General features: G+C 40.3%; 3 protein-coding genes across 5 annotated transcripts; all 3 read right to left on the bottom strand.

Moving 5' to 3' along the window:
* Positions 1-1,450: 1,450 nt before the first annotated feature.
* LOC148844145 (vacuolar protein sorting-associated protein 29) lies at positions 1,451-7,274 on the bottom strand. The gene is made up of 4 exons (XM_088956895.1): positions 7,047-7,274; positions 6,274-6,456; positions 3,985-4,122; positions 1,451-2,080 (listed from the first exon to the last, which is right to left on the bottom strand). Exons 2-4 carry the CDS (start codon positions 6,403-6,405, stop codon positions 1,778-1,780), a joined length of 573 nt encoding a protein of 190 aa, XP_088813021.1. The 5' UTR covers positions 6,406-6,456; positions 7,047-7,274; the 3' UTR covers positions 1,451-1,777.
* A 20,533-nt stretch (positions 7,275-27,807) lies between these two features.
* On the bottom strand, positions 27,808-38,898 carry LOC148844144 (TMV resistance protein N-like). 3 transcript variants are annotated; one of them, XR_016102987.1, is made up of 6 exons: positions 37,898-38,898; positions 35,777-36,878; positions 35,251-35,529; positions 34,192-35,163; positions 28,708-28,894; positions 27,808-28,611 (listed from the first exon to the last, which is right to left on the bottom strand). XR_016102987.1 is itself a non-coding variant. In XM_088956894.1 (5 exons), the coding sequence occupies exons 1-5, from the start codon at positions 38,419-38,421 to the stop codon at positions 33,478-33,480; spliced, it is 3,513 nt and encodes a 1,170-aa protein (XP_088813020.1). In that variant the 5' UTR covers positions 38,422-38,898; the 3' UTR covers positions 33,285-33,477. The 3 variants fall into 3 exon arrangements, 1 of the variants encoding a protein (XP_088813020.1); XR_016102986.1 differs by having other exon boundaries at positions 27,808-28,658; positions 28,767-28,894; XM_088956894.1 differs by lacking the exons at positions 27,808-28,611; positions 28,708-28,894 and adding an exon at positions 33,285-34,113.
* Positions 38,899-50,264: 11,366 nt separating this feature from the next.
* Positions 50,265-60,417, bottom strand: LOC148844143 (TMV resistance protein N-like). The gene is made up of 5 exons (XM_088957606.1): positions 59,810-60,417; positions 56,545-57,661; positions 54,749-55,027; positions 53,626-54,627; positions 50,265-50,966 (listed from the first exon to the last, which is right to left on the bottom strand). The coding sequence occupies exons 1-5, from the start codon at positions 60,283-60,285 to the stop codon at positions 50,439-50,441; spliced, it is 3,402 nt and encodes a 1,133-aa protein (XP_088813732.1). The 5' UTR covers positions 60,286-60,417; the 3' UTR covers positions 50,265-50,438.
* Between the last annotated feature and the right edge of the window lie 11,672 nt (positions 60,418-72,089).

Genomic DNA, 72,089 nt, shown 5'->3' with positions numbered 1-72,089 from the left:
TAGAAGATAATGAACAATGTCTTCTTTTGAAAGGTAGTTTTGACATTTTTAAAAGCAACTGATGGACTACTAATGGCCAATAGTTTTTTAGAGTTATGGTACTACGATGACACATTTTGAAATTCGGGTACTAAACTGAGACTACTCTTAAAGTACAGGGTACTAACTTAGAATTTACCTTTTTGTTGATATAAGTTGCATTTTTGTCCATTGAAAACTATTTGCAAAGGAATAGCATGCTCCTCCCAATCCCCTGTTTGCAGTTGTAAAGGTGGTTGTTTTAACCTTTGGGTAGTAATCAACACTCATTATTGCCAAGGAAGTCTTATAAGAACTATGGGGGCAGGCCTAGTTAAAATAATAAAAAGGTGGGATATTATCTAAAACTCACCATTACTGTTTTGCATCTCTTAAATTCAGCATAACTTTTTAAAGTCTCTTGAGAGCCCCATGTTAGTGAATTTAATTGTCCAAAACTCACCTTCTGTTAAGAGTGACGTCACGATTAGTGACAATTAATAGAAGTTGTTCACGTAAGCATTTAAGTATTTTACATCACCAAACTACCCTAAAATGGCCAAATCAACCTTACTAATTGCTCATATGCTTGTTGGGTCAGGCCCAGGCTCAGCTCTCAACCTAATACTCTAGGGCTCCAAGGGTAGTTTGGTCATGCAAAATACTTAAATGTTTACATGATCACTAGCAATAATCTAATAGAAATCTTAAGGAAAGGTGAATTTTAAACAATAAAATTTAGAGAGAATAACGGTTCAGCCCAGATTCAGAGTTTATAGACTCAAAGTACTGTTCGGGTAGGTGCCAGGTCGAAATTGATGCCAATTCACAAGTGGACATTGGTGCATAAAATGTGGGTTATTGACATTTTAAATGTTTATAACAGTGGAAATCAGAAATTTGCATTGGGAAATAAAATTTACTAGAAAGGCTCTATAGAGGTTTTCAAAAGTCAGGATAGGTTTAAGAGGAATGTAAAAAAGTGATATAAGTTTTAGATAATATCCCTAAAAAGATTTAAGCTTTTGGTTGGTAGTATACTAGTATGACTTCTTATCACCAAGTCATGAACACAATAAGGTATTCGCGATTTATTCAGTGAGAGCACGCTCACTAAATCATCCACCAGTATGGATGGGATGAATCATACCTAAAAGATCAGCCAAAGCCAAAAATTAGGAAGCAGAGGCTGATTTTTGGCATAGTCACTGTTTTAGTTGGGGGCCATTCGATGGTGGGTCCCAATTCTAAATACACGTAAAGCATTGTTGGGATGGATGGAATAGGATTTGGCTGTTGAGCAATAGTACTCAACTAATGATATAATAACAAGCATCAAACAGACATCACGAACAAAAGTCACCACTCACCAATAATAGAGCCAAAAATGACGGTTGTGGTAGCGCACCTGCTGAACATCGAAAATAGGTGATTTCATGAACAATACTTGCCACGTGGACATTTCAATTTGCCTTTTGAATTGACGTACATGGGTCAAGTCAAAGTTAATCATGTACCATAAAAATTTGCAAAACAATATTTTTACATCTCTCATACATGATACACCACAAACATGACATCAAGGACCTACACTGAAACAATTATTAGTGCATAAAGCTATAAATCTGAGATCTCCAATTGAATTTTTATGACCAACAAACCTTTGTTCAACATCCCTAAATTAACACAATGCATGGATTGGATTACTCTAAAGAGTTGCAGAAGAACAAACACCTGGTACCACCACCAAGAGCTTCCTTCAGTGTGCAGAGTGAGCTGTCGCTGTCTTTTTGAAGTCAATCTTGTCAACCTTCACCTCTCCATCGATGAGCTCATAAACATAGACCACAACTCGAAGGCCATCGATGTCCATGAGAACAAAGCTGGGGTTGACATCATAGGTGATGCTGCTGTAGGCACCAGTTGCAGATCCTGGGTTTATAACAACGCCACCTTCATGTTTGTAGGCCTTGAACTGATGTGTATGACCAGTCACGAGGATGTCCACATCCAATTGCCTCTGGAGCATGGCTAGAGAATCCAGGTCCCCCCATGGGATAACCTATAGATTGCCAAAACAGAAAACAATCGATGAACAAAAGGAGAATATATAAAATCAAAGATGGATGCAGTATGCTTCCAGAAGCAATAACTGGTGGCTACTAGTATTAGAAAACTCAACCATTCTGGGGATAGAACTGGGCAATGAACCCTGGAACCACAGGGCTGTAAATGGGAGCATCTTATGAAGATTATAATGGGTCACGGAAATGATAACAAAACATTAATGACATTTCTGACCTTAAAAAGTTAACTACTGCTTCCTAAGAGCTCTGTCCTAACGTTTTCCCTCCTCGAGAGGAACCCAGCAAATTGTTCTACCTCTTTTATAACTTTTCTCATCTTTTACTTGCTCATCCATTTTCTTTGTGTTAATGTTGGTAAGGCTGATGCTAGTATAACAGAGGTGAGCACCACTCAAATCACAAAAAGATAATACCTAGCACCATAACCGAGCATAGGCACAAAAAATCCCTATTTTACATTTTGTGCTTCTGCAGATTATGATGTGAAAGGCTCCAATGCCCATAGAACCCATGAAGTTAGCTCAGGTTTTTTTTTTTTTAAACTAAAAATGTGTCAAGTTAAGAAGCCAAGACAATTATCAGAAAAAAATAATGCACCAGAGTTTTTTTTTTTGGCAAGCTGGGTACTGTTTGTGTGTCTCCTGCATTCCTGTCCCTGAATGCTTGGAGTATGTGAACTTAGGAATTAATAAAAGGATGAATAAGTGCTGATCATCATTATCATCATCATCATGGCACAACACTTAAGGACTAGGTTGGTTGTGTTCCCTAAGGTTGTAATTTACCTTCAAGCTTGTTTGTTGTCCCCCCACCACACTTCTATCCTAATTTTCGTTAGAGAAGCTCACATATTCATTCTGGTACATATATGTCTATCATTTCCACAGCATCCTGATAATATCTGTTACTTGTCAAATGTATAGACAAACAGGTTTGATACTTTAGGTAATGGTAGGTCTGCGGTTAAGGTATTTGAGTTGACTTTCAGCAGAAGGATGTATACATTTTCTCGCATTGATGTTATCAAAGAATATAATCACAACTTCCCACAGATCAGTGTTTTAAAAGCGCAAGGCACAGGGGGTCAATTTGCACCTGAGGCGCAAGGTGAGGCGCACACCTTTTTTAAGCAAGGCACAAAAAAAACTAAAAAATAAAACAAGCAAAAAAATAAAAAAAAACAAAAAAAATAAAAAAATATTAATCATAATATTAATAAAAATATAGACTTAAATTTTAAAATAAATGTTTTAAAAAAACTATCATCTAAAAAAATATAACATGTAAAGCATATTCAAATGAGAATTTAAAAATAAAATCAAACATACAAAACCTACAATCTCTTTTTTTTCTCAATTGCATAACTTCAAGTAGCTAATGTGATGTAAAACATATTACATTCCTGATTCTACGAGCCGCCTTTGTGCTACGCCCCTCGAGGCAAGCCCAAACAAGTCCACGTTAGGTCTTAAGTTCTTAGTTCTCACACAAAAAAAATAATGATTTTATAGTTTTAATTGCTTTTTAAGAAGATATTTTATTAGGATGGATGAATGAACAACATTACCAAATAGGGGGTTCTCGAAGCGTCAAATTTTCAAAAGGTGCTAGACACAAAAAAAGCAAAAAAGCATCAAATTTTCAAAAGGTGCACACCTGGGCTGAGGTGCAAGGCGCACCAGGTGTGCGCCTTTTGAAAGGACTGTGCCTAGGACCTGGGCAAGGCACCTACCCTAAAATGCACAGCACCTGTGTGCCTAGGCGTGCCTTTTAAATCACTGCCACAGATTATTTGAGAATTTCATATAATTACAAAAATATGCAAAGAGTAACTGGATGAAGAGCAAATGCTAACATAGAGACAAAAGGATCACTAAACCTGATGACCATGACATAGCCCAAGCTTGAATTGACCAATGGTAAGTGTTTTTGTCTCTGGATAACGTGCATCTTCATCATATTCACCTCGAGTGACATGCATATCAGGGCAAAGACTCTTCAAGTAGTCATGGACTTCCTGCTTATGAAAAGCATCACAGAACCATTACTTAATAGACAGTAAAACACATGGTTTAGTGAGGCAGAAAATAGTATTGCATGAAAAATAAGGAGCTTCATCCTTTTCCTATTACAAGTTGTAATAATTTAATTTAAGAGAACGATGAAAAAGAATGAAGAAGAAACATTGTCTCAACATTAATTTAAGAGAACAATGAAGAAGAAGAAAGCAAAGACCACAAATCTCTTTAAACAATAAACTTCAACAGAAATAAGAGATGAAACAAATCACGGAATGCCTAGCTTTGGAGAACAGAGCAACATCAACATATGAGATGAACACTAAATCCTATTGGAATCCAACAAACAGAATCCTGGGAGAGAAGTCGCCTCTTACAGTATTCTAACAAACAGATCTGAGTAAGAAGTCATTTAATATCTGGCTGAACAAATGGCTAAAGGAGAGATAGAGTCAGACTTCTAAGAATAATACAATTCAAATCATGCCATCATATATAAATTCGGGACAAATGCAAGAAGAAAAACAAAAAAAATATTGATGAAGCCTTACATGGTACATCCATGTCAAAATCTCATTGTGATAAAGTGATCATAACTATCCAACCCATATGATTTATCCAAAGATGAAACTATATAACCATCCAGGAACAACACATAACTATGCAAATACACTAATTAACAATGACTGCCATTCAAATCAGAACGGTTGTCTTTTAGTTATTTTCAGCCCATTAGAATTTTAGTGTTGTTTCAATAATACATTAATCAGTGTTACATGCACTGCTCTGATTTAACAAAGCATCTGTGTTTGGGCATGCACATAAGCAGAACAGAATGGCAAAACAGGATTCATGTAGCCAATCCATATAATTGGGATAAGGCTTGAATGATGATGATTATGATTTTCTGTGTTTGAGCATGTATCAGATTCCAGCAGTCCACAGGTTCCCAAGGAGACACTTTTAGGGGTGTAAGCAAGCCGAGCGAAGCTGAACTTTGGCATGTCTTCACTCAGTTCAACTAAAATACTACAATGTCCGAGTACGAGTTTGGCTCAAGAGTTCAAAAAAACTAATATTTTTATATTTTATAAATATATAATATAATTCTATAAAATATTTTATATTCTATAATATATTCGTATATTTATATTTATTGTAATATATTTATATTTATTATAATATATATATATACACACATTATATTATATTAATCAAGCCAAGCTCGCCAGCTTCCAAGCAGAACTTTTTATTGGTTGAAGTTGAGTTCAAATAACTAATCAAACTTACCCTGAGGTTCAAACTTGATTAGAACCAAACTCGAGTTAAGCCTAATCAAACTTGAATCCAAACTGTTGGATTAAAGCTCAATTCAATTACACCTCTAGACACATCTACATATGGTTTTCCTATGTTTCCTTGCCTCTTTGACTTAAATAAACATCTATTATACAATACAAATTTCACCTTCTTTTATAGAATGTTTTTTTTTTTGGATAAATACCTTCTTTTATAGAATGTTTTGAGGTGAAAAACATTAGAGTTCATATTTAATCATGCTATCTTCTATAAGTATGGTGGTGATAGAATTCACAGATTATGGAAATCTTTTAATAGTAATACCAACCTAAAATGTGTCCCCAAATCTGTTTTTTCTTTTCATCTTGCAAAATCAGATTCCTAGACACACACTGTGTCCATGCAATACAGATTATTCCCCATTCTTGTGGAATGTACTTTTAAATAGTGTATTCCTAATAGTATGTTAGAATTATAAAATTAGAAAAAATTATGAGTAAGTACTTACTGTTCTAAATGCATTATTTCTACCATAACATAAACAAAAATCCAAGTCAGTACTCACCCTAGTTATTGATTATGTTCTAAATCCTGTAACTGAAAGAGTGAATGAGATTGTAATATTGTATGCAGCAACAGGAGATAACCAATCAAATTAATAACTTTATAACCAGTTTACTGCATCTCATTATTAAGGTGAAGTGGAGAACTCACTGATTCTAATATACAAGAAAAGGAGAAAATTAATTGATTAAGAAAATAAGGAATACCAATTCCTAAGTGAATATAAAATAGAAAATAAAAATACTAGAAAGAAACCAAAAAAAAGAAGGGTCATAAAGAGCACATACTTTGATACAAAGATTTCCAGTGCATATTATGTGCTGTATTTTGCCGGGGACAAGCATAGACTTGAATTTCGCAGGCAGATCAGGTGCCCTGTGAGGGATATGAAGATCCCCTAGGGCTAAGACCAACACCATTTTGCTACGCTTCTTCACCAGACCAGTTCAATGCTCAAACATCATCAGAATCTGCAGAAAGGAATTCATGGAAAAGAGGGAAGCAAGAAAGTCAGTCAGCAATCTACAAAGAGTACTGCATTCAGAATGCCAACCCAAGCCTCAATTTTCAAACATGTTCAGAGTGAACAAAGGGTGAAGAAGAAAATTTAAAAATTGATGGGCCTCCTTAAAAGCATTAAGAATCTAAGGTTTTATATTAAAATCCACCAAAGTCCCAGATAAACATTTCCAAACCAAAGAAATTTGGAAAACTGAATGAAGGATTTTCAAGGCAAAATTTTGTAGAACGCTCCATATCCGCAAGACCATCTGAAGCTTCAAAAATACAAAATATGCACAAAACCTAGATTATGAAATGCATGTGGGCGACTTCAATTAAGAGAAGGAATATATATGAGAAAGAAATTCAAAACATCTAAATCAAAAGGAGAAGAAATAAGCAAAACCCCAACTAATGGATCCAATTGGAACAACAAATTGATAGAGAGAACAAAAGGATCATGCAAACCATCAACAGAGTCGATCTCTGGTGCTGATTCTCTTACAAAAAATACGAACTAAGAGGTAAAAAAGAAATTAAAAATGGGATTCCAAATTACCTGGTAAGATGTTGCAAACAACCAAAGTAATTACAGAGAGACCATTGGCACTTGAAGATTTCTTCAAGCTCCGAAAACAAGTCGTCACAGTATATCGCAGTAATCAACTACATGTTCTTCTAAGACCAGAACGGGAAGGAAAACATAATGTGGGCCGGGTTTTCGTTTGGTCAACTACAACAAAAATATCCAAACCCAAAACCCGGGATTAGATGAACGCATTGACCTGGGAAATAGAATTTGGGATCCCTCCCAACAAAAAACCGTCCCAATGCGTTCATCATCATCTGTGTCCGCACATCTCACCGTAAGACTGGAACCCATCATCATACATGAGATGTGCGTACACATATCATGTTGGAACGTTGTGAGAGATGCACATTCAAACACAATAGCTATTCTGGGGAAGTGGTGGAATCGATGATGAGGCCACCAGTTGTATTAGGGTAGTGGGGCACCTGAAGACTCGAATCCAAATTGAACCAATATTTCAAAAATCCATGCAGAAATAGAACCGCTTTAGCCACCATTTTCTGGGTCAGCGGTTTGATCAGAATCAATTCATGACATTTTGAAAATAAAAATAAAAAAATTAATTAAAATAAAAAAGCGACTCGAATTGTTCATCAGATCAAACAGTAGTGGTTCAGTGGTTTTCTAAAGTCAAAATTTGAGTTAAGTATAAAATGAAACCCAACCGTTAATCGGTTACCGGGTCGAACAGTCCAATCAATAATGGTTTCAAAAAGGGGAAGTTTTCGATTACTACCTTAATACGCCTAATGCCACTTTGTTTCCCGAACTTTAAAATGCAAAAATTCAATATCTGAACTTTTAAAATGTATTAATTCAGTATTTGCCGTTAAATGACATTTAAAAAAATACAAATGCCTTTCCAGTATTATCTAATTTTCTTTATTAACCATTCAAACGTTGAGTAAAAATGATCAGTGAGCCCAATTTTATTGAATAGAAAAAAAGGATTTGTGACTATTCATTTTTTGTCAATATTTAAATGGTTGATAAAGAAAATTAGATAACACTCCAGGACATTTATGTCTTTTAATTTGGATATTGGATTATCACATTTTAAAGTTTGGAGACCAAAATAACACTAGATCCAAAGTACATGATCCTAATAAGGAATTTCCCCTAAAAACCATGAATTGATGTAGACATTCCAACATCGAACTTAATGAAGGGTGATTTGGCCCGACCTGATGAATAGAGGACATGTGGACACGACTTGCCAGCATTGGGTGCCGCGTCAGCAGATCGGGGGACCTCGGGTGCCCAACCACTTTGGGGGCCATCGGAGCCGAGGAACCTCGGTACCCACGTATGTCGAGATGACACGTAACAGATCCTAGAAGCTTGCCTACTATCTCCGAGTCTTTCGGGGTCAAATTGCAGAACTATAGGCCTTATCCACATCCCGCCCGAATCGGATGGACATGATAAGCACTATCAGTTAGCACGTTATCCACCTATCGGTGTGGGACAGACTCCTACTTTTTCAGCCCGAAGATCTCGAAAAGGCTTTGTGAGGACCACGACAGCTCAACTATATAAGGGCACTCACCCCATAGCGAAATGTACGCGCGATTAAGTGCATTCTAGCTCTCTACTGTACTGATTTCCAGCTCGCATCTATTTACTGAGTACTAACTTAAGCATCGGAGCAACCTCGTCAGGTCAGCCACCCCGAGTTCTTTGATCCATTTGTCTTGCAGTTCGAGCGATCCACTTGTCAACAGACGCCCGAGCTTCCCTACATCTAGGAGCATCCAGATCACGCACGATCAATTGGCGCCATCTATGGGAAACGATCAAAAGGTCAACCTTGCATCTCATTCATCACCTTATTCTCTTTGATGGCATCCTCAAGCAACACCGACAAGGGCACCGATATGACCATTACTAGGGGGCAAGACCACACAACAGCATTCCCACAAGGCTCCTCAATGACCATTGGATAGTTCACTATTCCCCTTAGTGCCTTGGGGATCCCAACTGTATCGACGTAACAAACGAATCAACAGCTGAACGTCTCGCTACCCTAGGTGAGCACCACTTTTTTCGTTCCAGAGCCCTTGATGATTCCCCCTGGGGTCGGGCACCACCAATTCGACAACCTAGTCCAGAGCGTCTAAACTATGCAGATTCAGATGCAGCAAATACATCAACTCCAGCAATTACAACAATATTATTTCCACCAACAGTACCAGCAGCAGTTTCCACCACTACAGCCGAACCAGCAACCAGGTCAATATCAAAACTAGGGTCAAAACCAAAATCATAACTAGAACTAGCACCAGGTTCATCATCATCAGCAACACTAGGGTGTACGCTGATCTCCTCCTCGGAGTGTGGGCAACTCTCAGGTCCCGGTCCCTCCCTTGGACCGGACCCCACCTCGGGGTAGAGTTGATGATCATCGTACACCCCAACCTTCTCAGAGAGGGAACCCTAAAGATAGGCCCGAAGTCATCCAGCACACGAGGACTAGCAGCTTCAATGCCAAAGGACTTCAAGGTACCTCCGTTAGAAAAGTTCAACGGAAGTTTTGACCCCAACGACCATGTAGACGCATTCCAATCCCATATGCATCTAGCTGGAGCAGACGAAGCATGCATGTGCATGGCCTTCTTCACTACCTTCAAGGGATTAGCCAGGACATGGTACCGGAACACCGCACTGGGCTCGATCAAGAGTTGGGCTCAGTTCGTAGATATGTCCATGACCCATTTCATCACTAGTAAGAAGTGCCCGAAGTGACAAGAGAGACTTCTGAACATGGTACAGAGGGAGAATGAGTCGATCAGAAGATGCATCAAGTGATTCAATGAAACGTGCCTACAGATACCAGATCTCGACCTAGCAATGCACCTCACTACAGCACGGAAGGGAGTTACACACAAGGAGGTCGCATGGTACGTTGGAGTAAATTGTCCGAAGACCATTACGGAAGAAGAGCTTGGCCGAAAACTAGAAAGCCAACAGGGCGAGAAAAGGAAAAGACAAGAAGAAGGAACAAGCAGTAGCAAGCACAAGAGAAAGAAGAGCAAATTGCCAAGGAGAAGTAAGTCACCTCGCTCGAGAAGTAAGTCCCCCTCTCGGAGTTATAGGTCGGGTCAACGATCCAAGACTTCTCCTGTGGAGAGAACGACCTATACCCCCCTCAGCGCGAAGCGAGGAGAAATCATGCTAATGATTAAGGACTCTTCCTTCATCAAGTGGCCACCCAAGCTGCAGGGAGACCCAACGACTAGGAACCTAAACGTTTATTGTCATTTTCATCGGGACCACGGTCACAATACTAAGAATTGTTGGAATCTCTGCATCGAAATCAAGGAGCTCATTCACCGCAAGTATCTGAACAAATATATCTTGCATGAGTGGAGGGAACAGGGGGACCGACAAACTGATCATAGGAGGGACGCTTTGGAGTCAAGCAGGTAGAACGAGCAGCCACCTTGGCAGTAGCCGCCAAAAGAAAGACTAATCTGCAGGGTGATCAATATGACTACTGGTGGATCCATTGTAGCGGGGAAGACCTCGATCAGAGAACTGGAGCAGGAAGTAGAGAATCCCTCGAAACGACCTCAGGTGGAAGGGACCATTTACTTCACTGAGGACGATGCTCGTGGGATACAGTATCCTCATGATGATGCTCTTGTTGTTAAGCTCAACATTAATGATTTCGAAGTAAAGAGGATCTTGGGGGACCCCGGGAGTTCGGTCGATATTCTATTCAAAGGGACCTTCGACAAGCTATAGCTGAAGCAGAGTGACCTAAAACCTACCGATACACCCTTGGTGGGGTTCAGCGGCGAAGAGGTCAGACTCCTTAGCCGAGTTACAGTACCAGTAGCAATAGGAACGTGGCCAAACTTAGTACGATTCGAGCATACATTCCTGGTGGTCGTAACTCCATCCCCCTACAACGTGATCATAGGTCGGTCCATCCAGCATGCCTTACATGCAATAGTATCAACATATTACCTAGCGATGAAGTTCTCCACGAGCTATAGAGTAGGGATAGTACGAGGTGATCAACTCGAGTCTCATAAGTGCTATGTGGCTACATTGAAGGGCAAGGCGAAATTGGCAGATGACGTCCAACTGGAGCAACCAGTAGACTACACCAAGGAGCAAGCTGTCTCGATGGAGGAAATAGTCTATGTACCGGTTTCCAAAACCGAGTCGATGAAGACCCTCTAGATCGGCGCTCTGATAAGAGAATCGCTTCGAACACAGCTAGTAGGTTTCTTACTTAATAGTTTAGATGTTTTCACTTGGTCTACGGCAGAAATGTCCAACATCGACCCTAGCGTGATTACTCACAAATTAAATGTAGACCCTTTAATTAGGCCAGTTAGACAAAGAAAACGCAACCTCGCCTCGGAGCGGTGGATGGTAGTTGATGAGGAGGTCCGGAAGCTCCTTGTCGTAGACTTCGTTAGGGAGGTCCACTACCAGAGTTGGGTGGCCAACCCTGTGCTAGTGAAGAAGGCAAGTGGGAAGTGGTGCATGTGCATCAACTATACCGACCTGATCAGAGCCTTCCCGAAGGACTGCTTCCTCCTTCCCAAAATATACCGCCTGGTAGACACGACCTTGGGATACGAGTTGCTGAGCTTCATGGACGCCTACTCCGGCTACAACCAGATTAGGATGGACATAGCCGACCATGACAAGACCGCTTTTGTAACAGAACTAGGGTTGTATTGTTACAAAGTTATGCCATTTGGTTTAAAAAATGCTGGAGCAACTTTCCAACAACTTCTAAATAAAATTTTTGAATTGTTAATCGATAATAAAATAGTGTTATGTTGACGACATGATCGTGAAGACCCAATATCCAAACTCTTTAACTGACGATTTAAATTCTATTTTTTAAATTCTGAGAAAATTTAACATGAAGCTCAACCCGAACAAGTGTGTCTTTGGGGTCACATCGGGCAAATTCGTTGGTTACATAGTGAACCAACGTGGCATTGAAATCAACCCTGACAAAATTAAGGCTATATTAGATATGAGACCACCCCAAAAGATAAAGGAAGTTCAAAGGCTAACTGGCCGGGTAACTGCCCTAAACCAGTTTATGTCTAAATCAGTGGGTCAATGCTTACCTTTCTTTAAGGCAATAAAAAGAATGAAGATTTTGCATGGACCAAAGAGTGTCAGCTCACGTTTGGTGAACTAAAAAAGTACCCAAGTACTGCCCTAGTATTAACCCGACCTGAGGAAGGTGACGAGCTGAAATTGTACCTCTCCGCGAGTGATGAGGTGGTCAGCTCGGTACTAATTAGAGAAGTAGATCGAGTCCAATGACCTGTCTACTACGTAAGTAAAGTTTTGCCGGATATAGAGACCAGATACCCCAACATTGAGAAGCTAGTGTACACTCTAGTAGTAGCAGCCCGAAAACTATGCCTGTACTTCTAAGCCCACACCATGATCGTCCTTACCGACAAGCCTCTAAGGCATGTTTTGCTCAAGCCTGAGGTGTCCGATAGGTTGACGAAATAGGCCATCGAGCTGAGTGAGTACAACATCCAGTTTGAGCCACAACTAGTGATCAAAGCCCAAGTCTTGGCAAAGTTCGTAGCAGAATGTACGTTCAGTGCATTGGCCCCTGAACTGATTGAGCCCACTAACACGTCGGAGGAGTTAACCAGTGCGGCACTGGTTTTGGTTAGGGTAGGACCGATCTAGGACAAGGAGCCCTGGATCCTCCATGTCGATGGCTCATCTACCCAACGAGGAAGAGGTGTTGGACTAATACTGTACGAGCCGAGTGAGGTAAAGCTGGAGTATGCTCTCTGTTTCGGATTCGAGGCATCGAACAATGAGGCATTGATTGTCGGGCTCAGTCTAGCAAAGGAAATGGACATAAGGCACCTGTAGTGTGCAGCGATTCTCAGTTAGTAGTAAACAAGGTCAACAACAACTATGAAGCTCGGGATTCTACAATAGCGGCTTATCTAGCCAAGGTAAGGGAACTATTGCCTTGCTTCCTTTCCTGGTTCATCAAGCAAATACCAAGATCCGAGAACGCTAAGGCTGACGCCCTATCACGGTTGGCGAGCACCAACGACAATACGGTGCAGACAGTATACATAGAAGACCTGCCTCATCCCAACATTCTTGGAGGGGGCAGAAGAGGTTGCTCTTGTGTTGCAAGTAGAATCGAGCTGGATTGACCCGCTCGTTGATAATTTGCTCCGCGGGACCCTACCAACAGAGTGCAATGCAGCTCGGAGGGTAGAGTGTCAGTTAGCTTAGTACATCCTTATCGATGGGCAACTGTATAGGAGGTTCTTTATGCTCCCCTACCTATGTTGCTTGTGGCCTTCAGAAGTAGAATTGGTACTTCCCCGCATCCATGAAGGACCTTGCGGAAGACACTTGGGGGGTAGAGCGCTTGCCCAAAAGGCATTAAGACAAGGCTACTACTGGCCTACCATGAAAGCAGATGCAGTCAAGCTCGTCAAGAAATGCGAGAACTGTTAGAGACACGCAAACATCCTTCATGAACCTGCCGCCGATCTGAAGTACCTGACCAGCCCGTGGCCCTTCGCGTAGTAGGGGATTGACATCCTCGAACCATTCCCATCGGTGGATTACTTCACAAAGTTGGTAGAGTCTGAGCCATCGGTGACTATTACAGCTTAGAACGTGCAGAACTTCTTTTGGAAAAACATTGTATGTCGTTTCGGACTACCCAAGGTGTTGATCTCAGACAATGGGAAGCAGTTTGAAGACATTAAGTTCCAAAATTGGTGTGCCGAGATGGGGATTCAACATAACTTCACTTCGGTGGCACATCTGTAGGCGAACAGACAGGCCGAAGTGACGAACAGGGCTATCCTCCATGGACTGAAAGCTCGCTTAGCGCGAGCTAAGGGTTGTGGATGGACAAGCTGCCCAGTGTCCTTTGGTCTTACAAGACGACCATCAAGACTGCAACCGATGAAATGCCCTTCAACCTAACGTACAGAACGGAGGCCGTGATTCCTGTAGAGATCGAAGTACCAACGTTGCGGCTCGAAGCGTACGATGAAGAAGTGAATGACAATGAGCTCCGAACCAACTTGGACCTAATTGAAGAAGTATGTGACTTGGACTATATTCAAACTGTGGCCTACCAATAGTGGGTAGCTTGGTACTATAATGCCTAGGTCAGGAGACGACAGTTTCGAGTTGGCCACCTTTTGCTCTGCAAAGTAATGGTACCTGAGCCCAGCGTAGGTAAGCTCGGACCAAAATAGGAGGGTCCGTACCGGGTGAGACGAGTGTTCAGAGAGGGCACATACGAGATCGAGACTATGGAAGGAAAACAGGTACCTCGGGCCTAGAACGTTGACAATCTAAGGTGGTATTATCTACGAGCTCGCGACTCCAACATGACAAAAAATTTACTAAGTCCACAAGACCACCGAGTTGGTCAAAAGGACATCGAGCTGGAGAGAGGACTATGAGTCACTCCCAGTGCCTAAGGGCTATGGGGCCGAACTGACGAAAGACCTTGGCACAATATAAGTCCCAATCGCCTCTTCGACAAGGGCAACCTAAGACCTAGTTGCTTTGGAATGGGCAACCTAAGACCTAGTCACTTTGGCATAGGCAACCAAAGACCTAGTCGATTTGGTAGGGGCAAATGAAAAATTAGCTCGTGCGCAGGCAGGTCAGGCATATACCCTACAGTGTCTGCTCACTTCAGCGTACATCGAGATTGGTTTATTCCTACTCGGGCCCAACTCGTCAGCTTGGCACTTCGGGGTAATCCACACTTAGAAAAATTTGTACAATAAAGATTTCCGAAATCAGTGCATTGTATTAATATGAAAGAGTTTGAAGTACATACAAAAAAAGGGAAAAGAAAGGAGAGAAAGTACTACTACCGAACTCGGAGGCTTAGTACATACTATATTTATAGGGAGGTTCAAGAAAAGAGGCATAGTTCAGTCTTGATGGGGCTCCTCGCCCCTCCTTCAACGATCTCAGCATCTTTGGTCGGGTTCACCTCCATTGATGTGTTCGTAGCTGCAACCTCATTGGTCTCCATGACCTCGTCGGCATCTGTGTCGGAGTTCCCCGACCTATCTCCAGCTTCCAAATCAACTTCATCATCATCATCCTCCTCAGAGTTTGGATCTTCGCCTACTGCTTGAATCACAGTCTCAGTCAAGATCCCAATCGTTGTGAGCAGTCGAAGATCGAGTTGGGGAAATGCATGCCTTGCCAGCCAGCGGAAATACTTGAAACCCTTGCGGAAGGGCAAGGTAGCCGTTTCATTCACAAAGTTCTTGAACTCTGAAGAAGCCTTGTAAGCTTGCAAAGTGCAAGCACCAGCTTCCTTCAGTTCTTGGGAGAAGATAGCCTCATGCTTAGAAAGGAGAGCCTTCATCTCCTTAACCTCCTTTTTTATTTCGCAGATGTGCTCCTCCTTCCGCTTCGATTTTGCCTCCCGCTTTGTTGCCAGCTCCACAGCCTTCAATGTCTTGGACTGGCACTCCGCTGCTTTCGACTCGACAACCAACACCTTGGCCTCCAAGACCTTCGCTTTTGACTCCGAGATTTGCAATAACTCCATTTGACGGTCGGACTACTCCACCGACGAGTGAATCATTGAGTTCGTATGCAAAAGAGTCATACTGATCAATAAAGTAGGAAAAGCACAAAGGACAGAGAAGTGTAGTTGGAAAAATACCACCATCAGATGACCCCACGCAGTGGCAGCGAGCTTGGAGTGCAGCATCCCCGTATTTTGACACCTCGACAGAAAAGACGACTTCCTTGCTCTTGAGAGTGGCAACCTAGGCATCGAAAATGCTTTGGCCCTCCTCGGGGATTGTGCCAGAAGTAGGGACCTCGGGTTGGACGGGCTGGGGCTCGGACTCCTGGGCCACCTTGGGCTCGCGAGCTGGTGACTTGGTTCCCTGGTCATCCTCGACCAGGTCGATGATGGGCGCATCCTCTTTCCTCCTCGGGGCTGTAGGTGCGGTGGGATTGGTGACAGGCTCAACAGCTTGGGGTTTAGTACATGACGCCTTTCTTTTTTTTCTCTTCTTCATATTGGTAAAAAGCTTGGAGACAGGGATATCTGCCATGGTACCTGCAACACAGGCACAAACTTAGCAAAGAAATCGACGAGAAAGGAAAAAGTCTAAGTGTGTGGAACCAAAGTGGAGACCTACCTAGACTTGGCCTTGCATTAACCAACTTCTCCTCAGCTAGGAAGTCATCCATTTTCAACCTGAGCTTCGCCCAGGCATGAAACTGTTCTCTCATGTCCTTGTCTAACTTGACATTTAGGTCACTAATGGTCGTTCTCCAGTGCGTGGGAAACGGAGACCCCCAACCATAGTAACGATAAAGTAGCGTCTCTTCTAGGTCGGGACTTTGTTGGGGAGACTGTAGAGGATCTTGTACCTAGGTCGGGGGGTCAAGTAGTAACTACAGTGTTCAGAGGATGGAAGACTAGCAGAGTTCTTCTTAATAGAACAGATCAAGCTAAAGGTGTCCATGGTCAAAGGTTTGCCGAAGTGGTGAAACAGGGAGATGGTACCTACTATAGAGCGAACTGAGTTCGGGTGAAGCTGACCTATGGTTATGTTAAAAAAAATTGAAGAATCTCCACGATGAACAGGTGGAGCGAAAAGTGCAGCCCGGCTACCATGTTTTCCTCGAACACCACGACCTCGTCAGGATCATGGTCCCAAGGATATCCCTTCAAAGGGATACACCAGCCGTGGTCCTCGAGGAACTTATAGTGTTCATCTAGTGTTTGTAATCTCTCTACAATCATCATGGAAGGACCAAACCAGCCTATCCCCGGCCTCCGAGAACTATGGGAGCTCAAGGCTTCCTTCCTAGAGTCTTCCCGCTCTTTTGTTTGGGAATCCACCACGGGCGGGCTGGGCTCGGAACCTTGTGCCGAGGTGCCCACCTCGACAGGACCAGACTCTACTTCTTGGCCCGAGGAGTCCACCTCAGTCCCACTTGACTTGTTGGCATCCAACAGACTACCAGTACTGACACTTGACATTGTAATCAAAGGAAAATAAGTAGGAACGAAGGAGGCTTACCTAAGCCGAAGAGAAGAGAGATGACTTCGAAGAACAAGAACAGGTGACACCGACCTAGAAGTGGACACACGAGCTTAGAACACGAACACACAAAACACGGTGAAGAAAATGGGGACCCCATAGCCCCTATTTATAGCCACTGTAGTCGATTTTGGATGGGCAAGATCAACGTAATTCGACGACTCCCATGAAAACCTATTGCACTCCTTTCGAGGTCTAAATAACTTGAGCGCGTTTTTTGACGTCCGCAGGGTTGATAATTTGCGTGAAGTTCGTGCATTCCTGATACGTGGTCTGGTTTCTTGGTCGAACCGGATGAGTCACTGAGATCAAACCGCCAAATCGGCCAAAGCTAAATCCACCTCGGCTCAACATGAACTCCTCGCACCGGGTCGCGACACGTCCATGAGGAGTGTGGGGAAATTGATGAGAGATGATTTGACCCAACTTGATGAACAGAGGACATGTGGATGCAACCTGCCATCTAGACGACGACTCAGCATTGGGTGCCAAATCAGTAGATCGGGAGACCTTGGGTGCCCGCCACCTCAGGGGGCACCAAATCCGAGGCACCTCGGTACCCACATATGCTGAGGTGACACGTAACAGATCCTAGAAGCTCGCCTATTGTCTTTGAGTCTTTCAGGGTCAAATCGTAGAACTATAGGCGTTATCTGCATCTCGCCCGAATCGGATGAACACGATAAGCACTATCAATTAGCACGTTATCCACCTATCGGTGTGGAATGGACTCCTACTTGTTCAGCCCAAAGATCTTGGAAAGGCTTTGTGAGGACCACGGCAACTCAACTATATAAGGGCACTCACTCCATAGCGAAAGGTATGCGCGATTAAGTGCATTATAGCTCTCTACTGTACTGATTTCCAGCTTGCATCTATTTACTAAGTACTAATGACCTCATCGGGTTAGCAACCTTGGGTTCTCTGATCCATTTGTCTTACAGTTCGAACAATCCACTTGCCAACAGACATCCGAGCTGCCATACATCTAGGAACATCCAGATCGTACACGATCAGAACACTTGGTGGCTCGATAAATTTTTTCGTCTACTTACAAACAAAGACTCGGGACCAAATCCTTTTACTAGTATGGTTGTGGGGTGATTATGCTAAGGTTTTAAAATTGTGGTTGACCCGGTGCTAGACCAGTCACCTGTTCAGTTTGATTTTACACTTGACCTGGAATTTTTTCAAAAACCGTTAATTTGATTAGTAAACTGCTGATCCGAATAATTGAACCGTTAAACCTTTGACACGATGAACAGTTTTTGGGTCAATTTTTATTTTTCAAATTTTCAAACCATCACAAGATCATCTGTTCGAATCAGAAGGTGAAAGTGAAAGCATTAGTCTAGAAACCAATGCCCAAAGCAATATCATTTTTCAAATCGGTTTTCGTGTTGGGGACAGGCTACCCCCTTGTGTAGCACTGTAGACCCCCCATAAAGGGAAAAGATATGCCAAAGGATCATCCGCTTGTGGTTTGGTGGTTAGATCTGATTGCTAGTGCGTTTTATTATTTTGCAGATGCCCCTATTCATATTTCATTTCAACCTCGTTTGGCAACAAAGCTAGTTGCAAACTTGTATTATTGGTGTTCATGGTTTTCAAAACCAGACCAGACCAGATGGTCGAACTGGAAAAACCAGTAATTGGTCAGTCCCGGGTCTGGTTTTATTAAAAACTGGAAATTTCTAAAAACCATTGAAAAAGTCAGAAAACCACTGACTCGGGCAGTCGGACTGCTAAACTGTTCGACTCGGGCAGCAGTTCACGGGTTACTGTTTTTATTTTCAATGTTTTAAACAAAAAACAAAAAATAAAATACCTTCTCCCCAACCTAGTCGAATGTTTAGTCCCTTTAGCTTTAGGGTTTCCCGAGTTCCCTCCTCTCAATCCTCACACCCAACCGACCACCTGCAGTGGCCAGCACCTCCGGCGTTTGACAGCGAAATACACTGACTGAAGACAACGAACTTTCAGGCAGCGGGCAACACTTGTAGGCAGTAGTAAGAGTTGGCAGGCCTTGCGGTGGCTAGCACTTGCAGTGGCGGACGACTAGCTTGCCTGTGACCAAGTTTGCAGCGGCGACCAGTGAGTTTGTAGCGGTGATTTTGCAATGGTGGGTGAGGGTTTCTAGTGGCAGTAACAGTTGCAGCCACTTGCAGTGGCAATCACCTGCGACAATTAACAGGGATCTTGGGTCCTCTAAGCATCATTCTAGAGATGTATATAGAAGAGTTCAACAGCACCATTCTCACCAATGTGCGAGGGGTGGCATTGACGATTAAGCATGCAGATCGGGCTATGGTGGAGAGAAAGATATGTGGCTCGATCGTTTGCACTGAAACTGTGGCAGCGGCCTTGGGTGGCTCTGCTCCTCGTACATACACCACTTCTAAGCACACATTGGTGGGGCTGGTCCGGTCAGCCTGTAGTGAGCTGGGGGCTCATGGCATTAGGGTCAACTGTATCTCCTCGTTCGGAGTCGCTACCCATTGGCCTGCAACTTGAAAGGCACTGTGTTAAATCCTGCCCTTATAGCAAAGGCTGCTCTATTTCTTGCTTTAGACGAAATAGATGGAGGATTCACAGTGGTTAGTCATAGCTACTCCACCATCCAATGAGAGAGAGAGAGAGAGAGAGAGATTTACTGTTTAAGTTTTATGGTTTGATTTTTCTATTTATTTTTCTGTATTTTTTGGATTTTTTTGTGTATTTTTTGTATTTTTTAAAATTTTTCTGTATTTTATTTTTATATTTTAATATATTTTGCACTGTATTAATTTTTATTTAGATAGTTATATTTTTTGTATTTTACTGTATTTTTTTGTATTTTATTTATTTTATACTATTTTTTATTATTTATAAATATATATATATATATATATATAATTTATTTATGATGTCACAGGTCGAACCGTTTGACCCAGACGATTGAACCACTTAACCGGAAACTAGTCCCCTGACCGGTTCTGTTTCCGGTTCGTTTTCAAAAACCTTGCTGCTGTTAATTTAGCAGAAAACCAGGGTCGGAAAATTTTCGTAACTGAATCAGATTCTCTATCATTGCCAAAGAAAAAAGAGAAGAGAATCAGATACTCTTTTTTCTATTGAAGACTGAAATAGTAAATAGAGCCATTGTTAACAAGGGCAAATCGACTGAAACCCGAATCAATTCGACCCTATCAAGGCTTGCGACAGGTTGCTTTTAGGAACGACCAATTTTTTTTTTTTTTTTTCAATTATCGTAAGGTTGAATTCATGGCATTCATCCAGAATTCAAAATTCCAATGGCTCAGTTTGTTTTCAGGACAAATTTAAGCCGGATACAAACTTTTGCACCCTGTTCAGTTTTGGGGGAGGGGCTACCCCATTGCTGTTGTAGCCAATTCACCTACCCCAAAAAAGTTCAGCTTTGCATTTTGTTTGTGATAATAATTTGCACTCTGCCTGATATAAAATTTGTATCACTTTCAATCATCTCTCATATAAAATATGAATCACATCATCTTTAAATCCTACCTCACTCTAAAATAAAAACCTCCTATTAGCACTCTCGTTCATTCACACACCAGCAGGCAAGTGAAATTCACACTGCAAACAAACTTAGCCAATCTGTCTATTGTATTTGTAATTCTGGTATCGTGTTCTAACAAATACATTGTCCTAAGTTTGATTTACAGTTGAAATTGGAATCAAAATGGTATATTCTTATAGTTTGTTTGATTCAGACATGAATCAAATTAGAAATTAAAATCAGTTGGAGTGGAATTTCATTCCCAAGGGGAGAGAGAGAATAGCCATTCCCTCATGCAAATGGGGGAATGCCATTCCATAGGAATGGGAATTGGATTCCAATTATGCCCAACCAAACAGTTGGAATGGGAATGGCCCATTCCGATTCCAATTCTAGACCCTATTCCTGTGAATCAAACGGGCCCTTAATTGAATCTAAACAATTTCCTATGATCAGTACCAACTCCAATGTACGAACATGTCATTGCCCAACTTGGAAGCCATGTGGTACCGGTATGTCACAACCATATGGGGGAATAAAGAAAAAAGGTAATGTATATCTATATCTATATAAATATGTTAAGCTGAAATGTGTATGTAAGCAGGTCTGGGGATAAGGGAAATAGAATCTGATGGGAGGTATTTTGGTCAACCCACTCAATGATGGATATGTGGACACTGTCAGTGATAGCGTCCCACTCAGCAAGGCAGTTTCCTGGCTCGACATACAGCAATCAATATCAGGTACGAAACCGAGCTACAGTGAGCTTGGCCTACAACGTCTGATGCAACAGAGCAGCTCGCTGGAGTAACACATGGCAGTCAGCATCAGGTATGCGGCCGAGCTAGGGCGAGCTCGACCCTCTATCAGCCACCAGCTCACCCAAAACAGCCCCGTAGACAACGCTCGCACAAGCGCTATAACCGCAACACAGAAAAATGGTCCACCAAGTTGACCGCCCCCAAACTAGCAAGCGACCTGTAACCACCACATGGATCTAGCAAATAACTGACCAGTACACCCCAAGATTTAGGAAACAGCTTCGTACAAGACTTAGAGATATTACCAGACAGCATCTGAACCTCAAGTAGATATAAAAAGACCTCAGGGCCACTCAAAAAGGAATGCACACATAAACTCTCACTCTCTCATATTCTCTCACATAAAAGGATCATTCACTAACTTAAGCATTGAAGTGTTCCCCTGGGTAAAATATACCCGGGTGCTCTAACCTCTCTTCCTTTTTAGCTCTCAGCTCGGCAATGTAGCTCAACTCGCACCGCAGGCTGAACCTAATCCGAGCCACCTCATCATATCAGAGGGAGTGAACAGATTATGTGCTTCATCTATTGGTGGGACCATTTTTGGCTTCAGCAATTGCCGCCGTCTGTGGGAAAATACAGCAAAAAGCCTGTGTTCCCTTTTATTCATCTTTTTATCTCTCCCATCTTACTTAGAAAAAACTCTCTAGATGGCACTTTCAAGAAATCCCTCCAATAACATCAATGGCCAAATCCCGACCATCACCATCGATCAAATCAACGTTCCACTACCACAAGCAGAGAATGTGAATATACCTCCCCCATCCATAGAATCAACGACACCTCATGCAGTAGTGGATATGCGACAGTTTGATGACTTGGTATGATGCGTCAATAACATGACTGAACAAATGCGGTCGTGGGAAAATCGGTTCGTATTTATCACTGGACAACAACAACAGCAATCCTAGCAGCCACACCAGCAGTAGGCCCAACAACAATTCTATCAGCAATCGCAACAATTCCATCAACAATCTCAGCAGCAAAGTCAACCTTGGCGCTCGGCAATGAACAAACTACTGACACCCAGGGGCAACTAGCCTTACGATAATCAGCAGCCCCCCTCGTCCAACCGCCAGAATCAAGAAGGTTTGCCTCAATCTCGAATGCACAACCATATCCATGTTCCAAAGTAAGAAGGTGTTGTGGCACCGAACGAACAAGGACCAGCAGAGAGCCAGGTGGAGGCCCCTACTAAATCTAACGCGGCAAGCTCTGTCGAGCTTACCAGAAGAAAGAAAAAGCATCGTGTAGGAAGAAAGACACGGCTCGCCTGGGTAGGGGGTGAAACACAACCAAGAGAAGGCAGCACGGCAATAGGGAGAATAATCTCCTTATTTGATCAACCTGATCTAACTAGGGAAACCCGGTTTGTGCCGAAAATCCTCAGAGCTTCATGACCTAAAAACTTCTGGGCACCTACCTTGGAATCTTACCGAGGGAAGTCGAATCCGGTTGAGCATGTTAACAACTTTCAAGCTTTAATGCTCCTTCACGGAGTTAATGATGCTAGTATGTGCATAGCATTCCCCACCACTTTGAAAGAAGCTTGGTTATGGTATTCGGGATTGGATATAGGATCCATAAAAAATTGGGACCAGTTCGCCTAACTCTTCATCAACCAATTCATTACAAGCACGCCGCATTCTAAATCAGCTATGTTCCTGTTCAACATAGTCCAAAAATCCAATGAACCACTTGGGGAATACATTCGACGTTTCAACATTGAAATGTTGCAGATCCCTAATTTGGATCCCTCTGTATAGTTGATAGTAGCCAAGAAAGGCATTAGGCACAAAAAGTTGAAATGGGAGCTAGAACTCCACCCTCTGGCTACCATGGAAAAATTCTTCACCGTCGCCCACGAATACATTAGGGCGGAAGAAGCAGTAGGTGGGGAGACTGAAATTACAGGAAAAAGGAAATGAACAGATGAAGAAGCAAGCAACAGTCGAACCAAGCGAAGGAGTAGATCACCTCATAAAAGCAAATCCCCAAGGAGAAGGCACAACAGCTCGCCACGTCAAAAAAGCAGGTCGCCAAACAGAAAAGTAGGACAACGACCGGAAACACCTCTTGCATACATCAGGATATTTACACTGTTGAATGCTTGTAGAAAGGAGATTCTCATGCATATCCAATCAAATAATTACGTGAAATGGCCTCCCAAGATGAGGGGAAACCCCAACACCAGGAATCTGAACAAGTGTTGTCATTTCCACAAAGACTATGGGCGTGACACTGAGAACTGTTGGAACCTAAAAATTGAAATCGATGACCTTATCAAATGAGGCTACTTGAAACACTTCATCAAGGATGAGCGAACCCAAGGAACAGAAGCCAATAAGGAAGCACCACATAACAATAGGCAGTAGGAACCACCAGCCAAAACCCCACAGACCCTAGAGAAGCAGGTTAGAGGACTGATCAATGTAATCACAAGAGGCTCCATTATAGCAAGATGCACCTCATCTGCTGAAAAAAACACGATACATGAGCTGGAACAGGAGAATGACCAGCCCCACAAACATCCTAGAATGGAAAATGTCATTTATTTTACAAATGATGACATGCGAGAGATCTAATACCCTCATGATGATGCACTGGTGGTAAAATTGCTAATCAATGATTTCAAAGTTACAAAGGATTTTGGTAGTTTCAGGTAGCTCGGCTAACATCTTATTTGCCAAGGCCTTAAGGAAAATGGAGTTGAGTAAAGCCGACTTGTAACCTGCTAATATACCTCTAGTAGGATTCAATGGGGAAGTAGTTCGCCCCATTGGAAAAGTTTGGTTACCGATTGAAGCCGACTCCCCACCCCATACAGTTCGCTTGAAACATGATTTCTTAGTAGTAGCAGCATCATCGCCTTATAATGTGATCTTGGGACGACCAATTCTACATGCATTGCAAGCTATAGTATCCACATACCACTTAGCATTAAAATTTCCAACAGACATCGGGATAGGAGTACTACGTGGTGATCAGCTAGAATCTCGAAAGTGCTACGTGGCCTCGTTGAAAGCTAAAGGGAAGATGATAGTTGATATTGACCTAGACCCACCACCAGAAAACATTGAGGAAAGAGCTCGCCCGACCGAAGACATAGTAGCAATACAAGTCTCCAAAACTGACCTAGAGAAAGTGCTACAAATAGGAGCTCAACTAAAAGATCCCCAACGATCCGAATTGGTAAGTTTTTTATTAAAAAATCTAGATTTTTTCGCCTAGTTGGCAATTGAAATGCCTGGAATTGGCCCTAAACTAATAACTCATAAACTTAATGTGGACCCTATAGTTAGATCAGTCTGGCAAAGAAAAAAAAACCTTGCCTCAGAAAGGTGGGACATAGTAAATGAAGAAGTAGGGAAACTATTAGCTGCAAACTTCATAGAAGAGGTACAGTACCCGAGCTGGGTAGCGAACCCAGTCTTAGTGAAAAAAGCAAACAACAAGTGGTGAATGTGTATAGATTTTACGGACCTAAACCGCGCTTGCCCAAAAGACAGTTTCCCCTTACCCAACATAGACCGCTTGGTGGACACGACCTTAGGATTCAAATTGCTTAGCTTCATGAATGCTTATTTGGGATACAATCAGATCTTGATGGACCATGAAGATCGAGAGAAGACCGTATTTACTACTGAGACAGGCCTGTATTGTTACAAAGTCATGCCATTCAGTTTAAAGAATACTGGAGCGACCTACCAATGATTACTGAATTGTGTTTTTCCCAAGTTAATTGGTAATAAAGTAGAATGTTATGTCGATGATATGGTTGTAATGACTCTGTTTTCAAAAGAATTAGCTTTTGATTTAAATATTGTATTTAAAGTTTTGCGAAAACACAACCTAAAATTAAACCCAAACAAGTGTGCTTTCGATGTGATCTCAGGAAAATTCCTAGGCTACATCGTCAACCAACAAGGCATAGAGGCTAGCCCGGAAAAAATTCAAGCGATCTTAGATATGAGACCACCCAAGACAGTTAAGAAAACCCAAAGACTAATAGGGCGAATAGCCGCCCTGAACCAGTTTATGTCCAAATCAGCTGGGAGGTGTCTCCCCTTCTTTAAGGCCATAAAAAAGAACCAAGACTTCGAGTGGACAGAGGAATGTCAGCTTGCCTTCGACGAACTGAAGCAATACCTTAGCTCACCCCCTCTGCTGACCAGGCCAGAGGTTGGAGATGAGCTCAGACTCTACCTCTCTACAAGTGATGAAGTAATTAGCTCAGTCCTTGTCAGAGAGGTAGACAAGACACAACTACCTGTATATTATGTTAGCAAAGTACTCTAGGCCGCCAAAACAAGGTATCCAAACATTGAGAAGCTCGCCTTCGCCTTACTATTAGCCGCCCAGAAGTTGAGACCCTACTTCCAAGCACACTCCATAGTGGTGCTAACAGACCAACTACTGAAGCAAATTCTCCTGAAGCCTGAGATCTCGGGAAGACTCACCAAATGGGCAATTGAGCTCAGTGAATATGATATATGGTTTGAACTGCACACAGCGATCAAAGCACAGGTCCTGGTAGATTTTATTGCTGAGTGTACCTTCAGCTCGCCATCGCCAAGAAGCTTTATCTAGCACGACACCCCCACCACGCGAGAAAGCGAACTGGGACGAGGAGCCATGGATACTTCACGTGGACGGCTCATCTCATCGGGGCGGAAGCAGAACTGGGTTAATACTATATGAACCCTGTAGAACAAAGCTGAAATATGCGCTCCGGTTTTTATTCCAAGCATCAAATAATGAAACTGAATACGAAGCCCTATTAGCATATTTGGCATTAACAAAAGAAGTAGGAGCCAAACACGTAGTGATATGCAATGACTCACTGCTCATAGTAAACCAGGTAAATGGGAATTACGAGGCTCAAGACTCCTCCATGGTGGCATACCTCGCCAAAGTCAAAGAACTCCTACCAGTTTTCAAGTCATGGTATCTCCAACAAATCCCGAGATCGAGGAATACAGAGGCTGATGCCCTCTCCAAATTAGCGAGCATGTTGGATTCAACAAAACAGACCATCTACATCGAAGAACTACCACGACCCTCGATAGAAAAAGTGGGTGAGGAAGTTGCCAATATCACTACCACTGGGCCAAGTTGGATTGACCCACTCTATAATTACCTGAAACACGGAGTGCTACCAACAGAAAGAAATGCCTCGCCGAGTAGAGAGACAGGCAACTCGCTACATGATAGTAGGCGAGCTACTCTACAGAATATCCTTCATGATGCCCTACTTACGATGCCTAAGGCAAGATGAGGCAAATCAAGTTTTACGAGAAATTCACGAGGGCCTCTATGGAGGACACCTAAAGGGTAGGGGCTCTCACCCAAAAAGCTCTACGACAATGATACTACTGGCCCACCATGAAAGAAGACGTAGCCGAGTTGGTCCAGCGCTGTGATCAGTGCCAACGGCATGCAAACATCTTACATCAACTTATTGCCGACTTGAGATACTTGACCAGCCCATGGCCATTTGCGTAGTGGGGCATAGATCTATTGGGGCCCTTCCCACCGGCCAAGGGACAAAAAAAATCTTTTGGTAGTAGCTGTGGATTATTTCACTCAGTGGGTGAAAGTCGAACGACTAGTGACAATAACAACTCGCAACATCCAAAATTTTTTCTAGCGAAACATAGTGTACAGGATCGGCCTGCCAAGAGTGCTAATATCCGACAATGGAAAATAGTTTGAAGACATTAAATTCCAAGGCTGGTACGAATAAATGAGAATAGAACAAAGATTCACATCAGTGGCACACCCTTTAACCTGACTTTCGGGACTGAAGCTGTAATACCAATAGAATAAGAAATTCCAACCCTGCGATCTAAAGCGTACGCCGAAAGAACAAATAAGGAAGAGTCACAAGCTAACCTCAACCTACTAGAAGAAACGAGAGAACTCGCATACATTTGGATTATCGCGTACCAACAACGTGTCGCACAATATTATAATGCTAGTTGGGAAACAAAATTTCAGGATCTGTAACCTAGTACTTAAAAAAACCATGGTACCTGAGCCTAGAGTGGGGAAGCTCGGTCCGAATTGGAAAGGACCCTACAGGGTTTCTAAAGTTTTTGATGGAAATGCATATGAGCTCGAGACACTTGAAGGGAAAAATGTTCCTCGGGCCTAGAACATAGACAATTTACAACGATACAACGCATGAACAAGGATTTAGATAGCTTGCCCGTACCAAAAGATAGCTCGGTAGGCAGCATAAGAACTCAAAATGATATGATGTAATTGAATGGCGCAAAATAGGCACACATGAAATAACGGGAAAAACAAGATTTCTTTACTTCAAAAAAAAAAAAAGAGAGAGAGAGTTCTTTAATTTGGACAAATAAGGAGCATGAAGGCCCCCCAAATTTTAACAGGAGCACGAAAAGCCCTCGGAAACAACAGAGAAAAACCACCAGACATCACAACAAATCCCTCGGCCGAGCTGAGAAGTAGGCTACTCGTCATTGTTAGCACCGTCATAAGCCTCCTTGCCCTCTCCCCCATCGAGCTCCTCTTCGTCGTCTTCCTCCTCCTCCTCCAAGGTTAGCATCTCTTCATCCACTTGGGTGACGAGTTCAGGCGGTACTCTCCAAGAAGTGATGGAGTTGACATCAACATCAGGGTAGAGAGACTTGAGATAGCGGTGGCACAACTTGAAGCCCTTCTTCATTGAAGGGACACCATCCAGCGCCCGCTGGTTTTCATACTTAGTAGACTTCGGGTAAGAAGCCACCGCTTCCGTCCTAGCTCGCTCAGCTCCTGGACACTCCTTCTGAGAACACCTCGACCTCGCCTTGGACAGCTCACGCTGCAAACATTGACGCTCTACACGCTCCCCCTCTGAGTCCAACCTAAGCTTCTACACCTCGGCGTTGACAGAAATAGGCACGATCCAACATGGCCTGGAAGTAAGAGATCGCCTACAAAAAAAAAAAAAAAAACCAAGGTAAAAAAAAAAAGAAAAAGATAAGGGGGGAGTGCACCTGCATAATACATTGGGTCATCGGGGCTCCAACATCCGCAAGGTCCATCTCAACAATCTACTGCATGTCCACCGGAAGGAGTATCCCCCTACCAATCTGAAGTAACACCCGAGCATCACCCAGTTGATCAATCACCTTAACATCTAGAACGCAAGGAGTAAAAGGAGGAATGTCAGAAAAATATGGGCCCACCTCCCATGTAGGTTCAGGGATAGTAAAATCTGGCTAAACAAGCATCGGGTCCCCCTCACCTTCCAGGTCAACAATGAACGGGGAGTTCCGAAAGAGGAAGCACCCTGCGACAGCCTATACTTAGCTCGGTGCTTCTTGCGGGCAGATCTCCGCTCAGCAAACATCATGGAGGTCAAGCTCGCCATACCTAGAAAAATGAAAAAACACCAGTTATCAAAACAAGGGGAAAGTATAAACAGACAAGCGACCTGAACTGAATGTACAATAAGTGGTTAGGCATTTGACCCACCTATCTGGCTCAGGCCTGCTTGCACAAGCATCGGCTTGGCCAGAAAATCCTCAATTTTAACAAGTTCTTGGATGAGCCGCTGAACAACAATCCACAGCTTGTCATCCTTGCACTCAAGAACATTTTGAGGACAGCTATACCAAGCGGTACTACAGCCCCAACCACCTGCCTTCTCAAGAAAAAAGAAACGATTCCTTCAATTCCTAACCTTGTTTGGGAAGTTAAACATTTTCTTCCCACTACAAAAGGGGAGATAAAAACAGAAGGGACCCGAAACTTGCTTCATATGCACTAAACCCGAGAAGGCCTCAATGCTCAGGGGGAAACCACGATGATGGAGCAAACTGATTAACCCAACAAGCACCTTAACCCCATTGGGCGTGAGATGGCCCAGGGACACCCGATAGCGCATCAGGACAGCAATGATGAAGGGATGAAGGGGAAAACGAAGGCCAGCCGCCAAAGACTTTTCATAGACATATAAACCCTTTGGACCATGCTCCCAAGGATAACGACCAGGACTAGGCATAACCCATTGGTACTTATCTAGGATCTCGTATCTATGACATATCCCTACCAACTCATCCCCTGACAACTCGATTCCCCCAAAGAAAGTCGTCGTAGCCTCGACCTCCTCCCGCCTACCCACCATCGCCCCATCATAGAAAACCTCAAAGGAATTTTCATTGGAGGAGCTAGACTCCTCCCCTGACCTGGTACAGTGAACCCTATCCTCTACAAAACTATGCGACATGTTGGAAGTGAAATACTCACCAGAGGAGATGCTGGAAGGGACTTGGAAACAACCGCCGCCGGACTGACAGAAGGAAAACACAACTTGCCCACGAGAAACAGAGCTCGCCTCAGCAGAAAACTCCAAACCTTTACCTCACACTGAAAAGTCCAAAGACAAAGTGGGTACCTCGAGGGCCCCCTTATTTAAAAGCTCACCTAGAAGAATTAGCTACCCAGATTTGAAAAAGACAGGAGCACGTCTCCCACATTTCAGCGGCGCCTGTGACTGATAGGCTACTAACAGCTAACACGCGCGCCGAATTCAACGGTGCGCCAAGAGAAAAATTTGAAAAAGGTGTGCATTTTTGTGCCAATTACGGAAATCGAAGGAGGCACGCACTGTTTAAATTTTAAAAGCCCACCAAAGTGAGACTTACTATAAGCGCCAAACCAAATAAAGCTGAACCAGACCGGTTGAACCTGTAGACAAAAGAGGTAAACCCAAACCGCCCCCTCCAAAAAAAAAAACCTTACTCTCTTCATTTGCTAAATAAGCGAACTCGAGAGTGGGAGGCTATTGATGGGGGGCATTTTGGTCAACCCACTCGATGATGGACACGTGGATGTTGTCAGTGACACAACGTCCCACTTAGCAATGTAGTTCACCGACTTGACATACAACAGTTAATATCAGGTACGAAACCGAGCTAGAGCGAGCTCGACCTACAATGTCTGATGCAATAGAACAACTCGCTAGAGTAACACGTGGCAGTTAGCATCAAGTACGCGATTGAACTAGGGCGAGCTCGACCCTCCGTCAGCCACCAGCTTGCTCGAAACAGCCCCGCAAACAATGCCCCCACAAGCTCTATAACCGCAAAACAGAAAAACGATCTACCGAGTTGACCACCCCCGACCAGCAAGCAACCTATAACCGCCGCATGGATCTAGCAAATAACTGACCAGCACACCCTAGGATTTAGAAAATTGCTCCGTAAAACTCAGAGATATTACCAGACAACATCTGAACCTCAGGTAGATATAAAAATACCCTAGGGCCACTCAAAAAGGTATGTGCACATAAACTCTCACTCTCCCATATTCTCTCACACAAAAAGATCATTCACTAACTTAAGCAATAGAGTGTCCCCTGGGTAAAATATACCTAGGGTCTCTAACCTCTCTTCCTTTTCAGCTCTCAGCTCGGACCCCGAGCTCAGCACTGTATCTCAACTCGCACCGTAGGCTAAACCTGATCCGAGCCACCTCATCAAATCAGAGGGAGTAAACAGATTTTGTGCTTCATCTATTGGTGGGACCATTTTTGGCTTCATTAGAATGTAACAATATTTTTTTGCCTGTTTTTCATAGAAATTACAAGAATGCTACTCTCTACCAACTCTTTCTCTTTTGTTTTTTTTTTTCTTTCAAATTACAAGAATGCCACTCTCTCTCCTACCAACTCTCTCTCTCTCTCTCTCTCTCTCTCTCTCTCTCTCTCTCTTTTTCTTTCAAATTACAAGAATGCCATTCTCTCTCCTACCAAGTTTCTTTCTCTCTTTTTCTTATAAATTATAAGAATCCCATCTCTCTCTCTCTCTCTCTCTCTCCTTTTAAATTACAAGAATGCCATTCTGTCTCCAATTGAGGAAGACCTTAGCTTGGCATCTCGCGACTACTAGGGAACCTGCAATCAAAGGTAGTTGAGTTTGAGTCGAACCGAGCTCAAACTTTTGAGCTCAAGCTTAAGTCTCTAATTCGAATCGAGTTAAAGCTTGACGACACCTCGACTAGTAAGGATGAGGGAAATGTGTACATAAGAAGGCCCGAGGATGAACGAAATTGAATATAATAGTATTTTTTTGCCTTTAAGGATTGAGGATGAGGGAAATGGAATCTAACAGTATTTTTTTGCCTTTTTTCTTAGAAATTAGAAGAATGCCACTCTCTACCAACTCTCTCTCTCTTTTGCTTTTTTTCTACAAGAATGCCACTCTCTCTCTCTCTCTATCTCTCTTTCTTAAAATTACAAGAATGTCATCTCTTTCTCTGCTGTCATCTCTCTCTCATAAATTACAAGAATGCCACTCTCTCTCCAACTGAGGGAGACCTCAGCTCGGCATCTCGACTGTTAGGGGACCTACAATCAAAGGTAGTCGAGTTCGAGCCGAGACAAGCTTGAACTTTTGAGCTCAATCTCAAGTCTCTAATTCGAATCGAGCTCGAGCTAGACGACACCTTGACCACTAAGGGAGATCTCGGCTTGACACCTCGGTCACTGAGGGAGATCTCAACTCAACACCTCGACAACTAAGGGAGACCTCAGCTTGACACCTTGTCAACTAAGGGAGACCTTAACTCGACACCTCGCCTGTTAGGTAAACCTCAGCTCGACACTTTAGGAGTTGAGGGAGACCTCGGTTTGGCACCTCAACAATTGAGGGAGACCTGGGCTTGGAACCTCGGCTTGACACCTCAACTGCTTGAAAGACCTACAATCAAAGGTAGCCAAACTCAAACTTCCGAGCTTTTGACCCGAGCTGAGCTCGAGCTCGAGCCTGATAGTTTACGAGCAAGCCCTTGCAACACAGGGCCCCCTCCGCTAGTATTGTATTAACTGAAAAAGTAAATATACATGTGGCTTGTATACAGAGTTTAGGTACATTATTCAAACCATTAAAGACCCCCAAAAAAATCTATTTTCTAAAAAAGGGTATTCATAGATCATCTCCACTTAAACATGATAGAATAGATGCCCAATTTTTTATCATGTCCACTGCAGAATAACATGCCCAATTTTTTATCATGTCCACTGCAGAGTTAATAACCACCTCATCCAGACTAAACTTCTGTTAAAAAATCCTGCTAGTCCTTTCATTCCAGATAGCTCACATAACTGCCCAGCATACTTTGCTTCACTTCGACATCTCCTGAACTCGCCAACCAGAAAATAAATCCTTCACCAAAGCAGGAGAACATCTATAAACGGGAACGGCTTTACTGAAATGGTGCCACACTTTACAAGAGAAAGTGCGAAACCAGAGCAGGTGATTCAATGACTCAACTTCCCCAAAACAAAGAGAGCATTCAATATATAGCAGGTTGACTCCCATGCAAAAAAAATGATTTTTGATGGTGATGAAAGATCTGTCTTTCTCCTCCAATAAACTATGATAGAATGAGCTAACTGAAAACAAACCTGATTTGGACTATTTCTACTTCCTAGAGTCCTGCGCCAGCAAGATAAGTTGCTGATTGTGCAGCAGAGATAGCAAGTCATTGATTGCTGCAGCTTCCGGTCATAAAAATTCCTTCTAAAGGTAGGAATTGACTTGATCAAGGGCATGAGAATTCAGACTCTTTATAGAGAAAGGATGTAATTATTAATCTTTACATGTAATTTTGACTCGTCCTATAGGTGAACAGAATTAGATACTGGACTTTGACAGATTGGGCACACCCCATATATCTAACTAAAGGATGGCTTTTTTATATTAGATAGAAAAAAAGTTGAGCATTTATTTACTTGGCAATTGAACAATATAAAGAAATGTTTAGATAGAAATACACTTGGAATTCCTTGATTATGTTTTCATTTTATGTTTTTAAATCTTAGTTTACAGTATTTTATTTTCAGAAGGGGAATTTTATCTCATCCATCATTAAACTTATATGAACAAATTACAGCACTTACCCTCAAAAAATGAAAATAGAATTGTCTAATAACTCTGGCCCAAATAAATATTTTAGTCCCATCCACTATTTTCTTCAAGACCCACCATGCCATCAGTGCACCAGTCATCATCACTTGATCCTGACACGCTGCCATTAAGGCTTGCCTTATTGGTCTCCATGTCAAGTAATGCCAATTCAGATCCATCTCCATTAACAGTGAAATGTTTTAAAAAAGTGGTGCCATGGAACAATGCTTGGCCATCTGTTTGGGATTCCATGTCGTTTGGCTCGTATACTAGATGAACCCCACATTTCTTCACCAGCAGTGCAGTTTTTATTGAATGTGTTTCTATTGAAACCTCTACTTGATCCCCACTTTCCAAACAATTCCCAAACTTACTATGTCTTCTATGGCCCACCCACATGAGAGGTTGATGTGTTATTTTTGGAACCTGATGGAACTTTGGTGAGTATCTCCATTCAAGACCTTTTGTTTTATCACTAATCTTAGCATAAGCAAGAAATGCAAATTCATCTGCCTTTCTCTCTGTGGCAAAAATAGCACATATGGTCAACCCCTGGATCTTACGATCCAGAAGTGTGGGCACCTCAAAAGATATGACAGATCCCATTTTTTGATGATCAAACCAATCTGGAACCTCGTTCCCATAAAGAAAAATGTCAAACTTCCCACGTTCTTGTAGTACCTGTTCCATGAAAATTTAATCGTGATCTTTAACAATACATATATTGAGAGATCTAGAGAGAGATAGAGAGAGACAGACCTGCAGGAGAGTATTCTTGAAAGTATTTGACAGACTGTTGCATCTATCCATGTGAATACGTTGTATAGATTCCAACCTCTCTAGGCCCTGAATGTCAACAAGCCTGCTGCAGTTGTTAAGGAGCAAGGCTGATAAGTTCTGCAAGTTGGATAGATTTGATAATCTTTTCATTGATATGCAACCATCTGCATACAAGGCCCCTAAACTTGATGGTAGCTCTGGGAGCGATTGGAGATTCTTGCAATTCTCCAACCTAAGGATTTCGAGCTGAGAGAGTCGACTAATTCCATCAGGTAGGTTGTAGAAATTGTTTTTGCGTAGACTTAACACTAACAATGAGGTTAACCTTTCAAGATTTGATAATCTCTCCATTGATGTGCAACCATCTATGTACAAGAGAGCCAAACTTGATGGAAGCTCGGGCAATGATTTTAGTCTGGTGCAATTCTCCATTCTAAGGCTTTGAAGATGAGAAAGACAACTTATGCTAGCTGGTAGGCTGCAAAAATTGTTTCCTGCTAAATACAACCATTGCAATGAAGACAGGCTGCCAATGTCACTGGGAATTGCACCTTCTCGCAAATTGCAGTATGTGAGATCTAGCATTGTCAAGGAGCATAAACCTGATACTACAGGGTTGAAATCATGGCTTCTTCTTGGTGATCCCCAACAGTTGAAGAATGAATACCATGAGTTGAATGAAAACTTTCCTAGTTTCGAGCAGCCACAGAGATTAAGGTTTTCAAGAGACCTTAATTTACAAAAGCTACTTGGAAGATTCCTAAGGTTTCTACAGTTTTCTAGATTCAAGAAAACAAGTTTCTCCAGAAGTCCAATGGAATGGTGAACCTCAATTAAATCAACACAGCCTTCAAGTATTAACCTCTCAAGATTTGGGAGTCCAGAGAAATCTGGGGTTTTGGTTAGGTATTGGCAATGACTGAGATTAAGGATTTTCAGTCTTGCAAGCAACTGCAAGTAGAAAAAAAAATGTAGTAGATTAATTTATGAAAGAGGTAATTGGTTCAAAGAAGAAAATCACAAATATAAGTATTTTACCTTGGTTTCCTTCCAAAGTTGTTTTAGCTTGCTATGTTGCAAGTCAAGAGCAACAAGATTTTCCGGATAAAAATCCATGGGTAGAAAATTCAAAGGGAACCCATGCCAGCAAAGCCATCTTAACTCCCTAGGAAGATGCTCAAAACCCCCACTTAAGTGTACATAGTTGAGCTGGAGCAGTCTTAGCTTGTGCATCATTGCAAATGCTTCAGTGCTCATATATGCATCAATAAATCCAGATGAGTTTTCTAGGACAATGCCTTCAACTGCATTTGTTCCCTAATAACAAACAACATCAATAAGCTGGTGTGCCAAAACCTAAGAAACAAAGAATGAAATGTACACAATGGACAGAGTTGTCCACATAATCTAGGTTACACGTCACATTCTTTTAATTCTATAGTAATAATTGTTGTCTCAGACTTTAAAGATCCAGATTTTAGGGAAACTCTTAGTGTTCAGGTCTTTGTTTTGTCAGTACATCGAACTTCAAAGAGTAAAAAATGATTCATGTATTAGCACTTACCCTTTGTTTTGTCAGTACACCGAAAATATCCTTATGGAACCACAGTCTGCTTCTTCTTCCAGGCTCCTTTGGGGATTCTTCACGAACAATTTCCCTCCCCATGTCCCGAAGTAGATCATGCATTCTCACTTCATTCTTTTCATTGACTGTCATGAGTGACCTTCGAACGAGAATACCAATTCCAAATTCTGAGGGAAATTCACAACCATCCAATATTATAGTTACAATGTCTTTGTCCATTCCAATAAAGAAGCATGCAATATCTAGGAATATATTTTTCTCTTGATGATTTAGTGCATCAAAACTTATCCTTAGCTTCTTCTGAATTTGATTGGGAGGAATTTTTTCCAGTTTCTCTAAGGCACTTGTCCATTCAGGTATACTTCTTTTGTCATGCAGAAAAGAACCCAAAACCTCAAGAGCTAAAGGAATTCCTCCAACATGGCGTACTAGATTGTTTGTGAGGTCCACATAACCTTCTATTGGATGGTATTTTCTAAAGGCATGCCAACTGAAGAGCTCAATAGACTCATCTTCAGTTAATTCTGTAGCTTTATATATTTCATCCACTTCAAGCTCATATAACAAATGCTCATCTCTAGTTGTTATGATGATTCTACTTCCTGAACCAAACCACTCACGCTCCCTAGCTAATACATTTATTTGGTCTAATTGATCCACATCATCAAGAACAATAAGAACCTGTTTATTGGAAAGTCTTTCTTTGATCTGATTAATTCCTTCAGAAATATTGATTACCTTTAAGTCCTTTTCCATTAATACACCAGAAAGAAGTTGCTCTTGTAAGCAAACTAAACCATTGGGTTGTTCTGATACTTCTCTAACATGTTGAAGAAAGCATCTACCATTAAATCTGCGGAAGGTTATATTATAGACAGCCTTTGCAATTGTTGTCTTGCCTATTCCACCCATACCACAAATCCCTATAATACGAACATCACTTGAATAAACATTCAACAATGAATAAACATCACCCATACGGGAATCCATTCCAACTAGGTAGGTAGTGACATCCAACAGTTTATTGTTTAATTTTGTTAATACCCCTTCAACAATTCCCTGTATAAACTTTGACTGATTCCTGCCAAAAGTGATCCAAGAAAAAACAATGGGAAAAATATAAGCAAAATAAATATGTAATCGTTTGTAACAAGCCATAAAGAGATTACCAGCTACAATATAATTTTTTTTATGCTTAAATTTTGGTTGTGTCCTCAAACATATACATGCAGGATAATAACCTACAGAATCAGTTCAAGACGAAAACTTATGTAACTAAAATAATTCCGGTACATTGAATACATGTCAAACGAAGAACAAAATCTATATGCAACAGTTCATAGATTTTTGAGATAGGTGATATTTATTCTTTAATTGATTATTGCTAGTTTCTAGTTGTTTTCATATTAGATATTGATTCGGATTCCTTCACACTACCAATGTGATGGTCTGTTGGCCAATGCTGGTCCCGCCTATATGTGGTCTTGGGAAGAGTCTCGATATGGACCTATCCTCTGGAATTTTTAGAATGAAGTGGCTGCTCTCTGTCTCAGATTTGAAGCTCCGCTCTCACGCTTGTCAGCCAAAGATTTTATCATTGTACCAAGAAAGTTTGGCTAGACTCTATCAATAATTGAATGCAGTTTGGCTCTACTCATTAGTGCCTGAATAATAATTGGATCACATTGTATCTGGTCTTCCAGCAGGACCAGCACCTATCAGATTCTACTTGTAGAAATATGCTGTTTTTTTGCTCAATAATGTGTCTGATAATAACTTGATAAAAGTTGTACCGATGGATATTGGATGATTATTACTAGCAATAATCAATTAAAGAATAAACATCACCCATCTCAAAAATCTAAACAATAATTAAATAACATAAAAAAATAAGAAAAGATTTTTGCTTTTTAAAGGCGACAAAATTTTATTTTCAAGGCAAAGTATTCCCATCTCAAAAATCTACACCAATAGAAACAAATCAATCTATACCAACAACTACTACAATCCTCTTTTCTCTACCACAGAAAAAGGAACAAAAAAGAACTCCTGAAACAAGAGTAGTTGAATTTTGTTAAAAGCAAAAGGGAACTTGATTACCTATAGGCAACATTTCGTAGATCCCACCCCGACAAATTCGCAACTTCGGTGAGAGCTGTCCTCCACCTCTGCACCTTCTCCATCATCCACACATCCCCAAAACATTCCTCTTCGTGTCTTTTAAATGCTTCTGCAAAATCCCCACATTGCTTCCGGACATCAGACGGATCGACATCATAGAAAACAGGCAGAACCAATTGCCCAATTGTTCTCCTACATTCTAGAATTCTCACAAGTTTGTCCAGGCACCAACTGGAAGAAGCGTAATTTCTTGAGAAAACTATGACCGCAACCCTTGATTCTTGAATTATTCTCATCGGCTCTGATGGAGCCTGTCTTCCTCTCTCGAGTTCATCTTCGTTGTTGTCTCTCAAGGTGTGGATTCCCCTTTTGACCAAGGCGGCGTACAGTCGATCGATGAAGTTCCTGTTGGTGTATTCACCTCTGAAACTCATGAAGACGTCATAATTCCATGGATGAGTGGAGGTAGAGGCTTCTTGAGCTTGGGTCATCGTGTCAGCCATGGACAAGCTCAAATGATCGGATAGCTTGATGGGCTTCTGAGATTAGTGAAATATCATCCCTACTCACTGAGAAACCACCGTGTTGATTACCATGAATCACGACAAGCAGACAACTGCAGAGTCTTGGGCGGGACTTTTCTCTCCGACAAACGGAATAAAGAGGAAAATAAGCGCAGCAAAACCTGATAAAATCTTTTCTTTGACTTACGAGTCCTTCAGGCTTCAACAGTCAAGGACAAAAGTGCCCTTGACTGTTCTGTAAATTTTCAAAACATGGCCTTAGACTGTTATCAAGGCTTCATCCATGCACAGGACTTCAAAAATCAAAACCAGAGAATAAACCACTTGTACATTCTTGTTATTCCACGTAGACAATTTATTACTGCAAATTGCTTTAAGTGAGTTGGGACTTGGCAGTACTCTCACCTTGTATTTGTAGATTCTCTTGATCGGTTAACACAATCAATTCAATTTCTTTACTCCATACGAAATTTATATGGCATAAGAGCACCGGGCGATTCGTCTTCCCTGAATTTCCGCTTCCCTTCTCATGTCCGATGCGAAGTGTTCCTGAGGGCACAATCAGAATCTTCTTAATTCGACGAGGTCGTGGTGAAAGGATGAATTCGTACATTTTGATTAGCAATCGGGAGATGGGTCAAAGGCCCGATAAATCGGTAGGTATTCTGATACTCAAGTCAGTTGGGTAGAGAAAGAAGTGGTCGGACCGAGTAGGTTGAAATAATGTTAACTTTTAAAGAGTATTTTTCTAAAAGATTCTTTACCTCGAGCGGGGAATACATATTTATAGTTGGGTATCCGTGTTTAAGATGAATAATGCTCTCGGGGTTGTTGGGATGAAATCGTCTAACGAGGTCTTTGGGAGGTTTCCTCTTTCTCGGTGGAGTCCGCTTCCTTGTCCATGCAGGACACTCCTTAACCGTACTCTTCCGTCATATGTGATGTCAACGTGGCTTGAGAGAGAAGATGGTTGTGGAGGTTGCCACCTGGCATCCTTGGCTAGTTCAATCATAATCTAAACACCACTCCTCCAGTTCTGAAGTCGAAAAGTGTAGTGCTTGACCACGACTAAGTGTGGAAGAGTTTTGTGGTCCTCGACTGAGGAACTTTAATTTCTTTGAGTTGAGTAGCCTAGAGTAAGGCCAATTTGTTGGGTGAACCAGTCGGTTCAACGCTCGTGCCATTTCTAAGGTGGGTCCGCAGACATGTCATTTCATCTTTTTGAGGTCACGTGTGCGAAGTGTGGCGTCAAATCGGTGTCGTTGACCTGGTTTGATCTGAACTATTGGTTGCCTTTATAAAAAGGGGATAGACGAGTCATTTTACTTTGCCATTTGAGAAAAGTTTATGCCTTGGTGTTTGGATGACGTCCCTTGCTTGATATCTTAGGTGTCCAAAATTTCTTTTTTTTTTTTTCTTTGGTAAGATGTCTTTCACTACGTCTTAATTCCTTGTCTTCCCTTTTCATTGGGTATACTTTGGAGGATGAGAGGGAGGGTAGTCCTCAGTGCAAGGCGACTGATGTTAGGGTGCCGGAGATTGATGCCAATGTGGCCAAGGTTGACGCTGAGGTCTGAGAGATCGGTACCGATGAGGTGGCCAAATCTAATGTGGAGTCTGAAAAGCAAACCCTTGAGGGATGACTTGGGGAATAATTTGCATCGGCTCTATGTAGCCTTTCTTTGGCCGACCTGACTCCGATCCGAGAAATGCATCACATTCCCGAGGAGTACGAACTGAGGTGTCTTGGGATTGGGGAGAGGGCCTCTTCGGCCTATCCAAGGAAATTTGTGTATATGTCCACAATTTTATAGTTGTCCTTAAGTTTCCTTTAGATCCCGAGGTAGTGGTCGACCTAAGGTAGTACTGGGTCTTGCTTGTTTAGTTGATGTTGAACTCATTTTAGTACCTAGTCGGGCTACTGTAGTACTACACTCTTAAAGATATTGAAATCACCCTACCGATGTTTAGATACTTTCTCCACTTGAAGAAGTACAAGTAGGGGTACTACTACTTGTCTGCCAGGCCGAACACCAAGGTGCTTGTTGGGGTCCCCTCTTCCATTAAGCACTGGAAAGAGGGTTTTTTCTTTGTGAAATGTCGAGAAGGTTGGCCATTCTCCCTCACCCTGTCCGTTCCGAGGACCAAGAATAAGGGTCCTTCCCAGATCGAGCTGTCAAAGGAGGAGATAGTTGCTAGGAGGAGGATAGTGCGAGTGCACATCGAGGAGTACACATCGTCCCAATTGCTGACCATGGCTGGGCTAATGTGCCCTTCAACTAATCAATCCCAGTTCGGTCCATGGGTTACGCGGTCTTTCTTTCTTTTTGGTGAGCTTGTCTAACTTTGTGATGAGTTATGTAGACTTGGACATGGCTGGCATAGAGGAGAGAACTCGGTGTATGAAGGCCATGGCTACGAGGAAGGCGCAAGCGGTTAGGACTTTGGGCGTGTAGCCTAGGGCCATAGAGCTTCAATGTCACTCAATGGAATTTACACCTCAGCAGGGGAAGAGGCCGAGATCGGAGGAGGAGGTTGTGGTGATCAACTCCAATAAGACCAAGAATTAGCTTAGGCGGTCCTCGCCGGGGATGCTCCAAAACATGATTTGGTTGAGGCTTCGGCCAGTGTATACATGCCATAGTGGTTGGGGTTTGTCTTCACTAAATTTCCACTTCCCTTCTCCCCTTTGTTTCCTCCACTTTTTTTCTTTGGAAATGACGATGGCCACTGGAACAGCGGCGGGGATCTAACTCTCACAGATCCAACACCGCCGTATTACCCGAATACCTCCAACAGCCATGCATTGTTCTCGCATCTTGCTTGTTGAACGGCAAGAACTATGCTACCTAGAGGCGAGCCATGGAATGAATGCACCCCACGTCTTCCACTTGAAACGAGATTTGGCCCTACTACACAAAGATAATCTCTCGATCTTGAGCTATTTTACTTAAATTGTGCGTGTGGCGCAAAAGAATTCCCAGCCGAGAAAGATAAAAGAAAAGTGACGAATCAATTTTTAGTGATGTATAAATTTTTTGGCTAAGTACCTCGTTATTTGGTTAGCTTCCAAGTGGCCGATGACTAAGAGGCTGAAGTGGAGAACTTTTGCTGGATGAGGACCTAGATGCCGAGCTGACCAGGCCGAACTGGGGGCAGATTGAGTGTCGAGCTGACTGAGCCGAGCTGGGCAGGTTAGGTGCCGAACTGGTCCAAGCTGGGCAGGTTAGGTGCCAAACTGACTGGGCCGAGCTGCATATTAGGTGACAAGCTGACCAGAGGGCCGAGCTGCCTATTAGGTGTCGAGCTAACCAGAGTGCCGAGCTGCCTATTAGGTGTCGAGCTAACCAGAGGGCTAAGCTGCCTATTAGTTGCCGAGCGGGCTGGTGGCGAGTTGGATTGATTGTTGAGCTTCGTCGTTCTTTAGGGGTGGCTGAACCAGCGAGGTCGCTCCGATGCTTAAGTCGGTACTCTCCTAATAGACTGCGAGCTAAAAATCACAAACTATGAGAGCTAGAATATGCTTATTTGCCCCCCCCCCCCGCCATGTCATTGGGGTTGGTGCCTTTATATAGGCATTGTTTGGCATGTGCTTCACACACCGTATCCGAGATTCTCGTGAGGTCATCTAAGTGGTTCGAGATTCCCGGAGGTAACCGCCATGCACGTTGACCACCCTCCGGATCATTCGGCACGTGGGCCAACTTCCAAGGATCGTGGGAGTGTTAGGATATGCATGCCGAATTCGTCAACGAGCACGTCTCGCATGCCGCCAGGTCGGCGCCTGTGCCAGGCCGCCAGTTCGCGCCTGGCCCAGGCCGTCAGACCGACGCTTGTGCCGTGCTGCCAGGTCACGCTTGGGAAAGCCGCCAGTTCATGCCAGGTCACGCCTGGGCCAGGCCGCCAGGTCGACACCTGTGCTAGGCTGCCAGGTCCCGCCAGGGCCAGGCCGCCAGGTCTGCGCCTGTTCCAGGCTGCCAGTTCGTGCCTGGCTCAGGCCGCCAAGTTGGCACTTGTGCCATGCTGCCAGGTCATGCCTGGGCAGGCCGCCAGTTCGTGCCAGGTCGCACCTGGGCTAGGCCGCCAGGTTGGCACCTGTGCTAGGCTGCCAGGTCCCGCCAGGTCGCACCTGTGCCAGGGCGCACTAGGTCACGCCAGGGCCAGGCCGCCAGGTCGCGCTAAGGCCAGGCCGCTAGGTCGCGCCAGGGCCAGGCCACCAGGTCGCGCCTGTGCCAGGCTGCACCAGGTCACGCCAGGGCTAAGCCGCCAAGGCACACCTGGTCCAAGTCGCGCCTGTGCCAGGTCGCTTCTATGCTAGGCCGCCAGGTCACCAAATCAGACACCACCTACTTGGCTAAGGCAAGTTGTTGCCTAAGTGGTTCCGGGTGTCACCTACTTGGCTAAGGCAAGTTGTTGCCTAAGTGGTTCCGGGTGTCACCTACTTGTTCCGAGGTACCATGTGTCACAACATCATTGGAGGGCCAAATTCACCCTCATCAAAAAGGTTTATTAGTTCTAGGACTTGAACGATTCAATATCATACACTCGAGCATGCTGAGAATCGCATGAGCAAAGTATATGCTCTAATAGTCAATTTTTAAAACATTAGTTCTAAAGAATACCGTGTTCATACCAGAATTTCAATGTAGTCTCATTTCCATTAGCAAACTTATAGATGATTTGAACACCGTGGTCTCTTTTTTCCCTACATTTTGTGCCTTACAAGACTTTAAGAAGTTGATTTAAAACCTTTAAGAAGTTGATTAGAGTGGGTCGAGTCTCTGTTGGATTATATCACTTCACATTTCCATCCGCCGTTCCTTCACCATCTTGGCCATGCCTCATACAATAGTATTTTATTAATTACTAATTTGAACATCTCAGCAGTGAGTTCACATCTCCACCGCATAGCACATCTCCGCCGTGTATTAGAAATATCTCCCGATGATAATACCAGAACTGATGATCATCAGATTGAAAGATGTTCCCACTACACGACGGCGATGTGCTATGGGGCATTGTGGGGCGGAGATGTGATATCCTCAACAGCACCAAATAACAGTAATACTTGTTTGTGAGCGAAACTGATTCGCCAGCCCTTCCCAATAAGCTCCAGTCATGCTTCCACCAGATTTGAACTGATGCTTATTGTACCTCTTCTCTATCTAGTGCCAAGTATTTTTTTATCATAATGATGATTGTACTATGGCAATTTGTTTTTATTTATTATTTCTATTTTTTTTTTTACTTAAATGTAAGCCAAACTCTTATTAAGTTTTCAACCAATTCTATCATATGGTGAACACTAGAATATCACTAGGTTTGGGCCCGAGCCCAAAGCCTGGTTTTGATAGGTATTTTATAATATATTAATTATATATTATATATTATATATTATTAAAATATATATTATATTTCTATTATATATATAATAGGAAAAATTCCTAATCAATACCTTGTACTTTGGCTCGAGTGACAATTTAGTCCCCGAACTTTAATTAAATGCGACAATCCAGTATTTGGACTTCCAAAATGTGACAATCTAGTACCCGAACTTTCAAAATGTGGCAATCCAGTACCTACCATTAACCAGTCCGTTAATTAGCCGTTAAATGACATTTGAAAAGTCAAAAATGCCCTTCGAATGCCATATAATTCTCTTTATCAACCAACGAAACGTTGCCAAAAAACTGAACAGTTGCAAATCCTAGCCTCTTCTATTCAAAAAAGTTGGTGACTGTTTAGAAGAATCTAAAATTTGGGACTGTTCATTTTATTATCAATGTTTGGATGGTTGATAAAGAGAGTTAGATGGCATTCTTTGGGCATTTTTTACTTTTCAAATGTCACTTAACGGCTGATTAGCGTATTGGTTAACAACAGATATTGGATTGTCACATTTTGAAAGTCCGGGTATTGGATTGTCACATTTTGAAAGTTTGAGTACTGAATTATCACATTTTAAAGTCCAAATTATCACTCGAGTCAAAGTATAGGTTACTGATAAGGAATTTTCCCTATATAATATTATTGGGTTGGGCGTTTTGGAAAAGTCCAAGTCCGGCCTGAAAACTAGTTAGGCCTGACTTTTAGAGCTTGATATAAGCCCGCAGGCTGAAATCTTTGTCCAAACTCGATTTAGAATGGGTCAGGCCATGCTAGCTCGTCGGGCTACCCAGCCCATGAACAAGTCTAGTGAAGACTAAATATGATACTTGTATTAAGTGCATACAGTCTAACAATGGATTAGAATCTCTCAACTCCAATGCGAGAATTCTTTTTTACAAATGGCATTACACATCAACGCTCTTGCGTAGATACCCCAGAACAAAATGGAGTGGTTGAACGTAAGCATCATCATCTTAAAGTAGCACGTGCTTTACAATTTTAGGCCAAATTGCCAATTCATTTATGGGGTAAATGCATATTGACAACAACATATATAATCAATTATTTACCTACATCATTGCTCAATGGAAATATACCCTATGAGATGTTGTTTAACAAATCACCTTCATATTATCAGCTACAGGTTTTTGGGTGTATATGTTATGCAAGTACTCTCAAGAGTGGACGGGACAAGTTCTCTTTTTGTGTCATTCCCTGCATATTTGTTGGTTACCCAATTGGCCAAAATGGTACCGAGTATACAATATCAGTTCTAAGCAGATATTTGTTTCACATTATGTAGTCTTATTCAAAGGTCGATTTCCATATGCTATTGGTCCAACTTATGCTCCCTCTACAAACATTGGTATCACTGCTACACCTCCAATGATACGGTGGCTTGCTACAGATTATGGTGCCTCTATTACTCCATTTACAGAATCTGCTATTACCCCCGTCTTGTGTAGGTCCTCCTATTTCTACAAAAAAAAACCCAACAAGTTGAAATTATAAAGCCCACTGTAATCCATGAAAACCTAAACCAACTTACTCCATCCACTAACCCAACTAAACATCCACTAATCCACTCAGAAGGCATGTTCGTCAATAATCAAATTGGATTTATATATCACTAGATCTGAACTGAATACAAGTCGATTATAGCCTTGAAGTTATGGCAATTTTTTTTATTTTTGCTTATTTATCTATTTTTATATTTTTATTATATATGATTTATGATGTCACAAGCCCATACCATTGAACTATTGACCCACCATGGCCCAAGACAATTGGATTGCTAACATTGACCCAATCCATTTTTATATGCAATATAGATAAATGCTATATTTATAATATTTTTGATTAATTGTTTTAGTGTATTTAGTACTAAAATTTGAAAAATATGAACTACTTCTAGTCTTCTATATTCTATACTTTTTATTGACATATCCATGAATCCTTTCTTAAATTGATCTAAAATTAAATTTGGAGAGAATTAATAATAATATAGGATACTTTGGCAAGGAATGGGCCAACCAAATTAATTGATTGATTTATTTTTTAAATATTATTAGACATCTAGTTCCAGATGGCTTGTGGGGAAAGGTGAGATTAATGTTTGATTGTAGGTGGACTGGTGATGAGCTATTTATTAATCATGTGAGGGTTTAGAGCTGAGGCTCAACTAAGGTTGTAGGCTAAAGATTTTTTCCTGTTTAATGCATGGAAGATGGGATTTGGAGAAACTCTGTGGGTACCTTGAGGAAAATGTGGTACAGAACATTGTCATTCTTGTATTTTTTCCTTATGTTTGTGAGGATAGTGTGGTCTAGATGGGTTGTAAAAATGGTGCTTTTTCTTTGAAAGTGGTGAAAGAGGTTCTTCGGCCTAGACGCCAAATGACAGGTATGGGTTGGATTTGGTTAACAGAAATTCTTCCACATATATCTTTTAGTTGTTGGAGAATTGTGAACAATAGGATCCCTGTTGAGTGTTGACATGAATCTAAAGAAGCTAGGAGTTTATTTGTTCTCGCGTTGTGTTAGTTGCAGAGAGCATAAGGAGGAACCCTTACAGCATCTTTCATAGATATATAGTGTTTTGGCTTCGAAGGTCTAGAGCTATTCTGCTAATACATAAATATTTGTTCTGAGTAAGGGTGTCAATGGACCGATTTTCGATTGGACCCCGTCCAGTCCAAAATCAATTTGAACGATTTGGACGGACCAACAAGATATATTGGATTGGACCAATCCGGTCCAAAATATTTATTATATTGGATTGGACCTAGTCTGTTCATAACAAATTTATATTGGGTTGGGTTGGATTAAGCCAATATCTAGTTCATTGATATAAGATAAGAATATATGTGTCAATGGACCAGATTTGGATCGAAACCAATCTAAATCAAAACGAATTTGAACAAATTGGAGGTCCAGACATTAAATTAAACTGGTCCAAATTGGTCCAAAACATTCATTAGATTGGATTGGACCTGGTTTATAATGGACTCACAGTGGACTGGATCCAATTGAACCAAATCCAGTCCAATTGACAGCCCTAATTCTGAGGATACAGTGGGTAGCTGGGTTCTGTATTGGCAACTTTGGCAGGTTCCAAGAGCTCCCATTAGAGATGGATTTTGGGTTATCGCCCTAATTTATTTTATTTTTTCTGAAAAGGATAAGGTAAGATTTATTAATAATAAACAGAAAGGGTATACCAGGGCATACAAGGTGTGTACGATGGAGGCCCCTGAGCTCCTCAAACATGGGATATCACCCAACCAAAAACAAACCACAAACTAGGGCAACCAACCCTAACAAACAAAAGAACAAACCAGGACAGGGGGGGACTGAAAGAACCAACTAATTACGGCCCGACCAATCAAGTTGGAGAAAACAAAACACTAAGGCCCCGTTCGTTTTTCGGTAAGTTACTTATCCGGGTAAATGCACTTACCTAGATAAGTGTTTCCAAAGAAAGAATTACCCAGGTAAGTGCATTAACCCATGTTCTTTTATTTCCCATGTAAATAAGGCAGGCCATTTTAGTCATAAAAATCCATTATTACAAAGAGCATTTTTGTCCCATTAAAGTGTTGATAACTTCCCCCCAAGGTGGGAAAGTTAATTACCCACCTAGGATATGAGTATCACTTACCCAGGTAAGTGATACCTAGGAAAATAGACTTTCCCTAGTCCCCACATAAATCTGAAAAAAGAACTTGGGATTCTTGGTCAATGGGAATCAAAATCCCATTGACCAACTCCCCCCCCCCCCCTCAAAATCCAGAAAAAGGATGCCCCCTAACGAAAAGGGGGGAACGAAATCCTAAGCAAAATTAAGAAGAGGCTACAACTCTTCCTCTACTTCTTCTGTCTCTACCCCTTATACTTCGCATGCTCATTCCTAGCCCCATTCTTGGCACTAGGATGCTTTATACTACATTTATTTTGTGGGAGTTATGGAAGGAGTGTAACGACAAACTTATGGAGGGAAGGAGTAACACTTCTTCTTCTATTATTTCCAAAATTATTCTATGGTTAAGAGAGATCTCAGCTACTCTTAGACTGTATTTGGTTTGAAGGAAAGAGTAGGGAAAGGAAATGAAAAGTAAGGTAAAGAAACCTTTACAAACCTTGTATGAGCTTCCCTACCTTTCCTTTCCTTTCCCCACCTTTTCCTTCAAACCAAACATAGCCTTAATGTCAAGGAGAGATCTATACATCATTGGTTGCAGATGGCCTAGGTCTTGATCCTAGGTTTGTTCCTCTTCCTAAGCTCAAGCTTGTTTTTTGGATTCCTCCTCTAGTGGATAAAGTGATGATTAATGTTGATGGGCCCACAAAGATAAATCCTAGTATTAGTGGTGGTGGTGGCATTTGTCATGACCATCAAAATAATCTTCTATTTGCCTTTGCTTAGAAATATGGAGTGGGTACAAACTTAGGCCATGTTTGGTTCAATTCTCATTCTTTCTCATTCTTATCCAAGATGAAATTCTAAAATGGAAAAGAATGGGTAAAAATAAGCCAAATGAGAAAATATTGCTATGAACCAAATGCTTTTTTCCTAAAAATGAATTCTTTTCAGATTGACAAGTGTCCTATGTTGCTCATTTTAATTCTTCAAAAAAGTGTCGGTATTCACAAACCGCCAGCCTAGGTCTCTAATAGTCAATGTTTACCAATTGGCATAGATGTTTTGTAAAAGTAGTTTCTTATAAGTGATTTTATAAAAGTACTTTCGAAAAAATGCTTTTATAAAAGATCTTTTATAAAAGTACTTTCATAAAAGTGCTTTTATAAAAGTACTTTCCTAAAGTGCTTTTGTACTTTTGTAAAAGTGCTTTTATAAAATTACTTTCATAAAAGTGATTTTATAAAAATGCTGTCATAAAAGCACTTCCATAAAAATACTTTCATAAAGTGCTATTATAAAAGCACTTTTATAAAAAGTGCTTTCATACAAGTACTTCCATAAAAGTGCTTTTATAAAAGTACGTTTGTAAAAGTACTTCCGCAAAAGTACTTTTGTAAAAGTGTTTTAGTAATGTACTGTTATAAAAGTGCTTCCATAAAAGTACTTTCATAAAGGTACTTTCGTAAAAGTGTTTTTATAAAAGTGCTTTCGTAAAAGTACTTTTATAAAAGTGCTTTCATAAAAGTACTTCCGTAAAAGTGTTTTTGTAAAAGTATTTTCACAAAAGTGCTTTCATGTAAAAGTACTTTTATAAAAATGCTTTCGCAAAAGTAAACATCTATGGCAAGTTGGCAACAGTTTTATAGGTAGAGTTTCCTCAAAGAATGAAATGAGCAAGATGGGGCATGATTAATTTTCATTCTGCAGGCTAGTCAAATTTTGTGCAATGGGACTGATTTTTCATTTTAAAAAGAATGTGGCCTTGAGTAAGAATTTTGTAACCAAACACTCTAATGTTATTCATTCTTGTCCATTCTTGCATAAAATGAGCAAGAATTAAGAAAAAGAGGCCCAGAGCAATGAACCAAACATGGCCTTAGTGGCTGAATATTTCAGGGTGATTGTTGATGGCATCTCCCAAGCTAAGGCTTTCGGTTTCATTGAGGGGTCCAGTAAGGCTCCCTACAAGTGCCTTTGGTATTTATTTGAATGTTTAAAACTAACTAGAGATGCAGGGGGTTTATTAATTGTAGATTTGTTTATAATTAGGGGTACAACTTGGGCGGGCTTGGGTTGGACTTCATCAAATTTTGAATGGAACTGGCATGAAGGCCTAGTGTAAAATGCTAATTCGGGCTAACATGTCAAAAAATAAATTGAAAATGCTCATTTAATGTGATTACAATGACGTGCCTACCTGATCTAGACTCATTTCTTTTATTTGAGCCTCTTCAAACATTTTGTATATTCTATGAACTGTTGAGCCCCTCGTAGTCTTTTTAGAGGGGTAAGGTTTCGACATGCCCCCTACCTCATAGGCTTTATTTTTCATCAAATTTGTTAAAATTTTCTAGTGTTTATTATTAGACATTTAATATTAAATTAGTATTTACATTTAATTTTCTATATTAACAAAAAATTTTAATATAATAAATAGAACATTTAATACTAAATTAAATAAAGGGACAATTAATAATCATTTCAATTAATGAATTCCTAAATTCTCTTGTAATTAGTGATAACTGAGTTACTAATATCTTTTGGATACTTTTATAAAATTTAAAGAGGTCCAAGAATACAATAAATAGAACTTCATTTACCATTTGTTGGGAGTGACTATATTCCAATGTTTCTCCACTTTATGTGATATAAAATTTGGAGTGTAGCCATTAGATCCTTTCTAGAAAATGTCAGCAAGAAAAATGCACGTAAGCATTTACCCATTGATGATCAGGACTAAGAAGATGGAGTACAAATAAATTAAATCTGTGATGAGCAAAATATTGGAATTTATCCACTGGATCCCTTCTGTTGGAGATATAAGTGGTAAATTAAATTTAGTTTAAACAATAAAACCCAAAACAGATCTAATGCGGAATATCCAAGAAACTAAAGTATCAACAAATCAAAACCAGTGTAGAATTGTCACAACAACTGATACTTTTTAGTGCCAGCACCATACTAATTCACCCAACTTGCAATAACTCACATTCCTGTGAACTGGTTTCATCTAAATTGCATAAAAAATGGATCCCGCACTTTTTCACCTGGATTGCCATCTCATCAGGCTTGAAAACTGATTGATCCCCATACTTCTTCACTTTGGAAACTGACCCCAATTCAAATGAGACCTCCACTTGATTCCCACCACTCAACAAATTCCCAAATTGAGCATGTGGAATGTAAGCTACCCACATATTGTGTGTGTCATGTCGAAAGAGAACAGAGCCTCCATAATTAGCAGGATATCTCCAGTCAACTTTCTTGGTCTTATTAACAAAATAGGCATCAAGGTAAGCAAAATAAGCTAATAGTTTTTTGTCATTGTTGTCGACTTCATACATAGCACATAAGATCAACCCTTGAATAACCTTGTGATCTAAAAGTAGGGGAACCTCAAAAGATATTGAAGAGGCAAAGCTCTGGTGATGAAACCACTTTGGAATATTACCTTCATAAAAGAAGGCTTCTAGCCCACCATCCTCAGAAATTATCTGCTACATTGAATCATAAAACAGCAATAAATTTAAAGAATTAAAAGAGCAGAAAAATTATATATTTGAAGAGAGCAATTCCAAGGTGCAAAATCACATATTGTGGTATTAGTACCAACAAATGAACCTTTAACTGTAAAGTTGCACCATAAACACTTTAGTGTTGCAAGATGAATGAATTAATGAAGGTATGGTATAAAATTTATAACTTGAGGTGCATTTCATGGTGATGTCCGGTACCAAAATATGTGTTTATGGGGCAAAGAATTTTGTTGCTTGAGGTGCATTTCATAGTGCTGGTATACCAAGTATATGTTTGGTATCGATGTTGCATATACAGCACTGTTTTCTAAGAAAATGTTGCTATCAGGTAGGATGTTTCTTGGGGCAACAACAATACCTTCTGTTTAGTACCAGTGCTCAATATCTGTTTTCAGCACTTGTATCCATTATAGGAAGTCCACGTCACTGCCACATCATGTCCTCATTGGCAGCAATGATCTCCAAATTGAGAAAACGTCGAATTCGGTATTTCCCCTGACCACACCTTCTTGATTTCCAAGGCGTGGTTTGGAGTACCGTTTTTTATGGAAAAACGGTACCAAACATGTTACCATTTTCTGGAGCACCGATTTTTCCAATGTGGCGCTGATATATCACCATTTTCTGGAGCAACAACATCGATGCCAAACACCACCCAAAAGTATGTGTTTATGGGGCAAAATTTTGTGGTTGAGGTGCATTTCATAGTGCTAGTACCGAAAAATGTGTTATGGGGTAGCTACTTATGCATTCAACTAACCATATCCTATTATGTTATTTATCAGTTAAAATATGAAGTGAGGGTTGATTTAAGTACGCATAAGGCTTACATTCATCCCATTATCTCCTTAATTCTCCCTTTTCAATACCACCAAGAGGGAAAAGAAAATGTCGCCAAAATACCATCAATTAATGGCAATACAAATTTCAACTTTTAGATAAAAATTGGAAATTTTCTGGTATGGGCATTTTTAAATATTTGTATATAATTAAGAAATGTAGTCCATGATTTTTAGGCTGAGTTTGGAAAGAGTATAAATGCAAATATGTACAGTACAAATACATATAAAATAATACAAAATAGAAGGTTTTGTGCTCTGCATATTTGCATTTGTACTCCTTCCAAACTGGGCTTTAAGAAAAAGTTCTTCCGGTGACACTTTTGCAGGTCCAAGGCCCGTTTGGTTGACAGTTGGAATTGGAATCAAAATCTTCCGGAGTCGGAATCAGAATGGCCTATATAGTCTGTTTTGTTCAAACATGAATGAGAATGGGAATTGGAATCAATAGGAATGAGATTTCATTCCCAAGAGAGAGGCAGGGAATGACCATTCCCTCAGATGGGGGAATGCCATTCCAGCAGGAATGGGAATGAGATTCTGATTCTGCCCAAGCAAACAGTTGGAATCAGAATAGTTCATTTCGATTCCGATTCCAGACCCCTATTCCTACGAACCAAAGGGGGGCCTTAACTCTTTATCTCAGCTACTTCTAAAAGGACTTCATATATCCAATGACATTTTTCTATTGATTGTTATTATTATCAAGAAGAAATCTATTAAAGATGGCATTGTATTGTTTCTTCTTATCTTTGATTTCCTCTGTATTTGTACTTTTCTACAAAATCAAACTGACAGAGTACATGTTTGATTTTCTCTTATTTTTATAGGGTCATTTACAAGAACACTCCTATAGTTTCATTTCATGGATTTACTTAAACCTACCATACAGTTTTCATTTTACTAAAACACCACCCCCTATGGTTTGCAACCTATTTACTTAATCGACCTTTTATTAAGAAGTGTTTACTTTGCCATTTGAAAATAATAACATGATCACCTAAACTGAGTCGAAAATGTTCAAGAGCATGGGCCCAGGATTGTTAATTCCAAAAGTACCCTTAACACTTCTTCGTATACATGAAACAAAATTGACCAAATAGAACCAAAGTGGTTGTTCATATCTTACTAGGGGGGAAATGGTATTTTTTATTTTCTTTTGATTAAATTGACTCAAATGGACATTAGGGTCAAAACTATCATCTTCCACTAGGTCGATTTGGTAAATCGATTGCAAACTATAGGGGGTGTTTTAGTAAAATACAAACTATAGGGTGAAGTTTAATAAAATTGAAGAAGAGAGTTGGTCCTAGTTTGATGGTGGATGAAAACGGAAGAAGAGAGAAAATGTTGAACAAGTTGGAGGACATGCATGGTACCACCTCCTGATTTTTAGATCTAAAACCTAAATTCCTAAATCCTAAATTCTAAAAATTTAAACTCTAAAGCCTTAAACCCTAAACTTTAAGCACTTAAACTCTAATCCTAAATCCTAAATCCTAAACCTTAAAATCTAAATTCCAACCCTTGAATCTTAAACCCTAAACTCGTAAAACCTAAAATTAGTGTGTAAAATGGTTATAGTAGGATGCATGTCCTCCAACTAAGTATCTTCCTAAAAAATTCATTCAGTTTTGGGAAAAAGTATCCATAAAATATTGTATTTGTTTGGATATTGTGAAAATGGCTTTTTGGGAAGCATAAATATATATGTTAGTAATGTCTGATTTTTAATGTGTTTGTGTGTGTGAGAGAGAGAGAGATGAAGAGATGATTACCTCGAAAGATGCCAATCTACCAAGGTCCTGAAGCTCAAATATCTCGCTGCAGTCATGAAGCTCAAACGGTAGTAAGCTGTGTGTGTTTGGCATATTTGATAAACTCAATGACTCGCAATCACAAAGGTTTAATTCCTGCAAACTTGAAGGAAGTTTCGGGAGTGACTGAAGCCGTGTACAACGGCTTAAATTAATGCGAAGGAGTCTGGACAGGCAACTGATACTTGACTCTTGGACATAATGTGAGAATCCTTCCAGTGATGAGCAACCAGGTGCATACAACTCCTCTAAACTTGACGGAATCTCTGGAAGTGATCGAAGCATTTTGCAATTCTGTAACTCAAGAACCTCGAGCTTGGAAAGGTGACTGATGCTGGATGGTAGACTAGTAAAATTGTTGTGGCTTAGATCCAATACTTTCAACGACTGTAAGCTCCCAATGTCATTAGGAATAGCACCTTCTGACAGATTGCATTTGCTGAGAATTAGGCCACTTAAGGAGTATAAACCCGAGAAAGAATTGGGTAGGAGATTGGAATCAGGTCTACTCTTTCCTGGAGATAGCATTGATGAGAAGAACGAATGGAATAAATTATCTGATGATACTTTACATCCTTCTAAAGATAATATCTTGAGCTTCTTCAAGCTTAAGATGGAGTAAGGTAATTGTCTTATTCCACTTCCATCTACTGTAAGCTCCGTTAGAGATTCCATATTTCCTAATTTCTCTGGCAACTTTTCAAGCTTTGAGCACCCAGAGAGAATAAGATTTTCAAGAGATTTCAACTTGCAAATGCTGCTTGGAAGACCCTTTAGTTCCTTGCAATCTTTCAGATTCAGAAGAATGATTCTATCAAGAAGTTGAATAGAAACATGAACCTCAACCAAGCTGGTACAGCCTTCAAGAATCAATCTCTCAAGGTTGGGAAGTCCCAAGAAGTCTGGAGTTCTGGTAAGGTAATAGGAATGACTGAGATCAAGTACTTTTAATTTTTCAAGCAACTGTCACATATATATAAGAAAAGAGGAAGAAATCAGTTAATTTCATTAATTCCATGCTTGAAATATATATACAACTACTACTGAAAGATGAAGAACAAAGAGAAATTAATGCTGTATATACCATGATTTCCTTCCAGACTTGTTTCAATCTGCTATGTTGCATATCAAGAGCAACGAGGTTCTCTAGATTAAAATTGGACGGTAGAAATGTCAAAGGGAAACCATGCCAGCACAGCCATCTTAACTCTCCAGAGACATGCTCGTAGGACCCCGTTAGCGTTACATAATCCATTCTGAGTAGTCTTAGCTTTTTCATCCTATCGAATGCTTCGGTTGTCAATTGTAGATTACCTGTTCTGGATAGGCTTTCTAGTACAATGCCTTGAATTTTTTCTGTTGCCTGATTAGAAACTTTAATGAGCAACTAATGCTTATATACATGCACAGTTTAATTGATAATAAATTCTTAATTTGCTCATCTATAATATGATGATATTGACTTCAAAGTCGAAATGTTCTAGTCCTTTAGGCTGCGCTTGAAAACGATGCAAATAGAGTGTAAATCCCGGCCGGTTCAGGGTAAATTTGCACTCTGATTCACTTTTGCCTCTGTTTGGCAACATTACATTTATGCACTGACAAATGACTGACCAATGCATATTTACATTTATAATAAGATGTAAAAGTACATCAATAAGAAAGAAGTAAATTTGCATTCAAGTGGGCTTTTGATAAAAAAAGGCATAGACTTTATTGGAATTTTTGTTTACAACCATTACAGCTAATTAAAAATCTATTTGGTAAGAAGGTAACTTTGTCAATGCAAAACTAACATGACTTTGCAATTTATATGGACCATTTTACACTATATATATTTGCATTCACGCTAATTTGCATCATTGCCAAACGCAGCCTTAGTAATTAATTATTTCTTAAACTTATACTCACAATAAGCAAGCCTTCTGTAGTCCCAAAATATTTTTTCACTTTAAGCATGCATGGTGGTTCTCACTTTCTATGTGTCTTAAACTTCAAAGCAATCAGTTATTGTATTCAAAGTGTGATTTGTGCTCTTTCTCTTTTGTCACATGGCAAAAAGAAAGCAAATTAATTAATCATTTGCAATTAAGGAGCAAGAAAACAAATCCAATCCAATACAAAGAAGGCTTTATTTTGGCTACATGGGAAGGGATTTCATGCTAAACGTTGCAGCATGAATAAAAAAAAAAGGTGTGATGATATGAACATGTGTGACCCAACGCATCCTAATTCAAGAACATTCTGTGGTTGTTTAGACTATTTTAAATGACAAATTATATATATATATATAGAGAGAGAGAGAGAGGAGAGAGAGAGAGAGAGAGAGAGAGATAGATAGATATAGATATAGATATAGATATAATTTAGGGGTGTCAATTGAACCAGATTTGGCCCAATCCAATCTGGTCTATGAGTCCATTACATATGGACCAGGTCCAATCCAACCCAATAAAATACTCTGGACCATTTTAGATCAGTCCAATTCAATGTCTGGACAGTCCAATCTGTTCAAATTGGTTCTAATTTAAATTGATTCCAACCCAAACCCAGGTCCATTGACACTTGCATTCTTCTATCAATGGACTAGATATTGGTTCAGTCTGACCCAATCCAATATATAAATCTATTACGGGTGGACCAAGTCAAATCCAATCTAATAAATACCTTGAACCATTAAGTCTGGACTGGTCCAATTCAATATATCTTATTGGTCCACCCAATCCATCCAATTTGATTTTGACTTGGATGGGCCCAACCCAAAACTGGTTCATTGACAATCCTAGATATTAACATACACATGAAATATATAAATTCCTATATATTACTGATATTCACACAAATATATATAAGAGATTCTTTTGTATTTTTTATCATTACCTTACATTTCTCCAATACATAATGGGCATCTTCATGAAACCATAGTCTGCTTCGTTTTCCTGGTTCCTTTAGAGATTCTTCACGAACAATTTCTCTTCCCATGTCCCGTAGTAGATCATGCATCCTCAACTCATTGTTTTCATTGACTGTTAAAAGAGACTTACGAACAAGGATACCAATTTCATTTTCTGAATCGTTGAAACCACAACCATCTAATATTGTAGTTACATAGCCTTTGTCCATTCCAATGAAGAAGAATGCAATATCGAGGAATATATCCTTTGCATTCTCATCATCATCTAGTCCATCAAAACTTATTCTGAGTTTTTTCTGAATTTGATTGTAAGGAATCCTTTTTAGTTTTTCCAAAGCACTTCTCCATTCAGCCATGCTTCTGTTTTCAGCCAAGAAAGAACCCAACACCTCAAGAGCTAAAGGAAGCCCTTGGGCATAATGTACTATATCTTTTGAGACACCCAAATACTCTTCTTTAGGCTGATCTATTCCAAAAGCATGCCAACTGAAAAGCTGAATGGATTCATCATCACTCAATTTTTCTGCATTATACTTTTCATCCACATGAAGTACATCTAGCACATCTTCATCCCTAGAGGTTATGATAATTCTACTTCCTGCACCAAACCAACTTCGCTCTCTAGCCAAAGCATTTAATTGGTTTATCTGATGCACATCATCTAGAACAAGTAGAACCCTTCTACTACCAAGTCTTCCTTTGATCAATGTAATTCCTTCATCAACATTACTTATCTTTAATCTTTCTTCCTTTAGGATGTTTGAAAGAAGCTTTTCTTGTAAAAGGACAAGACCATTAGATTTCTTAGAGTCTTCGTTAACATTTGCAAGAAAGCTACTGCCCTCAAAACTGTGAAAAAGTAGATTGTATACAGACTTAGCAATGGTTGTCTTACCTATTCCACCCATACCGCAGATTCCTACAATGCGAATATCATCACCTGACTGATGAATTTTCAAAAGTGAGTTCACACGCTCCACACGGGAGTCTATTCCAACCGAGTAGGTGGTAATATCCAACAATGTCTTACTCAATTTGGTCAAAACCACTCTCACAATTTGTTTGATGATCAATGTCTGCTCCCTGTCCGATTGCAAAACAAATGTGTTAAGGAAAGAAAGATAAATCAATCAATGAATGCGTAGTCAGTTGAAATAATTAAGCCATATATAAAATTAAACCAGAAGTGAAATACATAGTCAATGTGATGGTATTTAGTAGTGTTAGCTATATACTATTGGTCAAATTATAAACATAAAAACTGGAATCAAGTCGAAATTGAAAAGAAGTAATAAACTACTAAGTGTTTAAAGTAAGCATAATTAGGACTGCAATTTCCTCTTGGTGCACCTAACTTTTAGAAGCTTTCATGAGCTGTTAGCTAGAGAAAATTTATTATTTTTGTTAATGCAAAGGTTAAGGTTGTTATTTATCTTTTATTCTTCCATTGTGAAATCTTAAAAAAATTAATTACCAGGAAAAACCCTACAATTAATAACTTCTATTCATTTTAGGCTCACTAGTAAATGTTCACATTTATTGCATTGGCAATTCAAATGCGCTGATGGTGATAATTTTGGTGTTCTTATCAGAACCCATGTAACAAAGACAAGTAATGAAAGCATGATTTACAAGGTGGGTTTATTGCGTTTAAACCTAAAGATCTAGCTTGAAATCTTTAATTTATTGATGTTTTGAACTTGCAGTAAATTGAACAATTAGATTAATTGATCTGTCACTTGGATAAATCTCAAACCATATTTCAACCCAAAACCACTGTTACAAAAACCATTGCCTTGGTCAACAACTAATTAAATGACTAGACCTATTTGACTAAGTCCATGCGCCATTGGTAGGTCATCATCAATTCTATTTTTCTTTCTTTGTGTTATTTTCAGTGTTTCCATCACTAGTAAAAGTATGTTTCTTTTTCTACGCATATTTTTATTTAATATGAAGAATATATAATATTAAACACATCCTTAAATTGTTATCACATTTGTTATATTACTTTTATGTGTATTGGCTGATTTAAGACATCATCACTAGTTGATTTGTTTGAATGGGAGAGAAATGTAGTTCGAATCGATTATTAGAACATTGATTTTTTTATCAGTGTTTTATTACATGATCAAATTGACCAGTTAGATTGTTTGACTTGTCACCTTATCAAGATTCTAGATGCACTTGTCACGAAATTGAACTATTTTACCCAATCAACGAGGGGTAGTGGGTGACGCTTTATTTCTCTTTTTTCCTTAATTTTTATATTTCATTTCCATTTTTAATAAAAATAAATCTTATTTATTACACTTTCAATATGATGAATATATACTATTTAGAGATAGGCCCAATTTTTATTACAAATTTTCTATACTTTTTATAATTTTTTGTATCTCTATCTATTTTTTACTTTTATATTATTTAGTTATGAGACCATGGGTTGACCGGCCCATTTGACCTAGATAGTTGAACCACTAACCCGCAACTTAGATGGAAAAACCATATTTGCTTTTGGTTCAAATTTAATTGTTGTATTCCATTTCTATTATTAATAGAAATAATTTTACTTATCACATTTATTTTTTTATATGATGAATTTATAATGTTAGAATGTGCCTAAATGTTTTCTACAAAATTTATGTGCACTTCCATTTTTTGAAAAAGGTAAAATATATATAATATTCAAAGAATAAAGGAGAGAAATATGTACAAAGGGGATGACTAATCCAGAAAAAACAACCAAGAGAGTCAGTCAAAGGAGAAATTCCAATAGAATGAACCAAAGCAAGCCAAATGAACAAGAAAGAAAATTATATCATGGGTTGACTCATTTGAACAAGAAGGTTGCACTATTATCCCACCACCTAAACAAGAAAATGGTTTAATCTTCTAATTGCTTTTAATTTTATATTTTATTTAATTTACCTCATTATAGAAATATTCTTTTTCACCACACTTACCTATTATTTAATTAATAGAGTTTAATGATGGAAAACAAAAATACCTTAAATATGGGACTAATGAGAGGGAACATAATGAACTGAAGAGTGGCATCCAAATCATGTTTTATGCCCTCACAATAGAGAATGACCAAATCTACAAACTCAAGGTCTATTTCCTCCTTGATAAGGTCTATCTCATCCTTTTTATAATTATAATATAATATAGATTAGCTTATGCAATTTTGCATACAAAATTGAAAGGAGCTGTTTAAATTTCAGTAAGAACCTTTTGGTAGCGTTGTCTAGATGCCATCCACTCAAATTTCCTGCTTGCTTCAGAGCTGTCCTCCACGTCTGCACCTTCTCCATCCTTACGCCGTGCTCCTCTTCGTGTTCGGCAAATGCTTTGGCAAAACATCCACTCTGTTTCCGCACATCAGACGGATGGACGTCATAGAAAACAGGCAGAACAAATTGGCCCATCTTTCTTCTGCATTCTAGAATTTTCACAAGTTTATCCAGGCAGCATCTGGAAGACGCATAGTTCCTGGAGAAAACGATGACAGAAATCCTTGATTCCTCCATTGTTTTCTGCACTTCAGGTGGAATTTCTTCTCCGTTCCTGCTGACTTCTTCATGATCTCTGATCGTTTGAGCCCCTCTTTGAACCAAAGATGTATACAAATCATCAATGAAGTTTTGGTTGGATTCTTCACCCACAGAACTCAAGAAGACCATGTGTTTCCAATAACTGGAAGCCATGAGAAAATAGCTCAAGAGATACTATGGTTCTGGGGCTAAACTTGCTGACCATATATGAACCACCAACACAGGAAGCAGCTGTTTCTTCCATGAACTTCTTTATCCATGACAGTACTTCAGATCTAAAGTCAAACTTTGGCAACTCATCTTATTTTTTAATTTTCTAATCTTTTGATGTATGATGATGGTTATTTTATTGGTTACCATTTTATATTAATGTGATCGATGATTATCTAAGGAGGGGCCGTTTTTTAACAGTTGAAGTTGCTAACTGAGACTTATTGCTTTTAGAAGTCGTTAAAATAATTAAATTGCAGTTACAAACGGTTTCTACGGTGGATGACAACTCCGTAACTCGGTTTTATGAAAAATTTTGAATATTGAATGAATGGGTTTAACGTCAAGTAATCTCTTACTGCTGGGAGTCAAAGTCAAAGTTCTCTCCCTAACTTACGCCAGGTTACACCGATCTAGAAAAACTCTGATTGGTTCTGGTTAAGTTTGGTTTATGGATAGGGGTGAGCATTGTTAGGTTAAAATCGAAAAACCGAATGGAAATTTTTAATTTGATTTGTTTGGTTTTTGTTTTTTTTTATTCAATTAATTCGATTTTAAAAAATTTCAATTTCAGTTTCGATTTTTAGGATTGAAAATTGGGTGAACCGAAAAAATCAAATTAATCAAAATTTATTATATACATAATATAATATATATTATTAATATGTAAAACATAATATATTATAATATGTATATATATATATTATATATAATATTAAAATATATAAAATACATTAAAATATACATATATTATAATATATATATATATATAAATATATTAATATATAATATATAATATTAACAAAATTCAGTTTTAACCAAAGTAACCAAAAACTGAACCAAAAAATTTGATTTCAGTTTTTTGGTTTTTTTAATAATTCGGCTTTGGTTCGATTTATATTTTATAAGTTCAGTTTTTAAAAATTTGATTTATTCGGTTTGAGTTTTAACCGAATACTTACCCCTATTTATATATGGTATGTGTCCCCTGAGGTTAATAGAAAATGCTAAGCTTTAACCCATCTCCACTCAAGTTTTGCCCTTGGATGGGATCCTATTGTTGTAGGCCCTGTTTAGTCTGAGATCACATCTGCACCCGGAAAATTAACACCCCGCATATTGAGAATATTTCCCAAATTGTGAGTGGGAGATCTTTCCAATACATGGTTGGGATATGCTGTAGGGTGTTTGTGGGGCACAGATGTGAATTCGTTTTGTCCTCTAATGCAAAGAGCTAAGAAGGGCCAGCTAAATATTATGATGCACTTTATGAATCCGCTCTGAATTAATTAATCACAATTTTCAAAGCTTTGTTCATAATTAAACAATAGTTATGGTGAGTTGATACAATTCATTTTGACGCTTAACATGTTCTCTCATGGCAAACGACTTTTTTCTTAAATAAAATAAAAAATTTAGCTTCTTGCATTAGGCAGGTGGCTTTTATTGATCTGCATTTACATTTCCTCCAGACTGTTTAATTAAAACATTGTTTAATGGGTAGGGTGCTTGAGAAAATTTCCCTACTCATTTCCAGACCTGCCTATGTACCCAACCCTAAACCGTCTAATTTTTCCTCTCAATTTTCCAAACCTGTTCCAACCAGTCCCACCCGATTTGAAAAGTTAATTAACACTTTCTACTAAAAAATTTTTATTAATGCTAAAAGCATGATTTGAACCCAAATCAGTTAATGATAAGCTAAAACTCTTAACACTACTTTAAGCCACTATGTCATCTCACCTTTTGTGATACTTAATGAAATAAAATAATTTTTATGAACTTTTTGTTCATCCAAGTAAACAATACATATTTATGATTAGCAATTCCAACTAAAATTTATAAGAAATAATATTTAAAATTAGCATTTTATAAATAAATGGAATAAATAATCTATCAAATCCAAATTTATATCAATAGATGATTTTAATCCCAAGAATTTATACAAATAAAATATTAATTATAGAATAACTATCTTAGTACTTAATATTTATAAATTTGTGCATGACATACATCTTACAATTTGTATACATTTTTATAATTATTAGTTAATATTTTAATTCATACTAAATAACATTATATTTATAAATTACCAAAAAATGTTTACAAAATATTCAATAATATAATATTAAATTGAATCTATCAAATCCACTAATTTATATTTATATGAAAAAAATATATTTTTAGTTTCAAAAAAATATAGATGTTCAAATTTTAATAATGACATAATTATTTCAGTAATTAAAAAATATGAATTTTCATAATATATATATATATATATATATCTTAGAAAATTATATATATTTTGAGTAAAAATTATATATTTTTATAAATTGTTAAATGATAATTTAATTTATATTTGAGAATTTAATATTTGGTTGGCCTTTTTGTTATTGTTAAAATGTAAAAATAATAAAATAGAAAAGAAATGATATAATAATTAGGATAAATATAAAAGATTCAAATGTTTTGTGTCTTGGACTCTTAATTAATGTATTGTTTGATATTTGCATTCATATCCGAGTTCATTATTAAGTAAATAAAAAATGTTCTTCAAAGTTCATTATCAACCAACATTATATAAAACCCTTCCATATAAAAGAGAAAAACAATATAGTATAATTCAAAAAATAAATATAACTAAAGAGAATGAGTAAACAAATAAATTTTTAATTTCAAAGAACCAAAAATCCAAGAAAACCCAAAAGTTACCCGTCAATAGGTCTTGGACTCTTGTTTATAACCCTTAAACCTTAAGGGTAAATGGGTAAACAAATAAATGTTATGAAGGTTGAAGGATTGGAGTTTGACTTAAAAAAAAAAAAGAAATTCTCTTAATATATTAGCTAGGTTTATAATCGGGTATCAAGAATAAGTACTCGTGTCAAATAAAACTGGGTATCATGTATCAGATACCCTAAAGTCAAAACCCAAACTCGTCCCAAACCCTATAGGGTTTTAATATAAAAACCCAAACCCTACAAGTTTTGATAAACTGGTCTTATTAGGGTTAAAATGAAGTATAAGCAAACCCATGAAATTGCCATCCCTAATAGAATGAAGTATAAGCAAACCAAACAATTATCTATCAATTATTTTCCTACAAAACAAACATGGGAAAAGGATTTCTCACAATTTTCCCTTAGGTTGTGTTTAGTTTAAAGGAGAAAGGAAGGCAAAGGTAGGGAAACCTTTATAAACCTTGTATAGTTTCCTTACTAATGAAGAGGTATTTGGCCCTCCAATGACAGCTTGCCACATGGCACTTATGAGCTGTTATTCGACACCTCGGAGCCATGTAGGCCACTACCTAGTAACCAAATCCACCTTGGAAGGGACTCGCACAGTTCGAGGATGGCCCAAAGTCACCTCAATAGGTTGAGCCCAGCAACTTCATCACTACCAAACTAAGGACCACAATGAACTCTCCCTATGGCCCTACCAATCTAATGAAGACCTAGTCTCCAACCTACTTGGTGTGGTAGGTAGTCTCCTTTGAGCAAGGGCTCGCCCCCAACTCCCCTAGGATCACATCACTCAAATATTGGATCTATCTCCCCATGCTATCCGCTTTGGGAATAACTGGATAGGCCTTATCCCTCTACGTGGACTCCATTTCCAATTAAGAAATTGCCTCCGAGCATGGTGGACACGTCTTCCCAAGGATCTCGAACGTGGTACATAAAACACCCAATAGCCAGCGCCTATATAAAGGCATCCCTTCAATCGTAGAAGGTATGCGTGATTTAGCTCTCATAGCACTCTAGCTCTCATAACACTCTTCGCTAAATTAAGCATCAGAGTGCCCATACGGAGTATAGCAACATGGGTACCCTGATGTTTGATTTCTTCTAGATCAGCCAAGCAACCTACTTATTCCATTGTCCTAGATGTATTCCAGTAGGGAGCACTAGATCGCGCACCATCAATTAGCGTCACTTGTGGGAATCGCTACAAAAAGCTTACTTCTCACATCTCTGATTCGATTTTGCAAAAAAATGGCTTCGTCCAACAGCATGCCATCTAAGACCAACATCAACACCAACGTCGGGGAGAACATTTCGACCGAAGGAAAGACTCAGCCCATCTAGAACATGGAGAATCACTCGGTCACCATTAGAAAGAGTACTATTCCCCTAGCTCTACTAGGTGTACAGATCAATCTTGGACTAAACCTCCTACTGCCCTTGGTGAATGCATCTCTCTCAACGGTTGAGCCCTCTGTGGTTCCCATTGAGATCGATCCATGCCAGTTCTATGAGCTGATGTAGCACATCCATAATATAGACTTATGGATGCAGAACTGGGAGGACCATTTCATGGCCATGGCTGGAATGTACCAGCAGTTCGCACCTAGCAAGCAGATGTCGCAGGTGCATCAACATCAATAGTCGCAATGGTAGCAGTAGTGACAGTAATAGCAACAGAACCAACATAAATAGGACCAAGGTTCTAGTCAAAATCATGTGCTACTAGTCAACCACCCCAACCCATGACCTAGCAACTAGAACCAGGAACCAAAGTGCCCTAATCACACTCAACTAGCATAGCGGCCAATTACATGGGACTGTCGAGCTTAGGAGGACACATACCTCGGAAGCTCAAGACCCAACCTATGTCCTAGTTGAAGAAACGACCAAGCCAATTCCTCAGTTGACATGACTAATGCTGCTCCATTCGAAGGGTCTTGAAGGAGATGCCATACACACACTCGCAAGAATCCTAAGAAAACCCCCTTTACACCAAAGGACAAAGAGGAAGAAAAGGAGGAAAGCCAAATCGAGACCCCACCAATGCTATATGAGTCTGCACCTCATGTGACTCGCACCCCGTCACTTTCAGCCAAGATCCTTGCAGCACCTTAGCTAAAGGACTTTAGGGCCCCCAACTTAGAGACATATGATGGTACAGATAGCTTGGATGTGGTATTTCAGGTTAGCAGTGGGCTCGATTCGAACATGGAAACAATTTTCTAAACTGTTCATGATGCACTTCGTCACCAACAAGCACTGTCAGAATTCCACAACAAGTTTGATGCATGTAGTCCAATAGGACAATGAATCGCCTAGGTAGTACATCAAGTAGTTCAACCTAGAAAGATTACAAGTCCCAAACTTTGACCCAATAGTCCAGCTCGCTATAGACATTAACAGCATCCACCATCCTGCCTTGAGCTGGGAAATTGAGTTAAACCCACCTAGTACTATGGAGGCACTCCTCGAACGAGCTGCCTAATTCATCATGGCAGAGGAGGCACTTGGTTTTAGAAGTGGGAAGAGGAGGAAGACAGATGAAAGCCAAGCTAGCAGTTGAGAGTTGTAGAAAAAAAGAAGTAGGTCACCAAGGCACAAGTTGCCCCGAAACTGGCATAACAGATCGCCTCATCACAGAAGTAGGTCTCCTCAAAAAAGCAACAAGTCATTGAGTGATGTTCATGAACTCCGCTTGTCAAGACCAAGAACTACACTTGCCTCAATGCTAGAAGAGGGAATCTTCATGGGGATAAAGTCTGTCGAGTACTTGAAGTAGCCACCTTGCCTAAAGGGAGACATAATGAACTGGAACAAGGACAAGTACTACCACTTCCATTGGGAATGAGGCCATGACATAAAGAACTATCATAACCTCAAGGATGAGATTGAGGAGCTGATCAAGAGAGTTTACCTGAAGAAGTTCATCAAGGGGGACAATTGTGATTGCCAAGATGATCATGATCGCCAGGATGACCATGACTACCCTGCCAAACAGCCAAGGAGAGATGAGCCCCCGCCGAGGAGAGCATAACCCCCACATGAACCATAGTAGGATGACCACTTGATCAAAGGATTCATCAACATGATCATGGGCAGATCAATAGTAATAGGCTATAGGACCCCGACCAGATAGAACTCGATCCATGAGCCAATTTACGAGGAGAACTTGTCAATGCCCTTGTAGTATCCTCATGACGATTCCCTTGTAGTCAAGTTAATCATCAATGACTTTGAGGCAAATCTTATCCTCATTGACTCTAGCAATTCGATGCATATTCTATTCATGGGGGCCTTTGATCAAATGGATCTATAAAGGAAAGATATGATTTCCACCGACATTCCCTTGGTTGCCTTTTATGGAGAGGTGGTGCGTTATTTTGACAAAATCAACTTGTTTGTAACAGCGGGCACTACACCCAATAAAGTTGATTTTAATTACAATTTCCTTGTGGTGGCAACGTCCTCAGCTTACAACGCAATCCTTGGTTGCTCAATCCTACTTGCGTTGTGAGAAATGGTCTCTATGCACCACCTCACCATGAAATTCCTACAGATCACAACGTGGGAGTGGTCCGAGGGAATCAACTGGAGCCGCACGAGTGCTAGGTAGCGGCTTTGAGAGGCAAAGGGAAGCAAGACGTGGAAATCGACCTCGAGTTGCCCCTAAAGAACTATGAGGAAAAGAGCTTGCCTAGTGGAAGACACTGTCTTAGTGCCGATCTTAGAAAATGATGCACAGAAGACAATGTAGGTCAGTGCTTAACTACAAGAGCTGCTCCACTTTGAACGGGTAAGTTTTTTAATTAATAGTTTAGATGATTTTTTCTTAGTTGGCTGCTAATATGCCTAGCATAGACCTCTCTGTCATTACTTACAAACTTAATGTTAACGCCCTAGTTAGACCAATCCAATAAAGGAAAAGGAACTTCACCCAAGAGCAATGGAGGATAATGACAAGGAGGTTAGGAAGCTTCTCGCAATGTGCTTCGTTAAAAAGGTCGAGTACCTGAGTTGGAATGCGAACTCTATGCTTGTGAAGAAGGTTAATGGGAAATGGTGCATGTGCATTGACTACACCGACCTGAATAGAGCTTGCCCTAAGGACAACTTTCCACTCTCCAGAATAGACCGATAGGTAGATGCAACCTCGGGGCTCAAGCTGTTGAGTTTTATGGATGCCTATTCTAGTTACAATCAAATACAAATGGACCCTGCCAACCAGGAGAATAACACTTTTATAATCGAAAAAGACCTATATTTTTATAAGTTCATGCCTTTTAATCTAAAAAACACTAGGGCGACCTACTAGTGACTTGTAAACAAAGTTTTTTTTTTTCTGATTTGATTAGAAAATTTTGATTGCCGACTTAACCAATGTTCTTGATGTACTAAGAAGATTCAACATGAAGTTCAACCCGAACAAGTGTGTCTTCTCTGTCACGTCAAGCAAATTCCTCGATTACATAGTAAACCAATGTGCCATCAAAGCCAACCACAATATGATCCAGGCTGTCTTAGATATGCAACTTCCTAGATCTATTAAAGAGGTCCAAAAGCTAACAAGCCAGATGGCCATCCTAAACCGGTTTATGTCTAAGTCGGCTGGGTGATGCCTTCCTTTTCTCAAGGCCATCAAAAAGGCCCAAAACTTCAAGTGGATGAAAGAGTGCCAACTTGCATTTGACGAGCTCAAGAGATACCTTACCTCTCTGCCCTTGTTGACTAGGCTAGAGGCCGGAGATGAGCTAAAGATCTACCACTCCGCAAGCGATGAGGTGGTCAGCTCAGTTTTAACCCGAGAGGTGGATAAGATGTAGTGACTTGTGTACTACGTAAGTAAGGTGTTGCAAGCTACCAAGACTAGATACTTGAATATAGAGAAGTTGTCCTTCTCGCTAGTTTTAATAGCCCACAAGCTGCACCCCTACTTCTAGGCTTACACCATAGTCATCTTTATTGATAAAACCTTGAGGCAAGTGCTACTGAAGCTTGAGGTGTTAGGTAAACTAATGAAGTGGGCGGTCGAGCTCAACGAATGCAACATTCAGTTTGAGCCACATCCAGCGATTAAGGCCCAAGTCATGGCTAACTTTGTGGCCAAGTGTACATTCGGCACATAGACCCCTGAAGATGGAGAGCTTGCATCCACTATGGAGGAATCAATTAGTGCAGCATCTATACTAGCTTGGGATGAAGAGCCTTGGATCCTCCATGTGGGAAATTCATCTAATCATAGAGGAAGTAGAGTATGCTCCCCAGGCCGAGCAAGGTCAAGTTGGAGTATACTCCCTAATTCAAGTTCTAGGCATCAAATAATGAAGCAAAGTATGAGAAACTAATATTAGGGTTATCACTAGCCAAGGAGGTTGGCGTAAAGAACCTTGTAATCTGTAGTGACTCAGAGTTGGTAGTAAACTAAGTGAATGGGCAATGTGGGGCTCGAGAGATCACCATGTTGGCCTACTTAGCCAAGGTTAGAGAGCTCCTCCTAAACTTTCACTCTTAATATATCTTACAAATTCCAAGGTCCAAGAATGCCAAGGCCGATGCCCTTTTTAAGTTGGCTGCTCCCGTCATGGCAAAGGAACCAAGTTGGATATACTACTTGTTGACTATCTATGCCACAAGACCCTACTAGTAGACTACAACGCGACATAGAGGATAGAGCGGTAGTTTGCTTGCTATGTCCTCATAGGCAAGCAACTATATCATAGGTCGTTCATGCTCCCCTACCTACACTGTTTGCGACCAATTAAGGCGAACCATGTGCTACGAGTGATTCATGAAGGTCTCTCCACTAGACTGTCAGGATTGAAAGTTTGACTTTCAGAAGATAAAGGGTTATGCAAAAGAGTTTCCTGGTGTCTTATGGGCTTACTACACAAAAATCAAGACAGCAATAGGCAATATGTCGTTCAACCTAACCAACAAAACCAAGGTAGTCATCCCCACCGAGATCAAGGTACTTACCTTGCAGTTAAAGGCATACAAAGAAGATACGAATGATGATGAGTTGTTGACCAACTTGGACCTAGTAGAGGAAGTTTGCAACCTAACTTACATCCGGATTACAGAATACCAATAGTGTGTAGCTCGGTACAATAATGTCTGAGTTAAGAGACCAATTCTAAGTTGACAGCCTGGTACTCAGGAAAGTTATGGTATCCGAGTCTGGTTCAGGTAAGCTTGGTTCTAACTAGGGAGGACCCTATGGAATATACACAATAATCGATATTGGGATGCATAATCTCGAAACCCTTGAGGGGAGGTAGGTCCCTTGCACATAGAACATTGACAATTTAAGGAGATACTTTGTGTGAAGATTGCCAAAGTTTCAACCTATATACGTCAAAGTTTAGAAAAAATTCTAAGTATAGAACAAATCGACAAGCTACCATCGTAGAATCTAACCACCTGTTTTGGTGACCTGGTCAAGCCAACTTATGCTATGAGCACTTTGGCTAAAGAATTAAAAATTGAAAGGGAAGCCAAATCACTTTTAGCACAAAGGCACCCTCAAACTGACAATGAAACACGTCAGTAGTAGGCTACTGACCCGAGTAGGTTGTTCACTACAAACAACTCAACACCATTTTAGCTTAGCTAAAAATTTAATAGGCCAATTTGCTTTTAGCACCTCGGCCTACACAAACCTCGTGAGCTCGACTTACATTTTTGCCTTAGCCATTTTTTCTAAACTGAAAAAGTCACAAGGGCATGGACATAGTGCATTGAAGAAATGAATTCGATCATTTAAAGAGAGGCTGCTTACATAAAACAAAAAAGACAAAAACCAAGCTCGGAGGCTCGAGATATAGGGTATATTTATGAGGGGTCCAAGAAAAGATGCAATGGGATCAAGAGTTTTAGGGCTCATCATTGCCGCCAGAAGTTCCATCAACATGAGCTCCATTCACAATAACATTATCTTCATCGTCCTCCTCTTTAGAGTCATGCTCCTAGTCGACCTGGCCATCATCTCATCAAAACATGCCAAGCTTTTCAGCTTCCTAAGGTCAACTTCCAAACATATAGAGGACACAAGCATCTGGCATAGTTTGAATCCATGGTAAAAGGTGCTGAAGCCAAACTCTTCTCTATCATTTTGGAACTTCTTAAAGCCCCAGTACTCCTAAATAGCGAGAGCCTTAGCAACACGAATGTCGTTGACAAACTTTGACATGCACTTTGCAAGCTCAGTCTCCTTCTATTCTAATGCTCAAATAGATTTTTTGATTCCTGCTGCCAAGGCTTTATTCTTCATCTACTCATGCAAATTCATCCTTCAGGTTTGAGACAAGCTGGATAACCCATTCCAAGCGAGCCATGTATTCCTCCACCTCTTCCTCCAAAGCCTTGGCCCTCACTATGCTTACCTCGATCTAGCCCAGCAAGGTGTGAGTAAGGATGTTCACTTGTACGTGAGAAGACAAAAAGTCAATAAGAAACAATGAATGTGCAAAGCATATGAGGCACACATGTGGTATCGAAGGGCCCTTCCATCTACTTGAGCAAGATGCGACTCCCGTAGCTCTTCGACCTCCTTGGGGAAGATGACATCGCAGCTCTTTTCCAACACCATCCTAGGGTTCATGATTGATCACCTCACCTTAACCTTGATTCCCAATGTGGATACCATCTTGGTACAAGGGGAGGTTGATCCTTCTTGGCAGCTTGGATAGCACCAGAGTCTAATGGAGCCCCAACTATCTAACCTTCCTCTAGATCGACCACCGACACAACATCATCAGCCTTGGAAATATCCACCTAAGGAGTAATCTTACTCTTCTTTCTCTTCATCACCTTGAAAAGCCCAGAAGTAGGCACACCTGATATGTCTCCTACAAAGAAAGGAGGGGCTTTAACCCAATTTCCAAAGTTAGAAATATAAAGATATGAAACACCTAAGTCTAGTGCAATAACCTATCTAAAGGACTCAGCCCGGCCTGGATCAACTTCTCCTCGGCCAAGAATTCACTCATCTACAACCTCCTGTTCACTAAAACTTGTACCCTTATTTGTAAATGCTCACTTAGGGTCACCTCCCCACTATCCTTGGTACCTTATCTCCACTACATCAAGAATGACCATCCGTCATGGATATCCAAGAAGAAATATCTTCTCTTTTAGTCCTGCACATTGGGTGGCAATTCACCCAATAATTTGCAACCAGAACAATAAGATAGGTAATAGTTTTACTTCTCGACGGGGTTCCTTTTCAACTGGCATATGCTAGCGAAGGTCTAGATGTTCAGGGGGAAGTTAAAGTGGTGACAAAGGGAGATGGTACTGACCAAGGTTCTGATTGAATTAAAGTGTAGTTGGCCTAGTGTGATGTTGTAATAGTTCAATACTTCAAGAATAAATGAATGAAGGGGGAACTAGAGACCTACCCTCAAAGCCTCCATGAAAACAGTGACATTGCCTTCAAAGTGCTCCTAGTGTTCTGCCCCATCAGGAGGAAATAATCAAACACATCCAGAATCTTGTACCAAGCAACGAGCTCATAGATGTCCTCGAAAGTCAACTCTATAGGACTAAACTCAGACTTTGCCTTTTGAGACCGATGCGAGGATGAGGCCCCTTTATGGGAACTATGTCACTCTTGAAGCGAAGTCCTTTCCTCGGATTGACCGGCATCCATCTTTTCCCTGGACTCAATATCAAACATAATTTAAAAGGACAATCACGAGCACAAGATCATGCACCATCACTTACCTGTCCCCTTCCCTTCCTTACCTTTTCCTTTAAACCAAACCTAGCCTTATATATATCCAAACAATGAAATGTAGAAATTTCACACTTTCTTATCCGATCCCACCCAAATTTTTTCACAAACCAAACAAAGCCTAGAGGTTTGTGGTGCACTAGATGGGAGAGAAGAGGCAGAGGAAGGATTTCCCTCCATGGATAGTTCTTGAGCTCTTCTTTTGGTTCCGCATGGTTTATGGGTCTATTGGTTCATGGTTGGTGGCTTTGTGGGTTGTTTGGTTG

The sequence above is a fragment of the Nelumbo lutea genome, chromosome 8 (assembly GCF_056320005.1).
Source record: "Nelumbo lutea isolate HS-2025 chromosome 8, American lotus-T2T, whole genome shotgun sequence".
In the NCBI taxonomy this organism is placed as follows: Eukaryota; Viridiplantae; Streptophyta; class Magnoliopsida; order Proteales; family Nelumbonaceae; genus Nelumbo; species Nelumbo lutea.
Note: the sequence above shows the minus strand (reverse complement) of the source record. Positions and strands in the feature narration are given on the sequence as shown.

Excerpts from the sequence above, each read along its gene's own strand:
- LOC148844145 (XM_088956895.1), bottom strand. The coding sequence starts at position 6,405 with ATGGTGTTGGTCTTAGCCCTAGGGGATCTTCATATCCCTCACAGGGCA. Across the intron at positions 4,123-6,273 it reads CTGGAAATCTTTGTATCAAA|GAAGTCCATGACTACTTGAA; the intron begins GTATGTGCTCTT and ends TTTCATAAGCAG. Across the intron at positions 2,081-3,984 it reads GGCTATGTCATGGTCATCAG|GTTATCCCATGGGGGGACCT; the intron begins GTTTAGTGATCC and ends GGCAATCTATAG.
- LOC148844144 (XM_088956894.1), bottom strand. The coding sequence starts at position 38,421 with ATGGCTGACACGATGACCCAAGCTCAAGAAGCCTCTACCTCCACTCAT. Across the intron at positions 35,164-35,250 it reads AACTTTGGAAGGAAACCAAG|TTGCTTGCAAGACTGAAAAT; the intron begins GTAAAATACTTA and ends TTCTACTTGCAG. Across the intron at positions 34,114-34,191 it reads TCAAGAATACTCTCCTGCAG|GTACTACAAGAACGTGGGAA; the intron begins GTCTGTCTCTCT and ends TTCATGGAACAG.
- LOC148844143 (XM_088957606.1), bottom strand. The coding sequence starts at position 60,285 with ATGGCTTCCAGTTATTGGAAACACATGGTCTTCTTGAGTTCTGTGGGT. Across the intron at positions 55,028-56,544 it reads ATGTATTGGAGAAATGTAAG|GCAACAGAAAAAATTCAAGG; the intron begins GTAATGATAAAA and ends GTTTCTAATCAG. Across the intron at positions 54,628-54,748 it reads AAGTCTGGAAGGAAATCATG|TTGCTTGAAAAATTAAAAGT; the intron begins GTATATACAGCA and ends TATATGTGACAG.